The sequence below is a fragment of the Lutra lutra genome, chromosome 15 (assembly GCF_902655055.1).
Source record: "Lutra lutra chromosome 15, mLutLut1.2, whole genome shotgun sequence".
In the NCBI taxonomy this organism is placed as follows: Eukaryota; Metazoa; Chordata; class Mammalia; order Carnivora; family Mustelidae; genus Lutra; species Lutra lutra.
The window spans coordinates 34,625,757-34,697,845 of NC_062292.1; the positions used below are offsets into that span (position 1 = coordinate 34,625,757).

Sequence of the window (72,089 nt, forward strand, 5' to 3'; positions counted from 1 at the left end):
CAAGCATAAACTATTTAATGTCAGAGAAAATTCCATGGGTACTCTGAGGAAGTTGTTAGTACTTTCATTTCCAAAATAGAAAAGTGGCTTCAACAAGATGGAAATTCACATGAAGTGATAGACCTTATTAGGGATCAAAACAGGAACTCAGCCTGCTCTTTTCTGACCATGGGGGGCTCCCTTCTAGAATGGGATATACCAGAAGATTGACACAGAATATTCAAAGCAAACATTCAAAGGTAGGTGTGAGTTCTAGCTTTCTATCTTCCATGTAGCTGATTGGACCCTTGCCAGCCCTGAAAATGGACACCTTCTCACCAGCCTCATTTTCCTTCTTCCTGACAGCTGAGTTGCACCCTTATTTCACTAACCATGTGGAGAAACATTTCCTTTTCTTCTCTTCTCTTCTATCTCCTTGCATGGAAAACATATTTTCTCCTGGAGAGGAAAGATAGCTTTGTCACCATCTGGTCTGATTCCAGAGTCATCATATTGCAAGAATGAAAAGCTAAAACTCCCAAAGATTCTATTTGCTGTCCTGTGTGGCTCTTACCACTGCAGCCTCAGAGCTCTCAAGAGAGAAAATTCCCACTCAAGAAAGAATCTGGGCAGCCGGATGGGGCTTACCAACACAGAGAGCTTCTCTGTAGGGTCATAGCCACATGGATCCACCCCACGTTGTTTTTCACGAGCTGAGCCTCAGAGGCTGCTGGCCAGACAGATAGAGAAATAAGTTCACCATACTGCTCAGTTGCCAGTGGCAGAGCTAGAATTTCCCTCTCACGACCTAGAAAACTCCAAACCCTGGTCCCATCCGCCAAGCTGGCAGACGTGGTTCTCCCTGGTCCAAGCTGGGCTTCCATAATGGAGGCATTGCATCCACTCTCTTTTTTTGGTTCCCTTGAGCCAGGCATTGGCACAATGCAGGATTGCTAGCAAATGGGCATTTTTGTGCCATTTGTGAAAATTAACTCCCCTAATGAACTTACTCATACAATGGTGTGCGGGATGAAGACATTAGGATGATTACCTAGAAAATTACTACCTTGGTTTAGTCCCCTGTGCTTCCTTTTGCCTCTTACATGTGCCAAGAACAAAATTGCTCTGATGACATTGTCAGATCTCGGAGAGCAAGTAACTGATGAACAAAAGAACGGTGCCACACTTTGGCTCCTTTAACCCTAATTATAGCTCATGGATTCTGCTCAGCATGGGGTGGCCAAGAGATGATTTCCTCCATCCAGAGGGGAGCACTGGTGAGGATCAGAATTATTTCTTGGTGCATATTCAAGCACCTTCTCAAACAACAGGCTACACAGCAATTATGACTAAATGAGCTCTGCGTCAACTGGGACCACAAGGGGGGTCCTCTTGAGGGGGCCAGTAAGAGGCCTACATTTCAGAAACAAGAGGCTATAACATTTCATTTTGTTTACCCATTCTACAAATGCAGCTTTATTATTTTTTTATGAAGCTGCATATCTCCAGGTAGAGCCTCAGGATTATGAAATATTTCTAACCCTTGGAAACTTTACTTCCTCTCTTTGAAATTCCCTATATATAGGTGTTGGTCATTCTTAACAGGATCAAAGATTTCTGGAAAATTTCCATCTTTACCATAGTTTTTCCTTCAGTCTGCTATTTCATATGAGTGAATTGTATATATTGCATACATTGCAATGAAATGCATGCTTTCTCCAAATTTTGTTCTATGTTTTTTGCTAGGAGAGGCATGAAGAGGAGCTAAAAGGTATGTGGTGTGTCGTTCAGTGTTACTGGTGCTAACAGCATAGCTCCTACAAAAATTGGAGGTAAATTTGTATTCTGAGAGTTTAAAATAATGTTGTTTTTTTTTTAACTCTGCTACACATTAGATTCATCTTGTGAGGTTTTAAAAAATGCCAATGCCTGAGTTCCATCTCAGACTAGTTAAATTAATATCTCTGGGGGTTGAGGTAAAAATATCTCTTAAGTTCCCCAGATGATATAATGTCAGCCAGGGTTGACAGCCACCCATTCATTGCTTTCATACATATATACTCATCCCCTATTCTGTCCTACACCCTACTCTAGAGGATGGGGCTATAGCAGTGAACAAATCAAACCAAAATTCCTGCCTTCACAGAAATTCCATGTAAGTGGATTTTGACTGGATACAAACAAAATCAAATAATAACATTCATGGCATAGAAATTGGTGACAAGCGCTAAAGAGAAAAATGAAAGAAAGGAGATATCACTTATAAGAGGGGAGGTATTTCAATATTGCAGGGAATCCAAGCACACATCAGGAGAGTATGACATTGTGTAAACATCTGAAGGAGGTTGGGGAAAAGTGTCTGGGGGTAAAGGGGACAGCAAAGTCACTGGTCTTGAGGTGTGAGCATGCCCGTTCCAAGAAAAGCCCGGGGACTAAAGTAGAATGTGAATTAGCATTCTAAGCTAACAAAGTCCATGCTCAGGGTATAAGATGAATTATTTGTGAAAGTGAACCAAAAGACCGTGTAAATGTGTAACTAATAATTTTAAGAATACCCTTGCCCAAATCAATGTGATCTGGCAGGGATGTCATAATAGTATGGTAAACGGTAAATGGACAGACATAGTATGGTAAATGGACATAGTATATATAGTGTATATTCCATTTTAGCCTGTTTGGAGAAAGGCAGGAGTAGAAGATAGGTTCGTGTAGAGAACAAAATAAGGGGGGGTGAAGGAAGCAAAGGAGAAAACGGTGTTCTGTGCACTGGGGGGTGGGCATGGCCAGCGGGTCCTGAGAAATGGTGACAGGTATGTGGTTAAATTTGAATCACATAACCGACAGTCATCATGGTTAGTGCTCTTCAAGCTAACTTTGAAAAAATTTTGACTTCTGATATATCTAGCTCATAGGGAATGGCTGTATTGATCAGCCAGTGTGAACATCTAACCTACCCAAATATTACTTCCTGTGATAAATTAAGAAATTACGATTGGGATTAGATACCAGTCTAAGTGGACTTTGTATCAGTTAGTTCCCCTGAGTCAGATTAATCCAGCTTTAAAGACTCAGAGGATAAGGCCTATGGATTTGAGACAGTGAATCTTGGACAAGACAAATGCCCTTTGTTGGACCTCTCAAGGCTCTCTAGCTTGCTGACCTCTCTTGCTGCTGGCTTTGCATTGTCCTGTGGAATTCACCTTTTCTACCCAAAACTTCAACCCCTATTTTGCTGTTTGACTGTCACTTTTCTGTAGTACATATATTTCAGAATGATACCTAATATCTAATCTGTCTCTTACAGGTAGTATGAAAATCAGATGTGATAATATATATGAAAATAATTTTAAATCTTAAAATGGTACATAAAAGAAAACATTATTTTTATTAATAGTAATAGAATTAAATCTAGGTAAATGGGGAATCAGAAGCCTGTTAGAGCCACATTGTACTTTCTCTATGGGTAGATTGGATACAATGTCTCTTGTAGATAAATACATCTTTTAAATTTAATCTTTTTAGTTTATACATTCTATGTGTATAAATATATGCCAAAAAAATCTAGAAGGTTAATAAAAATACCAAAGTAAAAATACTGGCTGGATCTTGAATATAGAATTTTAATTATTCTTTTCTTTTTTCACATAAATCAATGTTATGATCTTATCCTATGTCAAAATATAGGTATTCATATTTGTATATTCTGAATATTTGGTAGCACATATTATGAAGATGAACAATGAAAGTTACTTTTAAAGGATCCTACTCCTACTGTTTTATGTAGCTACTAAATAAATGGAGTATTTGAGTTGACATGACTCTTAATGGGCTGGGTGTTTGCGGCCGTGAATCAGTTTTTGAATGTCAGTCAATAAAAGCAGTGTCCCAGAGCTCTCCACAGTCAGGTCCATGAGAGCTGCTTGCCTTCCAAACTGAGGAAAGCATGCAGCTTTTTCAGAAGCCACGTACAACCCCGGAGGTTTCAAAGAGATGTTCTGGGTATTTGGTATTCTTTTCTTTTACAAATATCAACAATTCTTCCAGAAAAAAGGAAAAGATTGAATTCAAGCAGAAATAGGCAAATATATCCTCAGAACATTAAATTAAGCAGGGAGATTTCTTAACTTAGGTTAAGGAATAACTGGCAGAAGAACTTGATTGGGAGAGAGAAAAGTAGTCACTTCTCTTCCAGGATCTTCTCTTGCTGGGCCATAGTCCAGCTGTGAGGACAGCCTGAGACAAGGAGAGAAGGAGAAGGGAATAGATTGAACCCTTCCTCTCTCTGGAAGATTAGCTTGCACATCAGTTAACAAAACCAGTAGGATTTAAATCCATAGAACTACAGACCTTAGGATATTTTTCCAGGGCTTAAGGTAGGGCTTTGTTTTCATCTCTTTGTTCTTTATTAGAAGTCAGGTGCTGAATAGACCTCTTCATTTCTTCTCAACCACATAATCAGCCATGTAATACTTGGACTTTTTCTCTGTTTCCCAGTGATATCAAGAAGCACAACACAGTCATCTTGGAGATGCCCAATGGGGAGTTTTTATCGAAATGGTCCTAAGACTTCCTGATCTGGGTCGGTTCTCACCTCCCAGAGACATGCTTTTCATGAATAAATTGCTGTATCTCATCAGCGGCATTTCATTCTCCTATCACGTATTTTACCCATTGGATCAGAAAGCGTAACCCATGAAATTGACCCTGCACATATTTTTGTTGGTCTTCTCCAAAGCTGGCATGAGATGTGTCAGGCTCTGGACTACTCCATATTCCTCCAGGCTGTCCACTCAATGCAAAAGGAAAAAAAAAAAGAGTAAGGATACAATTGGCATTTCTATAGCTTTCTCTTAGATCTTTCTTTAGCCAGAGATACATCCCAAGGCCAGAAGGAGTAGTGTGGAAACCCATTCTGACCTCGGTAAAGAGAGGGAGAAAAGAATTTGCCTGAAGGCTCAGACTGGGACCAGAATTAGGGTCTAGAACATATACAAACTCCCTGAGTCCCATTTCTTCTTCCAGTTTGAATGTCATACCCCAGTTCTTGGTTTTGTCTCTTAAATGCAAACACTAAGACTCACTGCATACTAACAAATCCCTAGGAAGACTTAGGTAGAAACTGCTTTTGCAAACCAGAGTAAGTCTGCCACAAGAGGAAAAGAGGGGTATGACACAGAACGAGGAGAAAGAAAGTCAAAACATGATTGTGGTCCTTGACCTTTTCCGTCATGTCTTCAGCCAGCTTTTCCTGAGTTATGCCCCTTGCACAGTATGCTCAGTCACTATGCAATGACGGTGAGTTGCAAGTGGAGATGTGTCCTTCATTAGCTTTCTCCCTCTCTCTTCTCATTTTTCTGCCTGGTGAAAAAAATAAATAAACAACTCCCTTGTTCAAGTCCTTTTCCTGCTAGTGGTTGTTTCAGCTGAAGAGGATATAATAAAAAGAAATGAAAGAAAACCCTTCAGGAGTAACCCATATTCTTGATTTTGGGCACTCTTAGAGCAGGCTAAAGAACCCAGAGGGATCAGAGTGTTGACAGATGTCTGCAATGGGGTGTAAGGATTGGTTCGCGGAGGCTGGGTGGTTGGGAAAATGATGTTGGACTCAAGACTTTTGTTTATGTTCTTTTAAACAGCAGCCCAGCAGAGTCACATCACATTTGACATGAATAGAGGGGCACACTGTCTTGAGAAGTGGAGCAGGTTGATGCTAAAACATGATCTTGACATTGAAGAATTGGCTTTTTGGGACTAGGATTTCCCCCATGACTTTGATGAGATTTACAGGAGTGAGCCACAGCCTTCTCTGATCTTAACGCAACTTGGGTTGCAGAGCAATTGGGGAGGGCCTCTGGAGAAAGGTCAGACTGCCAGTCAAACAAGCTATGGGTTTGGATTACCGCACCAATCACAGATGCCAGTTTCATGGACCCAGGTGAAATACTGTGTTTTGTTGTGTTTTGTTTTTTCAGCCCCAATAAGGGGTGATTTGTGTCTTTTACCTCCTGGGTGGATTTATGGAAGACAATTTTGAACACGACATGCATTTAGGACACTTTCATTGCTTCTACATGTTGCTCCTGGCTGAAATGTCCCTTTGCCCACATCTATTAAACAAACTACTCCCCAAACATCCTCTGTTGTGCCTTCCTTGGCTCTCCCAGGCTGACTGCCTTCCTCCCTCCACAGAGGTCTGCCCCTCCAAGGCTAAGTGGACTGTGAGCTGCTTCAGAGATGTTGGTTAGGGTTCTTAAGTGCACAGGCCAAACCCAGTCCCTTGTTCATTAGCTCTCAAGGAAATTGACTGTATCTTTATTCCTTTCGGGACGGTTTTCATGTTGCCATCTGGTCAGGTGATCCTGCTGAGAAGATTTCACATAAAGTCCATTCTGTCTTGGCTCTTAGGCCACAACTGGGAAGTTCTTTCCCTCATGGAAGTTCAAGTTTAGAATTTTAATCTTGTATTTTAACCTTCAAATACTACTTGGAGGGAGGATAATTTCAAGTCATTCATTAAAAAAAATACATGGGGCTGAGCTACATGAGCTCTCATTGGCCTCCTAAAACTCAATCTTGTGCTCAGCACACACATGGAAACTGGTGTTAGTAAGATGATACTGGAGTGGTAGCTCGAGGTCCAAGTTCTTTGGCCCAGCTCTACCGCTGACTATCCAAGTTGTTTAGATAATGGCTCCATTTTGGGGACTCAGGTTCGTCATCTATACACAAGAGGGTCAGGATCCATGATGTCCAGGTACAACTTCCAGCCCCAACAACAGTCTTAAAATGTTCGGAGTCCCCATGTCCATAAAACACCAAAGCTGACAATCCAATTAATGGCTGTTTTCCTAATGTTAGTTTAGCAGATGGGTTCCCCACTCCCACCCCTGTTGTTTAGAAATTTTTCATCATTAAAATAATTGATTGGGATGTTGTGTTTATTCCTTTGACCTCTCCACCTTCCACTGCTTTAATGAAACTCTGCACTGCTATTTGGTGACTAGGCTTCTGGGGTGTTCTCTTATGTGCCATTACAATATAGAGGTGGAGGGGAAAGGACACTGAATAGAAATCAGACATTCTGGGGTCTTGCCCCACTCTGCCACTAACTAGATCTCTGGCCTTGGGCTTTTCATGTCCCCTTCTGGGGTCTTCATTTCCTCACCTGTTAATTGGGGAGGTGTGAACCAGATGATCATTTTGGTTCTTCAACTCTTGCATTCTGTGAATTCTAAGCACTGACACCTCCCTAGAGATTGAAGGCTGAAAAGAAACCATGTCACACTACTCTAAATGCCAAACACTTAATTATGGAATTCCAGCAATCAGCTCCCTTTCCTGCTCCCTACTCCACGTCTGCCTGCATTTAATGGCATTTTTAGAATCTTCCGTTTAGAACTACATGTCAGTCCCAGACTAATTGGCATCTTTCCATCAATGTCAAAGGGAGTTAAGGGATTGTTACTTAGAATTCTCCTAATTCCCCTGTGAGGTGGGAGTGGGCTGTGCCCTCCACTTCCCACGCTCCTCTAGTGGCCTCTAATGTGCTGACCATATTCCCCTTGGTTTGTCTCTTCAAGATGTGTGCTCATTTGAGAAATCCCACCAAACAGAAGAGTTGTCCATATCATTCAATATGCATGGAATTTACTGGACCACTTTGTAACCATATGCTTACAAAGATTGAAGTTCAAGGAGGAAAATAAGAAGATGCTCTTTCCTGTTGATTCCAGTATCAGGCAGGGTTTAAGAACATGGACTCTGTAGGACACTTGCCTTGGTTTGAGTCTTTATTTTCCACTGAATCAGCCATGTGGAAGAAGGAAATTTACTTTCTGTATCTCTGTTTTCTTATCTGTAAAATGGGACTAGTGAACAAAAGTAACGGTTTGACAATGAAATAATGTCTCATAATTAATGTAGTGCTTAACATAGGATAGCTTTTTTAAAAAAGATCTTATATATTTGAGAAAAAGAGAGTGTATAAGTGTGGGGCGGGGGCAGATGGGCAGGGAGAGGGGTGCAGAAGGACAAGCAGGGAGTCAGATGAAGCCAGCTCCATCCTAGGACGTGGAGATCATGACCTAAACCAAAGGCAGATGCTTAACCAATTGAGCCACCCAGACACCCCAGGATAGCTTTCAATATTAAAATCATGATGTTTTAACATTATTTTTGGCTAATCAAAAATTGGTGAAGCCAGTTCACTTTCAGTAGTTTAGCAGCAACTTGCTTCTGCCCATCCCCCTGAGTCCTCATGTGCCAGGGCATCTTTGGTGTGACTCCTAGGAGATCTCACTGTTCCCTGATGATTATCTAGCAAAGTGCTTTTCCATTCGGGGAACACTTCTCCCGACACCCCTCCTCCCAAACCCGGGGATCCTCTAACTCCTGGCCTGAGCAACTGTGCAGCTCACAGGGAGCCTTTGTAAGAGAGAAGACACTTAAAAGCAGAAGGCATTTTAATCATTACTTCTGGTGTGCATTCTGTAAGCATGAAGTTCACAATGCACGCACATTGAGAGCATCTTATTCTGCTTAAAGAAGAGGGGGGAAATGCCTCCCATTTATAGAACTCGCTGAATAGAGGTCCAGTTTCTGTTAGTCTTTCAGTAACTAATTCCATTTTCTTTTCTCCCTATTCCCCCTCCTTTAATACCAACAGCTGGGACCGTGCACTGTGCTGCAAAAGGAATTAAGACTTTCTCATGGATGTGGGAGGAAGTAGAAGCAATTCATTTAATGTGTTTTATTGATTTTACAGCACATTTACTCCATGGGTTCAAAATACCACGTGTCTGTTCTCTTGAAGTCAAGTCCAAATCACTTATGGCATCTTTATGGAAGTTCAAAATTAAATGGAAATATGACTATGAAGCCATCAGCTAAAAAGCATTGGCTCCTCGTGGGGAATTTTGCTTTTTTTTTCTGTCTCTCATTTGTATCATCTTTCATAACAGTGTCCTTGAGGAAGTCTCTAGGCCTTCTCTACAGCAATCTGAAGGACAGCTTTGGTAAGAGGCAGTAAAAATATCCAAGCCATAGAGCTAAATTGAATGAGATACCTGATTTGGAACATGCATCATCATAAGTAAGCAAGCAATCATTTATAAGACCAAACTAAATCAGATATAAGAATTCTCCATATTTGTAAAAATCAGAATATGTGTTTAACAACAGTCAAGTTATGTGAATGCTATCTAGTTCCCATTAATGGAAACAGGATGAGTGTGGTTGTGGTAACTTCTGTGAAAACCAGACTAAACCATTCTGATGGTTATCTATGAATGACAAGTTAAGTCAGGCATCTAGAGAAGAATGCCAAGTATAATGATCAGGAGCCAAGGCAGTATGACACTATGATGTCAGAAATCAGGAGTATGAGAAATAGTGTGGAAGGGTTTCAGGACAAGGTGGGAACATGGCCTAACATCATGCATGGCGATAGGGTGACAAAGGTCTACTTTCAAATAATCCACTTATGTGTCCTGGGAGCATACCTGGCATGGACTCTACTTTCTCTTATTCCAGGCAAGCATTCTCATGTGTGTATTAATAGTGACGACAGGTACTTTTAAGAACTAGTTTGTCATGGGTCAGTAATATGTGGGAAGCAACTAGAGCAAAGGGGGAAGGGACAGAAAAAGGAGGTCTTGGGATTCTAACCCTTAGAAGCCAATTCTCTCTTTTCACGTGCTTCCAACTCTTTGCTGAAAGCCCAGCAGTGGCACCCATGCTGCTAAGGAATTAAGACTTCCTCGTAGAAGGAAGAAAACCCAAAGCAATTCATTTAGTGCATTTTATCGACTCAACAGCTCATATACCTCCTGGGTTCAAGATAGCCCATGTCCACTCACCTGACAGCAAATTCAAATCATTGCTGGCATGTTTGTGGTATCATTCTCATCCATAGCAGAGAGTTAAGGAAAGGTTGGGGGAGATTTTTTGTGTGTGTGTCTAAGGGAGAGGAAGAGAGAGAGAAAGAAGGGGGGAATCTAGGAGAAAAATACTTAAGAACTTAAAGGAATTAATATTTAAAGGCAATGGCAAGATTTGGAGGACAGATGGCCAAAGGAATGCAGCCTTTAGGGAAGAGGTTCTGGACACTTAAGGGTCTAGAATAAGGAAGAAAAATCCTTTGGAAGATTCTGGATGTCTGGTTGCCTGGTATGAAAGATGCAGCCCGTGAACCATCTAATTTTCCAAAAACAAGAACAAAAACAAGAGTGAGGAAGTCTCTAAGAAAAGAGGGTGGCTGACTCACGGTGGCGAACAATGCTAAGAAGAGAAAATGGACTTTACAAGCTGAAGGGCATCCAGGCTGGGAAGAAACTAAACATTTTACTGCTTAACTTAGCATAGCCTGGGCTCCAAACTCTTAAAATCACAGAGTAGAAACTACTTTTACTACAGAGGAAGGAATGGAAGGGTGATTTTGCAGATTATCCCCTTCAGCAGGGCTGGGGGCGGGGGGTGGACACAGAAGCAGGTTAAAAGAAGAGGAGATGAGCTCCTTCGGGTGTTGGCAGATTTAGTGTGCAGGGAAGGCAAGGGTTATCTTGTTCAAGGGAGTCCCTGCACTTGGGAACCTCAGTCCTTCTCAATGGCAAAAGTTGGTTCCTCTGCCCAGTGCGGAGAGCTTCATTTTACAGTCTCCATACTCAGCTGTCGGTAATTTACAGGGGCAATGACTTGGATCCTGCCTGCCCAGAAGTCTCTGGGTAACTTAAACCAATTACAATTCTTCACTCCTGTTATAGATTTAAAAATGTATCTGGGATAATGTCAAACAGCATCGAGAAAAGACTTTGGGCCTCAAATAAAGCAGCAGTGACCTCCTTACCCTCAATTTTCCCTGGATGTCAGGACACCCCTCCACAGGGTGAAGGAGTATATAAATTTAATCTGGTTGTTCATACTAGGGTGAATGGAAGGACCAATCAGTTGTCACTCTGGGCAGTGACAAGCTCACAGCCTGTCAGTAATGGGCAATGAAGCACAAGTTGCCATTAGATACATCCCTGTCACCTGAGGAAGAAGAAAATGGACAAAGGAATCCCCTCAGGAATGCCTTTGTTAGGATGGTTTCACAGATTTTGAGAGGAACTGAGCTCCCTAAATAGAGAAAGAGACTCCCTCCTGACCCAGTCAATGCATTTCTATTTACCCAATTTTTAGGCGGGGTTAGAAACCATTTAGCAGCCACGATTTCCCCCCCTTCACCTCCTGTAACACATGATTTGTATGCCTATTGACCACTGTTGTATAGAATTCTCTAACTATCCGATTTTATTGGAAAGATATTCTATAGATATTGCTTCCATTACTTAGGCATGCTTTTATATCATACTGAATGCACACTTTTCAGCCAATTCAGCTAAACTGGATCAGGTAGGAAGAGAACATCATTTCCTCCCACCACCACCACCCAGTTCTAGCTTCCCAGGGAACAGAAAGCAAATGCAAGGAATATTTAATTTCTCTTAAACTTGATACCTGATTTCTTCCAGATCTTTTCGTGGCTCAGTTGAATTGTCTGAGTATATGAGTGTATGAGTGTGTGTGTGTGTGTGTGTGTTGCCCACATAAACCTAAACATTCTACTTGGTATTGGCCAATTTCTAGATAAAGCAATGTGCTTCTTCTCTTCGTAGCACCTCCTCCCTTTGATTTCTTAAAAAAGAATTATGGTACCTTTTGCCACACATCCAGTCTCCGTTAAAAGATAGAGCAAATAATGACTTAGGGCAAGTGAGCTAAACTGTCTCATTATCATCATAATCACCTGTCTGGGCTTATCATCACCCCTTTCTGCCTGAAAGCATTCCCACCAATGCTTTCTCAGTCTCAACTCAGGAAGTCTCAACTCACTGGACCACCTCCTCCAAGGAGGGATGCGGAAGTATGAAGAGGTGGAGACTGAATGCGGGGACTGATGCTCGAAATTTCCTTCCCCACAAGAATCCGGTGGACCTGAGAACCTTGAAGGCTGTGTGGGAGGGAAGGGGTGGCAGAAAGCAGAGGCTCATAAGCCCTGAAGAAAAACACAGAACGGGGGAGTACATCCAGAGCTCATCTTTATATTCCTTTTCCATTTTGTTCGGCATTAATCCGCAGCGTACCACGTGATCAAGTTGGCGAGCCTGGAATAGGTGTCCCATATCCTCCTCCAGGCACATCCTACCCACGTCAAAGCCCATCAGAGATCCACTGCGTTGTTTAAATAACTAACCCAACTTCAAGAAGGTGCTTGTTGTGGCTCTGGTTGTTCCAAATACACAGACACATAAGGCAGTATCCTGACCACTTGCACCTCAGTGTAGAATAGAAACATGAAATGTGTGGGCTTTGGGGCCAAATTCTTTGACTCTGACTTCGAAGATATATAGTCAAGTTGCTTCAGATCTGTGAGCCTTCTTGCTTCTGGAAGCCAGCCTCTCTTAAAGAGGAGATCATAAACCTTGTAAATGTAACGAAGATGATACAGACTTCTCCTACATCTTATTAGGCACATATTAGCTGCTTACTAAATACTAATTTAAATTTTGAGTGCAATTTAAAAATCAGTAAGATACAGGAGAACCTGAGTTTCAGCTGAGCTACCAAGTAGCTGAAAATCCTTGGTTAAATCATTTAACCTTAGGGATTTTTTTTTTATATGTAAAAAGAAAAATTGGAAAATTTCAAAAATGCTTCCTACACCATTTAACATGTGATGCTTCTCTAGATTCCAAACTTTGTGAAATGTTACATTACTCTTTTATAACAAATTCCATATTCATAATTCACTAAGATATCCTTGGCTGTATATATATGTATGTATGTGTATATACACACACACACACACATATTTACACACATATTCATACAGTCTCTTATATATATATATACACACGCATATATAATATATATGCTATCAATAACACATATATCTATTTTCAGTCATTTTCTGTATGAATTGAAACTTTACAAGATATTTTAGTAATTTAAAGGCACAAAATGTCTTAGAGTAAGGAAGGCATTGGACTTATCTAATACAGAATTTCCCAAGCTTATTTTAATCCCTTCCTTTTTTATATAATGCCAGTTAACATCTTAGTTTTCCTGAGTATATTCAACCCAAAGACCTTTGCTATTCTGTATTTTTAAATCTTAGTTTTGAATGGTCACAAATAATCTCCAAGTTGCATTTCATATAGCAATTTTTAATTTTGCTCAACCACCAATGCATATCACGCTCCAGACTAGCAAGCAGGATGGAGTCTCTACAGCTAATGATCAGGCCCAGCTGACTCTCCTGCCCTCACCCAGATATGATGTCCTCCATTCACTGTCACTACCAACTCCCAATATTGGTATATTTGCAGATTGTGGATTCCCAGTGGTCTCCTATAATCCTAAGAACATCAGAAGATAAATATTTCTGCTTTTGGATGCAGGCTCCTATTTTAGGCCACTGGTACCGGTAACTAAAGATGGATCGCTGTTCTTTTCCTCAAGGCGTTGGTACCACATTAAGAGAAATGTGGCGGATAATCAACAGGATCTTTCAATCTCATTGGTAAGATTCCAACTTTCGTGAAATGTGAGCCATATACCAGTGAAATTTGTAGTGGTTTAAAAAAATTCTGACATTTGTTCAGCAAAGCCCAATAGTTTTCCTTTTAGAAATGACCTAACCACAGGAAGCTATGTCTCCATATTCCTTATGCCAAAACTCATCCTAGCACCTCCTTTCATGGAAGCTTCTTGGCAGTGAAATGGAACTGTTTCTCTGGGGCTTCTAATCTAAGGCCTAAATTCTGAAGACGAGAAAAAGACATTTTTGGGAAGCAGAGTCTGATTCAGAGACTGGAGTGAGACCATCAGTTCACATCTCCAACTGATACCTTCTCAACTATTCCCTGTTCCTTGTCTTGATATATTGGACCCTGGGGATGGCTCCTCTTGATGATTATGGAGATTCACGCAAAGAAGAAACCATTTCCCTCTTCAAAGGAGTGATATAGGCCTAGTTGGAGGCAAAGAGTGTTTATTGGCCTCCACTATTCAGTGACTAATGAAATTAATTTTTTAAGAAGAGTTACAAGCGAAATACTGCAGTCACTCCACAGACACCTGGCTCACTGGGGTATTAAATGAGCCAGACTTAGGTCTATGGAATTTCCCCAAGAGATTGTTCTTGGAGAAGCCAGAGTAGATGATGCAAAGATTGAGCACTTCTCAGCAGAAACACTGTAATAGCATGTCTTGGGTTGTTTTATTGTCTTTGTGTTACAGCCAGAAACATGAGGCCAGCAGTCCACAACAAACTCTCTTATTTTCAAAACAGTAAATGATAATTCTTGAACCCAAAGGCCATGCGAAATTAAGATCAGAATTCATTGCAAGTCAATTATTGATCTTTAAATGCAGAAAGTCATGGCCATCGGGGTTCTATAAGTCTTGCAAACCGTTCTCCAGCCCTTGCAGCTTCTTTGGTTACCAGAAAAATGACAGAAGGTTGACTAATATTGACTTCAGTTTGCAGAGATTGTTTCATCCATCATACCGGTGATATGGGTTTCTCTTTATAATATTATTGATGATCAGTTGGGGGTACTGTTTATGATGGATGAAGCCAAAAAGGGCTAGCCGAAAATTCTGTGAGCACAGGTAACACAGAAATGAAAAGTTAGGTGGATGGAAGAGTTCCCAAGTCATTAAATTCCCTGCAGTTATGTAGGATGAATAAGCCTAGAGATCTAAAGTACCGCATGATGATGATAGGTAGTGAAACAGTACTGGACATTTGCTAAGAGTAGATTTTAGGTGCTCATATCACACATACAGGAAGATACTATGTAAGGAGAAGACATATTAATTGACTTGATTACAATAATGTGCACTGTAAGTTTACACAACTTTTATTTAAAACTAAACAAATAAAACAAAAGCAAAATAAAATCTGATTTTGAACTTTTTGGATGAAAATAGAATTAAGCTAGAACTCATCAGAGCTGGTCACAGATAAGGCTGCTTTTTTGATCATGTTTTTTTCTTAGTAGCAATGAGATCACAGATGACAAAAATAACAACATAAGGGAAATCTGAAAAAGAAGATTCAGAGCCAGGCTATTTGACTCTAAGGCAAATTATTGAATAAAGTGTTCAATGAAGTATTCATGAAGGTATTCAATGAAGAAGAATTTGTTCTTGTTTAATACAACTATCCTTGTTTACAGTTCCTTCAGCACAAATTACGTGAAATGTGTTTTATACCTCTTTGGGTGCAGAACTTTATTTTAGGAAGAGAGAGAATCCAAACTATAAAAAAAAAAAAGCAGAGCTATTGATTGAGAGCCTCTGTGTTTCTTTCTCTCAACATCTATTCATTCAATAGCTATTTATTGAGAATCTATTATGTGCTAGGTTCTCTTTCTGTCTGAATATGCAGCAGTTAATAACAACAACAAAGGACAAGATTAATTTTTTTAAAAATATAGAAAGAGCTACATTACAGCAAAAGAAAGCCAAAAATGAGAAAACCAGTAAAAACATCAGGCAAGGTCCTTTAAGGGCAGTTTTAAGTTCTATGAAACAATAGTTCATAGAAAATTATGATGAGGGGTGCCTGGGTGGCTCATCGGTTTAAAGCCTCTGCCTTTGGCTTGGGACATGATCCCAGGGTCCTGGGATTGAGCCCCACATCAGGCTTGCTGCTCGGCAGGGAGCCTGCTTCCTCCTCTCTCTCTGCCTGCCTCTCTGCCTACTTGTGATCTCTGTCAAATAAATAAATAAAATCTTTAAACTGTCCTGCATAACATATTCAAACATATATCTGTTGCTACTTTAAAAAGAGTGAGAGAGAAAAAATCCTTTCTTTTTCTATGTGGATTTGACATCATGCTGTCCAGTAAACTTCAAGATTTTATTGAGGCTACTGCCCAATTTTGAGAAGTCCAAAGATCTGAGCTTGTCTCATAATTCTACTACTCCCCCCCCAATTCTACTACTTTTAAAAGTGTTACCTTATATAAGTCATTTAATCCTTTCAAGTATGATTATGCCAGTCAATTTTTCGAAGAATATAAACTGTGTAACTTATATAATTATTGATTTGAGGATTGAATGAAATAATGTATGTCAAATACTCAGCCCAATGATGGGCATTTTGTATATGTTCTACAAATGATAGCTTAAAAAGTATTGTTCATAGGGCATATGCTGAGGTACAATATTAGGAATGGCTTGAAGTTCTGTGTTCACAAATTTAGCTTGGAGATTGACATAAGATAGGGGCTAAGTGTCGTAGATTTTGAGAAATTCACTATTTTTAGACCATTGTTTTCTTGAACAAGGAGATGGGACGTAGGTTATCTTCTCCCTAAATTACCCTCACACTTAACTTATACATCTAAAGCTTGGTGATTCTCCCTGAGCATCCCTTGCTCTTTTCAGGGGTCATTTCAAAATGTTTTGGCTTCTAGGAATCTCCTACTTTCCATACCTAACTACTTTCCATCTGTTGTAGGCTGCAGCTCGAAAGGAATTAAATATTGTTGGAGGAAATCAGATTGTAGAAGCTTGTTACGTGATCTTTAAGTCAGTCCTCTGAAGGTAGCCCAACTCTCTTCCGTAAAGTATAGTACATAGTCTTGTTGACACTTTTCTGTGTAGTTTTTGTTATACTCATGTTTACAGCTGTATTCTGGCTGATTCTGGTTGTTAGAAGGCTGACCATTGGGCTAATAGGACATTTTTATACTTCATGAATAAGCTTTGATTATGAAACAGTTGACATGGTAAATAAAACTAGTTAAGCACAGTACTGGGGACTGTCATACCATCCTGTCTATTGCCCATAGTGGTGTATTCAGTTGATTTCCAGAGCCCCTGGAAGAGAAATTCTGAGCATTAGTGTAAGCCAGAATTTCCTGAACCATGGCTCGAACCCATGTGTTGAACTACCCTTGTTTCTGACCCCATGCACATGTCACTATGAGCTGACACCACACCAGAGAAACACATATCCTGACACAGTGTAGTCTGGCCCCCCTTTTCACACCTCTTTTAGCACATGCTGCAGGGACCTATTAATAGCTTGTATCACAAAAATCCCCAGGGCTGTGTTCAAGTTTAGAGTCTTCAGAAGAAACAAGATGAAAAATATTTATAGGGGTTGCTGAGCAGCCCTTGTGCATTCACAATGGCCTGGAGGTTGGTGAGTTAAGAGACAAATGGATACATGGGGGAGGTCTTTTGGGAGCTGTGGCACCAGAGTTAGCTTTCCAACCAAAATGGGAGACAAGATTTTCTTTGACCGCTTCCATTTTTCACTTAGTTTCTCTTCTACTCATTCCATTGTCCCTGGCAAACACACTACTCCCCAAGGTTCTCACTCTGGCACTTTCCCTAGGACTCTGTCCTTGGTTAGTACTTCAGGAACGGGGCCACATGATATTACTAAGAACCCCTAAAGGTCGGATGCCTCCTGATGGCAGTGCCATTTTTATAGGTGAAAAGTTTTCAATATTTATTTATATATTTTAAAGATTTTATTTATTCATTTGAGATAGAGAATGAGAGAGAGCAGGAGCAGCAGAGGGAGGGGGAGGAGCAGGCTCCCCATTGAGCAAAGAGTCTGATGCAGGACTTGATCCCAGGACCCTGAGATCATGACCTGAGCCAAAGGCAGACCCTTAACCGACTGAGCCACCCAGGCACCCTGAGATTTCAGTATTTAAAGGAATGACTTTAATGTTAGTTTTGTGGCTAGAGTCCATACAGAAGACCCCATCTCATCCCACCACAAATAATTACCTGCTTGCTTACTCCCAGAGCCAAGCACTGCCTGTTGTATCCTGCTGGGTGAATAATGGAGTTGATTCTCTAACCTTTAACAACAACCAGACTAAGGTGAATTATAGTTTGGGGCAAAGGTAGCAGGAGAGGGAGGTGGGCATTTGGATTTAATTGGAGTTGAGGCCACCAGCCTCGTAGATAAATGTCTTCTATGCAGAATGTATTCAATAATTATAGCCACCATTCACACACACACACACAAAGTGCACCTGAGTTCAAGAAGGGGAGTGCGAGGATTATTTTTCAACCCAGTTGGTCTGAATCCTCTCTCCACACTTCTTGGCTTCTGCAAGCAGATGCTGAACATGCTTTGAGCAAAGGGCTAGGGGTTTCCTGGCAAGCACTCCAGAAGCATCTACAAACCACAATCATTGAAGACGTTTCCCAGAAGGCTTTAGGAGTACAAATCTCTTTAATTAAAATGGGAAAAGCCATAGTGAGGGAGGTGAGAGGGGGTTGGCTGAGCAGGGAGGGAGGAGGGGAATGAAGGGAAGAAAGGGAAAGAGAAAAAGTAATAAATATTTTACAAGTGTTTTCAAACACTAGCCGTCTAACACCCAGTGGAAAATACCACTTGATGGATTATATTTTGGGTTGGAAAGTGAGGCTAATTCAATGTAATGAGAGGTGAATGGGACTTCAGGCCCTTATCCAACCACAAGAGACCCCTTACAAAAGAGTCTGCTCTTTCAGTCATTAATTTTTTATGAAGTTTAATAGGCCTGAGCCTAGAGACCTTCTGTGGTGTTGATTAGCTTCATATTTCTCTCATTAATGTACAATCTGATTAGCTCTTATAAAAAGCATTTCATCTTGGGCCCCAGCATGGCAACCACATTGTTCTGATATTAGGAATTGCAAGTTTGATTCACCCGAGGAAAGAAACATCCGTAGGGACAAAGGCCCTGGCCTCTTGCTGTCACAGAATGAGAATACTGGGGAGACCAGCTGTCTCTCACATTTTGCTGGCTGCAATAAGGAGCCCTCAACATTTGGACTGGGATAATTTTACTGAAGGCCAGCAGAGCTGGTGCACTGCAAAGAGAGCAGAATTAAAAGACTAGGCAATGGCCAGGGTACCAGTCAGAGTCTCATCAGAAAAGCAGAAGTGCTGAGTGGTACAGAAAAAGGGGGCTCTTGTAGGGATGAGGTTTTTTGTGATCATGGGAGCTGGCAGAGTGATCCCCTTCCCTGGGTCTGCTCTTGGGCCTGAAGTTGCTGTCGATCAGCTAGACTAGGAGTCAGAATGGAAAGTTGGATGTGGACAACAAGGATACACTGGACAAGGACAACCTGGAATCCCTCTCTGTTTCTTGCTACCTCCAGCCTTGAAGTCACAGCTGACCAAGAGAAGAAGCCTGTGCCTTTCACCACAGAGATGACCACACACGTGGCTCAAGACTTGAAGAAATGGAAAAAGGGGAATCTGGGTGCTTCTGGAGAAGCTGCAGGTGTAGGAGCTGCCTGACCTCAGGAAGGTGAGCCAACTGGTCAGGGACAACATGTGAGATCTGCCTCAGAGTCTAATGTCTGGCATTGACCTTCAGAGAGTAAAAGCGATTACTCCTCCATTTCCATCTAAATCTCATGATTCTCTAGGACTAACACTAAACAGCAACCCTATGGGGAAGGGAATTCTGGGCAATGCTGTTCCAGTGTAGCTAACATGTCACAGTACAAAGTGTCCACAGGCAGTCCCAAAGATTGCACATTAAATAGAATGACTTCATAGCCGGGGGGAGCTCTAACATGCAAGCGGAGGACAGATGAGAGGTGGTGTGCAATGAAGACTCCATCTGTGGGAAACATGGAGAGAACTTAGGCTGAAAGAATTTTGTTTTCAGTAAGGGTGATAAGGGCCCCATGACCATCCATCTATTGGGATGTTTATGGAGGCTTCTTCATGTAAGCATAACCAATTAATAACTCCATTTCCAGTCTCTCTCCATTCTCTGGAGAAGCAGAAGGTGGGTACTGAAAATCCCAGGCTTTTAATCATGGCACGGTCTCTCTGGTAACCAGCCCCCAATCCAGAAGCCATCCAGGGGTCTGGCCATATTTGCCTCATTAGAACAAAGGTGCTCCTAGTGCTCTTATCATTAGGAATTTACAGGGACTTGTGGAGCCCTGTCCTGGGAAATCAGGGGCAGATATATATCAATTTATTTATTTGTTATCTCACAGACTGATAAAGCCATAAAGAAACATAAAAATGTGATCACTACAAAAATCAAGATGATGGGTATTGGATTAGGACTAAAATAAGGTTGTGACATGTGGAAAATCTTCTGGGGGGCTGGCAAAATTCTATTTCTTGCTGTGTGTTGTGGTTAAAAGTCTGTTCACCTTAGAACAACTCATTAAGCCACACATTTGTCTTTGTGGAGTTTCTTTACCCATCTTTTATTTTATAATAAAGGTTTCCTGGGGGCACCTGGGTGATGCAGTCGGTTAAGAGGCTGGCTCTTGGTTTTGGCTCAGATCATGGTCTTGGGGTCCTAGGATCCAGCCCCAGGTCAATCCCAGTGTTCAGCAGGGGCTGAGTCTGCTTGAGGCTCTCTCTCCCTCTCCCCTCCCCGTGGGCTCTCTTTCTCCCTTGAATACATAAATAAATCTTAAAAAAAAATGGTTTCTGTTCTTTCTATCTTTAATTCCACAAGGCCCATTCTCCACTGCATCAGCTCTAGCCTATACCACGTTTTGACCCCAGAACTGCTCTCATCATGTACCCATTGCCTGCAGCTGCTAAACTCCTGGCAGAGTCTCAGGCCTTATCTTACCTGCCCAGCTTTCATGACTGGGCTATTATAACTCTCCACTTCCTGCATTTCTTTATTTTATTTTATTATTTTTTTGTTATTAACATATAACATATTATTTGTTCAGGAATACAGGTTTGTGAATCATCAGTCTTACACAATTCACAGCACTCACCATAGCACATACCCTCCCCAATGTCCATCCTTCAACCACTCTACACCACTTCAGCAAACCTCAGTTCTTTTCCTGAAATTAAGAGTCTCTTATGGTTTATCTCCCTCTCTGGTTTCATCTTGTTTCAATTTTTCCTCTCTTGCCCTATGATCCTCTGCCTTGGTTCTCAAAGTCCTCGTATCAGAGAGATCATATGATAATTGTCTTTCTCTGATTGACTTATTTCACTTAGCATAATACTGTCTGGTCCCATCCACATGGTTGTAAATGGCAAGATTTCATTTTTGATGGCTGTATAATATTCCATTGCATATATATACCACGTCTTTTTTATCCATTCATCCATTGAGAGACATCTAGGCTTTTTCCATATTTTGGCTATTGTGGTCATTGCTGCCTTGAACATGCACATTCCCTTTCAGATCACTACATTTATATCTTTGGAGTAAATACCCAGTAGTGCAATTGCTGAGTTATAGACACTTCTTACATTTCTTAGTTTCCTTTCCTGAGTTCTTTTCTCTTCCGCTACCTCCTAAAGTTGCAATGCCCAAAGCCTCAATCTTTGGGCTCTTCTTTTCTCTATGGACCCTCCCTTCCTTTGTTGATGTCATCCAGTGTGTGGCTTTAAATAACATTGACACATGGACAGTTCCCAAGCCAAACTTCTGATCTACCCGTCAAATCAGTTCTACCCAGGGCTTTTCTTGCCTCAGTTAATGACCTCTCCAGACTTCATGTGGCTCAAGAGAAAACTTAGATTTATCATTGGTTACTCTCTTTCTTTCTTTCTTTCTTTCTTTCTTTCTTTCTTTCTTTCTTTCTCTTTCTTTCTTTGTTGTTGTTGTTTTTAAAGAAAAGGGGAAAGGGAGAGAGAGAGAATCTTTTCTTTCAAAGATTTATTTATTTATTTGAGAGAGACCATGAGCAGGGGGAGGGACAGAGGGAGACAATCAGACTCCCTACTGAGTGCAGAGCCTGAGGTGGGGCTAGACATGGGGCTTGACCTCAGAACCTGAAATCATGACCTGAGCCAAAATCAGGAGTCAGACTCTTAACCGACTGAGTCACCCAGGTGCCCCTCTTATTCTTCATTCAACCTGTAAGCACATCTTGCTGACACCATCTTCAGAAAGTATTCAAGATCCAACTATTTCTCCCCTCTGCTATACTGACACCAGATTCAAACCAGAGTCATACCTCACCCACCATACTACATACACCTTCTCAGTCATCTCCTTTCTCTTCTTATTACCTCTCTCTGTCCCCCATGCAGGAGAGCCAGAGTATATCTTCAACAGGGAAAACTGGTGCATTTTACCCCTGTGCTAAAAACTTATCAATGTCTTCTCATTTTGCTCAGAGTAAAAGCTGAAGATCTTACAATGGTTTAAAGGGACTTACTTACATGGTCTGACTCCCCTAGTTACCTCTTGAGTTTGTGTCTTACTACAATTCTTCCCCCACCTTATTCTTTTCTTTTTTAAGTATTTATTTATTTATTGGAGATTGAGAGAGAGAGAGAGAGAGAGAGAGAGCAGGCAAGCAGGGTGAGGGCCAAAGGCAGAGGGAGAGAGACAAAGAATCCCCAAGCCAACTACTCCCTACTGAGCATCCAGCCTAACACAGGGCTCAATCCCGCGACACGGAGATCATGACCTGAGCCCAAACCAAGAGCAGCCACTAGCCAACTGAGCCACGCAGGTGCTGCCCACTCCCCTTCTCCCTCATCTTTGACTGTATAAGTCTATTTGCCAATTCTTAAATAGGCCAGACACACTTGTACCTCAGGAGTTTTGCTCTTGGTTGTTGCCTCTGCCAGAAATATCCTCCAGATATCCATGTGGTCCATGTCCTCACATTAATTCAAGCTTTGACCAAATGTCATTATGTCAGTGTCAGTGAAGCCATATATATATATATATATATATACATATATATATATATATATGTATATATATATATATAAAATATTTAATATGTATTTAATTCATTATGTTTAATGTTTGATATCTGTCTCACCACAATGAAAAACGAGTTCCGCAAAGGTAGAAACTGTTGTCTGTTTTGTTCGCTGATATATCAGCAGGATGTTGTTCACCTCCTGATACATAATCAGAATTCAAATTTCTATTATGAATGAGAATTCATAACAAATACATATCTGTTAATGAATGACTGTAAGAAAGCATACTATTCCCCTCAAATTTCATCGTCTTCTTCCCCTTTGACTAAAAACTTTCTTGAACAGGAAAAAAATACACTTCATCTCAGATTTCCAAAAACTGAAGAAAAAAAAGATTTTGGTCACTTATAGAGATTTTTCCACTAAGGAATGTTTTGGGTTCTCTAATGATCTGGTTTATGACCTCCCAGCTCACTCTTTTTGCAAGGCAAGCACACATTTAATGAGTGTGGTACCCATGTGCATTACATGAAATGTTTCTAAGAAATATAAATTGGATATTATGGCTGGATGTAGAGTTTTCTTTCAAGAAGTCATACTCTCACACAATTAATAAGCAATATTGCTAGGTAACTTTCATTGCTAGTTATCTTTATTGTTCTATGACTTGATTTCCAACTTGAACATAAACTACATCTATTTCAGTGTATTTCTTGACATCCTTTTACCAAGCTCATGGTAGTTTTTGTACCTAATGGACTCTAAATCAATACACAAATATATTCATTGCTGACAAAAATGCTGAAGTCTGTGTGAGGATAGGACAGATGAAATCACGGGTCCAATAAATGAAAGGCGCACATACAAGGAAGTGAATAGGAAATGGACTCCCTGATTTTTTAAACGAATTAATTAATTAACATGAGAGAGAGCACACACACATGTGTAAGTTGGGGAAGAGGGAGAGACATGAGCTGACTCCCACTGAGCACAGAGCCTGATGCGGGGCTCAAACCCAGAACTCTGGAATCATAATCTGAGCTGAAGGCAAGATGCTTAACCAACTGAGCCACCCAGGTGCCCCTACACTGTCTGGGTTTGCGGCAACCACTCAATCCAGCAACAACCCTGCCTCCTTTTCACATCCTCCAAGGATATTTCTTCTATTCCTTGTTCATGTCCAGGTTGAATCTTTAACCTGTCTTCCTTGTTGTTTTCAGCTCAGGTGGAGTAATTTTAACAAAAAGACCACCAGTGCCCTACCCATCCCTGACCCCATAGTGATTCAAGACCCTATCTATCACTCATGGTGAATGAGGGAGGCTGAGAACCTGACAATGGGGAGTTGGGATGTCAGCACACTTTGGGATTTAATTTTAATTTCAAGTGTAAGGATATTTTTTTCTCTGTTACTTTGTGAAATCATACACTTAATAGGCTGAGAAAATTGGGGAAATGACAGTCCTTTCCAAATTTTTGAAGCAAAAACTCTCATATTCGATGCTTAGAGGAGAGGACAACAAAGTTTTCCTGCTCATTTTTCACCCTTTAGCGTTAAGGAAAAGAAGGGGCTGAGGTTCTGAATTAGGCTCCTGATGCATGGCTCTTTAATCTATTCCTGATGCTGCATTTACTTTGCTCTGTCTGGAAAGGATGCGGAATTTGCCATAATGAATGACCCAAGCAATTTCAGCTAATGGCCAGAATTGAAACCTTTGATAATCCCAGGTGAATAATGTTGTCTCAACAGACTGAAGGAGTCTTTTACCTGTCTGACACAATGATAGATGTAATTAGTTAACAGGGATAGTCAGAGGTTTTAGTGCAGACATTAGCAGAGATTGCTCAGGTCATTCTTAATTATGCAAATTCTCAGTCTTCTTCAGACAGAATACAAAAAAAAAAAAGTAAACACAGCTGGATGTAAAGATTTCAGGGAAACCAGGAAGCTAGGAAACATCAGAGGAGAGATTATGCATCCCTCAGGCTAGGAAGGAAAAGAAATACCCACCAAGCCTCTACTGTGGGCCACCCCCACTTTTAGCCAAGCCCAGACAGCTGGGATGCCTGCGAGGAATGCTTGTTCTAAGACAGATGTCACCTTGAGCAGACACGGCTGGAGAGAGGACTATGGCAAGGGTTTTAAGCCCTTTCTAAATAGCGGGCTTGCTCTCTGGGGAGAACAGACAAGTTAAGTGACTTCCGGCATTCAGAACCAGGAGCCCGAGAAACGATGAGTTGGGTTCTAAAAGGTGGAATTGGAAAAGGAAGAGGAGGGATAGAGAGAGCACGAGGGTTTTCTCCCAGGCCTAAATTTGCACCCATCTTTGAATCAGCTGTCCTTTGCCCTTCCCTGACATTCCTACTTGAGACCCGACATGCCTCCACTCTGCCTCCCAGCCAACAGGCACAGCCAGTGTCAGATCTGAGAGAAGGTGCGTAATTCAACCTGGCATCAAAAACAAAAGACTCTTTGCATCAGACATGTTTATTTTTCTTGTAAGGCTTTGACACGTCAATGGTTGTCACCCGTGGTTGACTGAGATCTTGGCATGAAATCAATTTGATGTCCAACGTCAAGCAGCCTTCTTTAATGTCTCTGGATAAGGCACGAGGGCCTTCGCATCCTTGAAGAGAGGCAAATGAATGACCTGGGGTCAATCACTGAGGTTTGACAAGGATCCAGCTGGTTCCCAAAAGCAGTCAAGAGAAGTGAGCTTTGAGGCAGGGATTGCTGCTGGTTGGTTTGCAAAAGCTTCAGAAGACACCCTGGGAATCGCCATATCTCTTCTCTCTCTGCCTGGCACAGGAGGGTAGCAAGTTTTAGGGCAGGATTTCGCAGCCTCTCTACCATGTTTTTGTTTTGTTTAATTGTTTTCTTCTACAGCTCGGAGGAGGCAAATCAGTGAAATATTTTACAATTTAAGGAATTCACCACCAAGAATATATATGGCACAAAAATATAAATAAATAAATGCAATTAAAAGGCAGAGATGAAAAAAATACAAATACAAATAAAAAAGTCAGCAATGTTTGTATGATAAGTCACTAGGTGCAGTAGGAATGTAGGAGACTGCAAAGAGCATTCAAATTAAAGTCCTACTTCCCTGGATTTAAATCCTGTCTCTACCCGCTTTGCGAAGGAGTCACTTCAATCCCCTGAGACTAGGCTTTCTCCTCTGTAGAATGGAGATTATAGTGCCTATTTGAAGATTAAATGAATTAGAGTTTAGTACACATAAATCTTAAGCCATAATTTTTATGGGGAGAAAAATTTTTGAAGCTACATCAGAGAAAAGACAAATCTTTCATATTCCTTAATGGTTCTTTAAGAGATAGAAAACAGTGTTAAATATATTTTATATGGAAATCAGTGCACCAATGATTATATTCCTATGTGTCAAGATCAATTCCACTATTCTGTTAAGTCTTAAATAGAGACTAGTTTAATTAAGAGTTTGTCTACATGATTAACAAAATAGAAATCATCCAAGAAAGGGGCACAGTGTAGAAGGGTCACCCCATTTGCGAGAGCATCGACTTCCCAAATAGACACCTTTATGGAAAAATTATCCAAATTGGACGCCAGGGATTTACTAACAAACCCTCATCTAGTATGTACTCTATGTTAGGCATCTGCTCCCAGTGCTTTACAGATAACAAGTCATTGACTCATCGTCACAAGCCTAAATTGTAGGTAGGTGTAATTGTTAATTCCATTTTGCAGATGAGACAATTGAGGAGCTAACAGGGTCACCAAATTGAAAAGATCACACCACAAGTAAGTGGCAGAGCCAGGTTCCATGGTTCCATATGCAGGGAGTCTGGCTCCAGAGCCCCTAATTTTAATCAGTGGCTGTGCTATTCCCTTCACATTGGCACTCCTCTGTAGTATAGGATTTGCTTCTTAGCCTACCAAAGTGTCAATGTGCTATGTTCCTATGATTTCTTTTCTTTGTATATGTGAGGCACATAAGTTAATGTGTTATATTATAAGTCTAATTCACTAGGGCCATATAAAAGCTTTATTTCTATTTTTATCATGTACATAGTAGGGGTCATGAATTACCTATAAGAAATGTCAAAAGTAGGAAGATATTAGTTTCTATCACCAAGAGAAATCATGAGATAAAAACATGATATACATTAGTTGTCAGTGATATTGTAATGTAAGTATAACTTTAAAATCACAATCTTTTTAGTCATCTATTTATTCAGAATTAAAGGGATTTTATAAGGTAAGATTCTAGATTATATTCTCTCTCTTTAACATCCATCCCAAGGATTCTCCCATTAGGTTTAGGTCACTCCAGTAACTGCTAGTTTGCTGGACATGCCAGCCCATTGTTGATCCCAAGGTGGCTCATGCATGCCATTTTTTAGATTTTAATAAACACTTTTTTGAGATATGATTTACATATTCTTTAGAAGTATATAATTCAGTGGGTTGTAGTTTATTTATTTACCTAACCATGTGGACTATCTAATTTCAGGACATTTTCATTCCTCCAAAAGAAACCCATTAGCTGTATCTTCCCATCCTTCACCCTTCTTCTACACTGACTAATCTGCTTTCTGTCTCTCCAGATTTGCCTATTCTGGACATTTCATTTAAGTGGAATCATATTAAGTGGAATCATGGCCTTTTGTGACTGACTTCTTCCACTTAGCATCACGTTTTTAAGGTCCTTCCATGTTTTGGCAGGTGTCATTACTTCATTTTTTTTTCAAGGTTGAGTAATATTCCGTGGTATGGGAATACCACACTGCCTTTAGACAACCATCACTGATGGGCATTTGGAAAGGACTGGTGTTAATTCTTTAAACATTTGGTAGAATTTACCTATGAAGCCATGTTCACGCATTCTGTAGACCACTGATGGTTGGTGAGTGGGTCTGTAACATCTGTCATCACCTAGGATATTGTTAGGGATACAAATTCTTCACCATCAATCCCCCCACACCAGATCTGTTGAATGAGAATCTCAGGGAGTAGGTCAGGCTATGTTTTAACATCTCTACAAGTGTTTATCATGCGTACTAAAGTCTGAAAAGCACTATTTTAGACAACTTTGAATATTCTATCTATCAAACTCAAGAAGTTTTGGTAGCTTCTCCCTTCTTGATCCTTTTAGGTCAAGTCTCTTTTTCATATGTTCAGCTTTCTAGTGCTTGAAAACAACTATACTAATACACCTGGACACTGTCCTCTCGATCAACATCATCCATTTCTTTGGAAAAAGCATAGGGAGAGGTTGTATGCTATAGAACCGTGCGGGAATCTTTGTCTCTATTATTCGATGATGCACCTCAAACTCCTAGAATATTCCTTGGCACATAGTATGTGCTCGATAAATATTTATTTGAATGCGAGAACAAATATCATTGGCAAATTAGATTATTATGATTTGCTGTATTAGTTAACACTTCTGGTCGAAAATAGCAGATGCCCATTAAATGAGCTAAAACAAAAACATGATATTTATCATATGGATACACATGTATCTAATGGAACCAAGGGATTTTATTCAGAGAATGAAGTACTGAGTATAAATGGCCAAGGGTTTTCTCTCTGTCTCTCATTTCTTACTTTTTCCTGCATTTGTGAGTCTTTCTTCTCTCTGGTTCCCACAGAACTACCAGTTTACACATGTTCAGAGCATAAAATCTCCTCAATAATACCAAGAGTGGCCAATATTATGACTCATTATTGAAGAGTTAACTCAGACTAATTAGACTAACCTGGTCTCAGTTCTGAATTCCCAAAGGAATTTAGTATGTGCCTCTAGATCACTACCCTCCCCCCAAATCATTGTATTTAGTGAAGGGTTTGGGGTCTCAATGTTTGAATGTGGCTGCCCCACCCATTGAAACGGTGTGAATAGGGATTGCGGCTTTGAATTAGAAGGTGTTGAATAAAAAAGAAGGAGGCATTGAACAGACAATATGATAGATGTCTCATATCTTTGTCCATTGGTCGATAACTTGATTAATCTAACATTTCTGAGAAACCTCTTGTGTTCAGTGGTCTGTGCTATATGTTTCAGGAAATATCATTTAACCTTTGCTCTAAGGAGAGACAGAATTTAGATAAAAGGTCAAGACCTGAGCACAAGAAACCTTAATCTACAATCCAAGTAGTACATGTTACGTGTCACTAAGTGGAATGAACAATCAGTGTTACATGACCTGTATCATCAACACTAAAAGCAATAGCCACAAAGCGTTCATTCTTACATCCTCCTAAGGATGTCACGGGTAAAGACCTCATTTGCTCTATCATAACATGATCATTCCCTTTAGTAGAAACCTTGGCACACCTTTTATTTGAGTCTTTGTATCAGGAACCCTTATGCAGTTTCTAGGGGATGAACATTTGCTTTTATGAAAATTGTGATTCTTAATTCAGTTGAACAACCAAGTTTTTAAAACGCCTTTGGTAACTCTGCAGGACCTCCTGGTTTCTAGTATACAAACTAATTCTATTCCTGATTTGATTTTATTTTCCTATGCAGGTTTGTTACTTTACTGAAATTCCACACATACTTGAATTTTCAAACTGTACTACAGGTGTATATTTTTCCATATATTATATGATGTATTTCCATAAGTTTCCTTAAGTCCTTTCCTTAAAACAAGATGTATTCGACCAGAAAAAAAATCTAAACTCCCTTAAACAGTCCTTAGAGGGAGAATTGACTGTAGGAATTCACAGCCAGAGGAAGCCTTATAACCATATTTTGCCTTGGTTCCCTCTGGATTTTTATCATCTGTATTTGGGCAATGTGGAGAAGGACAAATTAGTTGGGGTTAAGTTACTAGGAAACTCTTAATATAATTCCATTTTTTCCCCCCAACTTAAACATCCCTTACGGTATTCACTGTAAATGCTATTTAATAATCTGGTTAGTTACCCAAATATCTAAGTTTTTTTTTTTAAGATTTTATTTATTTGGGACAGAAAGAAAGAGAGCTCGCATAAACAGTGGGGGGAGAGGGCAGAGGGAGAAGCAGACTCCCCTCAGAACAGGGAGCCAGATGCAGGGTTCAGTCCTAGGACCCTGAGATCATGACCTGAGCTGAAGACAGAAGCTTGACCGACTGAGCCACCCAGGTGCCCCCCAAATATCTAAGTTCTTCTGGTGGCCTAGACATGACAGTAGTTTTTTAGGACAACCATTCAGCAAAAATGTTTAAAGATTCACTAGGAAATAGAATTTGAAAACTGTGAGGAATTCTTTTTTGTTTTGGCTTTTTCTAGAGAGTTCATTCAGGTTTTCAGAGCATCGGTGTCTGGTTAGCTCAGTTGAATTAAAGCATGGAGCCAATGACACCAAGGTCATGGACTTAATCCTCTACTGGACTCCTTAACTTCCTTTCTGTGCCTTGTCTGGAGACTATGTTCCTAGACCCTGCCTCAAACACAGGGCCCATGCAGTCTATGGGAACCCTTGGGGGTAATTCTGCAGGGGTGAGGACTTCATAGCATCTCTGTGCCAAAGTCCTCCAAAAGGACCCCTTTCAAGAGCACAAAATACTGAAGTTATCATTTGTTTACCTTCTATGGGCCGGTTAATTTCTCTCTCTCTCTCTCTCTCCCAGACTGTCTCTCTCTCTGTCTATCCCATTCCACTGTAGAGGAATAACTCAAAGCACAGACTGTCTTTGTGATGGGTCAGTTAAACCACTTGCCTTCTTTGCATTCAGACAGGACAGTGCCTTCATTGAAGTGAGATACCCAGAATGTGGCTGGTTCTTTAGCTGGATACATGTACTCTGGGATCATCAATCAATTCTCATTTGATTCCGCAAAGCCCCTTTACTGAAAAACATCCAGGCCTCTCCAACCAATATGACTCATGGGATACTTGTGATTAATACCAATCAGGTTAATGGCTTAGCTATGGTTAATGGTGCCGGCTCTGTAGCTGCAACAACGAGAATTAATAACAAATCCCACACTCGTTTTTGCAAATCAGTGGAAAGATGCTAAGGGCTTGACAAGCTCTAATCTTTATGATTTAATGGAATCGTGTTAGAGCACAGAGACTGTGGAGATCGGGAAACTGCAAAAAATTCTCTGTCACATCCCTGGCTTTAAAGATCTGAGCTCTTTCTAATACTCTGTCAACAGCTCACTGTCACTGGGGCTTTGCAGGACAGGACAGCCCTGGTGACAAACCATCTAGAAAACAACATACAAGAGCAAGGGGTTCATTAGTGCAGATAACACACATGAGGCTTAATCTCTACAGAGGGGGACAAAAAAAATGTAACAGACATCTTATCATAATGAGTTGGAAAGTATGTCTTAAAGGCACAAGGGATGATTCATTTTGTCTCTGCTGGTGACCTTTAGCGATTCAATGTCACAGACAAGGAGTTGAAATATTCAGCTATGGCCAGTCCCTGGGATCAGGCACTGGGACTTTCTGTAGCCAAATGCCAATGTATCAAACCACCAAATGTCAAGCTTTAGCACAGGTTGAAGTGGGCTTCCAGAATCCCTGAACTGCTCAGCATTAGGGCTAGTCATTTGCTGCAGGGAAGGTTAAGATTGGGGTGATAGGACTTGAGGGAGATGGAGGAAGTCCTTAGGTGGGTAAGGAGCCAATTCTATGCAAGAGTGTGGCATATGGGGTGGGGACATTAGCATGGTCTGAGAAGTCGGGGAGGGAAGCAATGAAACAAGGCTTTATTTTAGCTGCTGCCACAACAGACGTGGGCGAAACCTGATGTCCAGATGCATGGGTAACACTGTGGCCTTGGTTTGGAGAAAAATCCCAGCTCTCGGCTGGCAGGACATCAAAACCAAAGCCTAAACCAAACCAAAACAAACGAACAAAAAAAACAAAGCTCAGTCTACCAGGCGAGAAGATTAACAAGAACTGAGGGGGATGTGTGATGGTTGGCTGAACAGTTTGGGATTCTTAAAGTAAACGAGAGTCTGGAATTTGTGCAGAAGAAGTCAATGTGGCTGGAGTTGGGGGAACCCCAGCATTGAGGGCTGTTTCCAAGGAGATACCAAATACCCTGGATGTAGGATCCAGGGAATAAGACTCGTTGTAGACCTGACCTGGGGATGGGGAAGAGGTTCTCAAAGTCTCTGCCTTACTTAACTGTAGATGGTAGGAATCCGCGAGGACAGAAACCAAGGGGGGAGATCTGGACACAGAACTGAAGAAGGCACCACTGGGTGGCATTTACAAAAGCCACCTTGCGTGTGCTCTGTGGTTTCTTTGCCTCCATGGAGATGTCTGGTCCTGTAATGTAGAGAACAACCTTATTGTAGTAGGTACCACCCGATAATCAGCAACACTGCAAGCAGGAAGTATGTACTCGATCCTTTCTCTTGGTTGTCTTCACAATCTTACTTTAATTCTGAACTCTTTTTTTCTTGGGCTCTGGAAATGTTAGGCTCAGAGATAAATGGCCGTTGATGGGCCTTGGAGACCATAAAAAAAAGGGAGAGAGATTTTGAAGAATTGGCTCTGTACTGAGAATCCTCTCACAAAGGAGGCAGATGGTGATGGATCAGCAGCTGGTTTATGGATTGTTTTTCCCACTGCTTCAGCAGGACTTTTCCCTCAGCCTACTTCTCCAGTGACAACAGGCGGACACCCTCTAGGAGGACATCCTTAACCCTGAGGTGGCTACAGCGTGTCTGAAGGAAACCTAGCCCGCGTCCTTGAGTGGGGCTTCCATATGGAGGTCTGTGGGGCGCATTCTCCATTTGGCTGGCTTTGGAAACAATCCAATACGTCCCCACACTTCCCCTACCTTCCACACTCCGGTTAGGTGAGGGCAAGAGCTTCTGGGCCTCGGCTAGCACCAGGAGCCAGAGCCCGTGAATTAAAACCATCTTCTATTAACCTCTCCCAGCCCTCAGGAACCCACATCTCTAGTAACCACAGATTCCTGTTCACGTAACAAGGATAGATTATTGATACAGCAGCTGCCAGCTTCATTCAGCTATTTACGTTTAAATTAATGTAAATAACACGAAATTAGGCAGTGTTCTCCTACACCAGCCACCCCTCAAATGCTCCAGAGCCCCAGGGGCAGGGAGCTGCCATCTTGGACAGAAGCAGAAGAGCGCCGTTCCCTTACATGGCACGCACTACTGGACAGAGAGGGATGAGACCGAGTGCCCTCCGTCTTTGCATCTAGCACCTAGTGGCAGTTTGGTGGCTGCCTAGGGACATGCTTGATCAACTGCAACAGATACGGAGCTCAGTTTTTTTCTGTCTGCCTCTCTCACCCCCTTAGGTTCTTTGTGATTAGGCTTCCTTCCCAGCTTCTCTTTGCTTCGAAGTCCTTCCAGACACACTCAAAGTAGGCCTGTTTGTGCATTCTCTCTCCCATCCTCCCTCACTCTGTCTCTATCTTTCAAGGCTTGTTGGGCCTGGGGCACAGTGTCTTTGTACTGAGTCTGAGCTCTCAGACAGCATTAGGTCCTGTGATTTCTGCCCTGTGTTCAGTGAGAACAAAATCAAAGGGGCTGAGGTAATGGGATAACTGGGGAGCACTGGCTTTGGGTGTCTGTCCTGTCATCCAGAGGGGAAAGGGAAGGAAATAGGAAGACACAGGATAACTGTGCCAACGGGTCCCCTCCACCAACAAACATAGGAGAGAGGGGCGAAAGAAGCCCACATTCATTAAACCCCTCACAGTGATCTAAGTATCTCACAGCAAACCCAGGAGGGAGGTTTTATTTTCCACACGTAGAGAAAATTTTAGAGAAATTTAGGTTTCAGAAAGGTTAAATGATTTGTTCGAGGCCTCACAGCTCGTAGAAAGCAGAGCTGATATCTTTTTTTTATTATTAATTATTTTTATTAACATATAATGTATTATTTGCCCCAGGGGTACAGGTCTGTGAATCATCAGGCTTACACATTTCACAGCACTCACCACAGCACATACCCTCCCCACAGAGCTGATATACTGAATTCTTTTCAAGCCCATCAGCTCTTTCTATTACTTGGAAACATCGAGGCGTTGGTGGGGGGTGGGTGTGTGGAGATTTAGGCTGCATGTACAGCGAATGGTCCTTGACCAGGACCCATCTTCAATCTAGCAGTCTGTAACTGTGCCATGGGAGGAAGAAGCTGGGTGCTGGCACAGGCTGGTGGGGACTTTGCAGGCCTAGGCTCTGTTAGCCCAGGCAATGCTCTGGCAGGAAAAACAGAGAGGAGATGATCCTTTACCTGTTGTGTAATACAGTTTTTGCTTTTGTAAAAGGCTTGTGGTATGACTTTGCTGTCATACCACATAGCTATGCTTCGGGCTAATGCAGGACTAGGTGCTAGGTGGCCACCTGGTACAGAATTCATTCTCACATTGGATCCTACATTCTTTCTTTTTGGTTCTTCTGTACGTTAGGACATGGACATGGATGGTGCCATGCCAAGTTCTTCGATGGAATTAATTTTCTGAGTTTCTGGTGGTGGGATTTCTCCACAGTGTGAAAATCAAGATTTCCTCCTATCACAGATATTTCTGGTCTCATATTTGTAAGTGGTTTAGTAATTTTAAAAATTTTTCACATGCATTTCATATGATTCTCACTAATATCCTGTGAGTTATAATAATCATTCTTTGCCCAGCTGGCCAAAACAAGGTACAGTGTAGCTAAGGGAATAATGCAAAAATCATGAAGTAAATAAGCTCAGGCTTCTGATTTCTGAAGCTTTGTCATTTTTGCCCACGAACAATAGAAAATTAAAAAAATAAATAAATAAAAACAAAAACTCAAAATCCAGACACTTCTCTGTCTGTCACCATCATCCTGTTTCTTTCCTGCATCTTGTTCTTGGCTGGGAAATCTCTAGCTTCCAAGTTGTGGAAGTTATTGAGCAAAGACCGAAGGACTTGGGGTAATAAACTTACTTCAGAGTCACCAATGTCAAGAAATCCAGAAGGTCTAGAACATGGAAGCCAGTCTCCTGCCTGCAGGCAGAAAGGGTCTGGAAGCAGTCCTTCACTAACCAGTTAGATAACCAAAACAATCAATCAACTCACTAATTCATCTATGAGAGGCAAACTAGTGGCCTGATTCCCTGTCTCATCCTCACCACACCCACCAAATTTGAAGGTCATTGTTGTACCAGGTTTAAATTCCTCAGATTAAGAAAATTAATTATTAAGATTAAAGGTGCAACATTGTCTGGTAAGTCATTAAAACAACAAACAAACAAACAAACAAAAATCCCCCAAAGTTTTACAAGCAACTGTCTAGTAAAAGCCAAGTTCTCTTCCACAGCTGGGTAAGCTAAGGCCCATTTGGGGTATGGAATTTTGACTTCCTATCTCTGTTCATTAACTCACCAAGCCAAGAGATGAAAATTAGGTACAAACCAGAATTATTAAAAACTATTAATATTAATTGATATTTTAAGGAGTCAATTATCCAGCAAATATTTAATGGATTCCTGTTATGTGCCTTATACCCTCTGGATGGTTACGTTACAGACCAATTCACAAAAATAAAGCCATGCAGCATAATCTAAGCCAAGCAATAAAGATTTTCTTCTTCCTTGGACTGTCCAGGTAATTGCTTCAATACTCCACTCCATGGCACCTTGCTGCTAAAGTTTTAATTGTCTTCCAAGACCACAGGCAAAAGGAAATGCAAACCAAAGCTATACTCTCCCTAGATGTCCCCCCAGAGGGAAACCCCTACAAACTGGAAAGGAATGAAGAATCATCTCACATCAAGAAATTTGCCTTCAGAGGAGTAGGGCTGGTGAGAAGTCTTTTACAACATTTTCCAGGACAGCATTAGATCCATTAATTACCTAATTCTCTGTGCCTTATTAGCTCCCTTAGAACCCTTTAGATGCCTCTAATTCCCTTATCCTAAAGGCTTCAGAATTGGGGCTACTAGTCCTTTGGTCCCAATTAGGTCCACATGTGGCATATTGTGCTGCAAATCTCTGCAGCGTATTTACACTAATTATGAACATTAATTATAGGGGAGCCCTGGGAGCTTAATGCCCATTCCAAAGTCATGCATGGAGCTAAGCAGAGTTTACAATCTTGGAAGCACAGCAAAAGCAAGCCCAGAATATATAGAGTCAAGGAGGAGAAAGAGAAACAGACATGAAAACAGTCAGAGAGGCAAGAATTTCTAAGAAAGAGGGTGTCCTGAACACAAGAAAAATGGGCAGATGCCCCCTTAGTTTGAGTAAATGGGGCACAGGGTCAGAACTAAACATCCAGCCCAAACCTCTTGAAATCCTTCTTCCTAAAGGTTCGAATTGATCTCAGGAGACCAGCAGGAGCTGAGTCTACAGGTAGGGGTTAACGAACCATAGTTGCAGGGAGAACAGAGTTCAAAGCTGACACCGAGAGAGCTGTACTAGGAAATAATTAAACTATAAAGATGTTTTAAAGTAACATTTATTTGTTCAATCATTCCTTCACTCACAGAACCCATACAGTGTGCTAAGTTCTATATACTAGGTAACAGTAGCTATCATTTACCGCAAACTTGTCACATGTCAGATACTATTCTAAGCACCTTATAGGCATTTATACTTTTTTTTTTAAGATTTTACTTATTTATTTGACAGAGAGAGATCACAAGTAGGCAGAAAGGCAGGCAGAGATAGAGAGAGAAGAGGAAGCAGGCTCCTTGCTCCTGACCTGAGCCAAAGGCAGAGGCTTTAACCCACCGAGCCACCCAGGCTCCCCAAGGCATTCATACTCTGTCACAACAGTTAAGTAAGACTAGTATGCCCATTTTATGTATGAGGAAACTGAGCCATAGAAAATTTCAGATTCAATTTCTCAAAAACACAGCTGGAAAGTGTCTGATTCAGGGTCCAAATCTAGTCGGCCTCCCAAGCACACACTAACGAACACTGAATGAACACTGCTCTTCTGCCTGAACTGGGTATGAAAAAGTAAATGGAGCACGAGTCCAGCCATAAAGGAATTCCGAGCCTAGGAGATTTAGACATATAAATACTTACACAAGGTGGGCATTCTCCAGAGGCTTAAATGATACCGGATCCTAGTCCTTCTTGTCTGAACAAGGGCATCCCTCCTTCTTTCCTCTACATGTCTGAGAAAGGGCGTCGCTCCTTCTTTTCCTCTGCAAGTTTTCTTTCTCCACTATTATTGTTATTAGCATATAAATATACTATTAAATCTCTCAGTAGAAAAAACCTCTTTTAATCTCCTGTTGCCTTCTAACTACTCCTATTGTTTTCCCTGCTTCTTTTTATTAAGACAAAACAAAATCAAACAAACAAGTAAAAACCGACACACACCAGCCTTGGAGGAGGTGTCTTTTACTGTCTTACTTCCCCTTCTCTTAATCCCCTTTCACTCAGGTGATTCTTCCCACCTGCCTAAGAAATGGTCCTTGTTAAAGTCACCTAAGATTCCTGCATTTCCAATGCCAGTGGTCAAGCCTCAGTCCTCATCTGTATTTTCCTCTCTTCCTTGCCTTGTCAGAAACCACACCGCTTGTTTTCCTCCTATATCACTGGCTGCTCCATTCCAGTCTTCTCCTGGGTTATCCCAGGACTCTGACCTCAGACCTCACCTCTACTGACATTTTTACTGTGTGACCTCAATTTTCCCCAGGGTGGAAATACTTGCCACGTTTCCTCAAATCTAAGTATGAATGGTTTCACCTTTTACATCTCTGGAACGGGATGCCTCCTCAAATAGTTGTCATCATCCAGACAGAGGTCCGGATTTAGTCCTTCACTGTCTGCACCGTGAGAACTTGGTCATTGTTCTTAATATTAACTCCGTTCAGTAGAAACATATGGATCAATGGCACTACACGTGTTGGGTTTAATGCTATTTGAAATGAATCTGAAAATTAATACTGTGATTTGTCATTGAAAGAAAACTATTATTATATATACAGAAAAGCATGGAAATAGAGGAATGTGAAAGAATACAAAATTCTTTCTTCAAAACAACCACCAACCACTTTATGAATCTTTAGATTCATGAAGAATCTCCATAAAGAATTCATAAAGAAGCTCCTCCTTCAAGAGGAAGTCTTTTATATTTTGTTCCTGAGATATCTATCACATTTATTTATTTATTTATTTATTTGAGAGAGAGAGAGAGAGAGAGAGGGGAGGAAGGGAGACAGAGTCTCAAGCAGACTCCACACTCAGCACAGAGCCTGTTGATCTCAGTTTCAGGACCCTGAGATCATGACCTGAGCCAAAACCAAGAGACGCCTAACTGGGTGTGTCACCCGGGTGCCCCTATCACATTTTTATTAATGCAAGTGGCAACAGCAGAAGTCACCAAATGCTTTGAAAAAAAATCCAAGCAACTTAGAGGTGTGACCAATTCATGCATCAGAGAGGACTATTACTAAGTTACGATATCATAGCTAAATTGGTAGGGCTTTATTTTTTAAAGGTAACTAGTTTTTTAAAAAATTCCAGTTGTAGGGTATTTTGTTTATTTTGTTTTGTTTTGCTTAAGGGTACATCTTATAATCAATAGTGCCTTCGATTTGATGAAATACAGAGCACACTGATGATTCCTATATTTAAAATTTCCAAAATCAGCCTTCTTCTTTGCTTCAGATATATACATAGCTACCTCCTCAATATATGCACTTGGATGTCTAGGAAACGCTTTAAAGTCAAGACGTCCATTGAATATTGTTTGCTCCCTATTCTCATTCCCAACTCACTTCCTCCCAGTATTAAAAAAAAAAAAAAAAAATCATCACCACGCCTCAGTTACTCAGGCCAAATCCCTGAGAGTTATCCCTGATTTCTCCCTTATTCTTATACTACATATCTAATCCATCTGAAAATTTTATCAGATGTCCTTTACAATATATCTCAAACCCTATCACTTTATGCCATCTCCACTGCTATCTGAATGGTCTAAATCATCATCATTTCTTCCTTCTACTTCTGGCTTCTCATACTGTAGCAGCCAGAGTGGTCTTAAAATGTAATTAAAATCATCATACTCCCTTGTTCAGCCCTCCAAAATCATCATCATGATCATCATCAACATCATCATCATCTCAGTGCATAAGCTCAACAGCAGAATGGAAGAAGATAAGGAAAAGAATAAGCGAACTTGAAGATTGAATAAAAACCATCTAATCTGGGGCACCTGAGTGGCTCAGTGGGTTAAAGCTTCTGAGCCTTCAGCTCAGGTCATGATCCCAGAGTCCTGGGATCGAGCCCCACATCAGGGTCTCTGCTCAGCGGGGAGCCTGCTTCCCCCTTTCTCTGTCTCTGCCTGCCTCTCTGCCTGTCAAATAAATAAATAAAATTAAAAAGAAAGAAAGAAAGAAAGAAAGAAAGAAAGAAAGAAAGAAACCATCTAATCTGAACCACAGAGAAAAAACTGACTGAAAAAAGTAATGAACAGGACCTTGGTGACATGTGGAACTATAACAAAAGCTCCAACAGGGCAGAGAAGAGAAACAGAGTGTCGTGAAGGAGTCATGGAAGAAATAATGGATGAATACTTTCCAGATTTGGCAGGAAACATAAAACAGAATCAAGAAGCTGAATGAATCCCAAACTGGATAAACTGGAAAGAAATCTGAACCCAGACACATCATGGTCAAACTTCAAAAACCAAAGACAAAGGAAAAATATACTGACAGCAGCAAGAGAGAAGCAACATCTCACCTATGAGGGAAAAGCAATTTCAGTGACAGTGGCGTTCCCATTAGAAGGCATGGAGGTCAGATGAATTGGCATAGCATTTTTCTCTTTTTTTTAAAGGATTTAATTAATTAATTAATTAATTAAGAGAGCAAAGGTGAGGGGGCAGAGGGAGAGGGAGAGAAAGAATCTCAAACAGATTCCATGCTGAGTGCGGACCCCAACACAGGACTAGATCCCACAACCCCAAGATCATGAGCCGAAATCAAGAGTCAGACACTTAATCCACTTAGTCATCCAGGCGCCCTTCAGCTTGACATTTTTTAAGTGCTCAAAGAGAATAGCTGTCAGCCCAGAATTCCATACCCAGTAAAAATGCCTTTCTGGAAGGAAGAGAGAATCAAAGACACTCTCAGATAAAGGAAAACTAAGAGAATTTTTCACAAGAAGGCCTCCCTTAAGACAATGAATAAAAAAACTTTCCTGTCAGGAAACATTAAAAAAAGGAATCTTAAAATATCAAAAAGAAAGAAATAATAGCAGAAAGAGTAAAACATGGGTAAATACAATACATGCTCCTTCCTTTGAGTTTTCTAAAGAGTATTTAACAGCTCAAGCAGAAGTTTAACAGCCTGAGTTGGTTCTAAATATATGTAGAGGAAATGATTAAGACATTTATAATTGGGGAATTTAAAGAGACATGAAAAGAAATAAGACTTCTGTATTTTACTCCAACTGGTAAAATGTCAGCACCAGAGAACTTCGATGCTATTTATATATAATGCAATACTTGGAACAATCACACACACACACAAACTATACAAAGAGATAAGCCGCCCCCATATTGTAGATAAATCAAGATACAATTCTAAAGAAAGTGTTCAATTAACACACCAAAAAAACAGGAAAAAGATAAGACCTACATATTAGAAAGGAGGAAATAAAACTTTCTTTATTTGTATATTTGCAGATAGTGTGCTCATATACCTAGAGATTTCCAAAGAAACTAAAAAAAAAAAAAAAAAAAAAAAAAACCTCACAAGTGTTGATATAAGAAAATATGTCTAGGACTGGTATGCTGAAAAACTATAAAATGCTGATGAAAGAAATCAAAGATCCAAAAAGTGGAGAAATATACTTTATTGATGGTTTAGAAGATTCAGTATAATAAAGATGTCAGTTCTCCCCAAACGACATACAGGTTTAACACAATTGCTATCAAAGTTCCAGCAGACTGTTTTGTAGATATAGAAAAAATATTTTAAAATTTATATGGAAAATAAAGTAAAATAAAAGTTATATGGAAAGTAAAGCAAAAACAAAATAAAACCAAAAACTGAAACAAACAAAAAATTAGGCTAGCTAAAACAATTTTGAGAATAGAGAAGTAAGTGGAAGGAATCACTCTTCCTGATTTCAAGTTAAAGTGTTCAGGAGAGTTTGGGTGAAGGAAAGACATGTGGCTCAATGACAAAGAATAGAAAATCGCTCTTTTAACAAATAGTCCTAGGGAAATTGGACATATGTGAAACAAAACAAAAAACAAGAACTTTTGCTCCGTAGAAGACCTTGTTAAGAAGATAAAAAGACAAGGGATGCCTGGGTGGCTCAATTGGTTAAGCTGCTGCCTTTGGCTCAGGTCTCTGATCCCATAGTCCTGGGATGGCGTCTCGTATCAGGCTCCTTGCTCTGCAGAGAGTTTGCTTCTCTCTCTGCCTCTGCCTGCCACTCTGCCTGCGTGTGTGCTCAATCTCTCTCTCTCGGACAAATAAATAAATAAGTAAAATCTTTAAAAAAAAAAAGATGAAAAGACAAACTATATACTGAGAAAAAATATCAGATCATCTATCGGTCAAAGGACTAGTATCTATAATATAGAAAGAACTCTCAAGACTAAAATGAATAAATAAATAAATTAACTAATTAACTTTTTAAAAAACCAGCCAATCCAATTAGAAAATGGGCAACATATCTGAAAAAGAATTTTTCACTAAAAAAAGTATGTGGATGACAAATAAACACTTAAAAATGTTGGGTATCATTAGACATTAGGGAAATGCAAATTAGAACTACAGTGAGATAGCAAAACCTACCTATCAAAACGGCAAAGCTGAAAAATAGTGATAACACTAAATGTTGGAGAGGATGCAGAGAAATTGGATCACTTTTCTATTTGCTGGTGGGAATAAAATGATACCCAGCAACTCTGGAAAACAATGTGGCAGTTTCTTTAAAAACTAAACATGTAACTTCCCTATGTCCAGCACTTGCACACCTGGGCATTTATTCCAGAGAAATGAAAATTTATATTCCTATACAAACTAGCTTTATTCATAAATGTTGACTAGACTAGAAACGACCCAGATGTCCTGAGCAGGTGAAATGATAAAACAAGCTGGCTCCTCCATCTAGACCATAGAATACTATGCAGCAAAACAAAGGAAAAAATGATTGTTACATGGAACAATTGGGATTAATTTCCAGAGAGTTATACTTCATGAAAAAAGCCAGTCCCAAAAGATTACCTCCTGTATGCTTTCATTTATATGATAATCTTGAAATAACTAATTATAGAAATGGAGAACCCATTAGTGGTTGCTGGAAGTGAAGGACCAGAGAAGGAAAGATCGGGGAGGTGAGGGAGAAGGGACATGGGTAAAAAAGGGCACCATGAGGATACCTGTGATAATGGAAACATTCTGTTTCCTGACTGTTTCCGTCTCAGTATCCCGGTTGTGATATTGCTATGTCTGTGGGTGGGAAAACTCTTGTAAAGATAAAAATTCTTTCTAAATGAAAATAAAATCTCCGGATAACTCTTATCAAGTACACCAGAGGTTTCCATGAAAAAGTTGATAAACTAATGCTAAAATCGGTAAAGAGCAAAAATCGGTATGAGCAAAAGCCAAGAATATCTAAGAAGATTAAGATATGTGCATATTGAGGAGGAGGAGTCAAGATGGCGGAGAAGGAGCAGGCTGAGACTACTTCAGGTAGCGGGAGATCAGCTAGATAGCTTATCTAAAGATTACAAACACCTATAAATCCAATGGGAGATCGAAGAGAAGAAGAACAGCAACTCTAGAAACAGAAAATCAACCACTTTCTGAAAGGTAAGACTGGCGGAGAAGTGAATCCAAAGCGACGGGAAGATAGACCGAGGGGGGAGGGGCTGGCTCCCGGCAAGCGGCGGAGCAACGGAGCACAAAATCGGGACTTTTAAAAGTCTGTTCCACTGAGGGACATCGCTCCAGAGGCTTAACCAGGGTGAAGCCCATGCAGGGTCAGCGTGGCCTCAGGTCCCGCAGGGTCACAGAAGGATTGGGGTGTCTGAGTGTTGCAGAGCTCACAGGTATTAGAACGGGGAAGCCGGCTACAGAGACAGAGCCAAGGAGTGACTCTCAGCTCGGGGTTACCTTGAACCGGTCGCAGGATCGGTCAGCTCCGAGCCTGGCCGGAGGCCAGGGTGGCGGGAGTCATTGGGCGCTGTTCTCCGGGGGCGCACTGAGGAGTGGGGCCCCGGTCTCTCAGCTCCTCCGGGCCAGAGACTGGGAGGCCGCCATCTTCATTCCCATCCTCGGGAACTCTACGGAAAGCGCTCAGGGAACAAAAGCTCCCGAAAGCAAACCCGAGCGGATTACTCAGCCCGGCCCCGGGTAAGGGCGGTGCAACTCCGCCTGGGGCAAAGACGCTTGAGAATCACGACAACAGGCCCCTCCCCCAGAAGATCAGCAAGAAACCCAGCCAGGACCAAGTTCACCTACCAAGGAGTGTAGTTTCAAAACCAAGGAGAGCAGCAGAATTCCAGAGGAGGAGAAAGCAAAGCACAGAACTCATGGCTTTCTCCCCATGATTCTTTAGCCTTGCAGTTAATTTTTTTTTCTTTTTCAATTTTTTTCTTCTTCTGCTAAATTTTTTTAACTTTTGCCCTTTTCTTTTTTAACATTTTTTAACTAGTTTATCTAATATATATATATATTTTTTTTCCTTTTTATACTTTTTCTTTATTGGTTTTCTTTTTTTAATTTTTTTTTTCTTTCTTTCTGAACCACTTTTTATCCCCTTTCTCCCCCCTCACGATTTGGGATCTCTTCTGCTTTGGCTAAAGCATATTTTCCTGGGGTTGTTGCCACCCTTTTAGTATTTTACTTGCTCCTTCATATACTCCTATCTGGACAAAATGACAAGGTGGAAAAATTCACCACAAAAAAAAGAACAAGAGGCAGTACCAAAGGCTAGGGACCTAATCAATACAGACATTGGTAATATGTCAGATCCAGAGTTCAGAATGACGATTCTCAAGGTTCTAGCCGGGCTCGAAAAAGGCATGGAAGATATTAGAGAAACCCTCTCCGGAGATATAAAAGCCCTTTCTGGAGAAATAAAAGAACTAAAATCTAACCAAGTTGAAATAAAAATAGCTATTAATGAGGTGCAAACAAAAATGGAGGCTCTGACTGCTAGGATAAATGAGGCAGAAGAAAGAATTAGCAATATAGAAGACCAAATGACAGAGAATAAAGAAGCTGAGCAAAAGAGGGAAAAACAGCTACTGGATCACGAGGGGAGAATTCGAGAGATAAGTGACACCATAAGACGAAACAACATTAGAATAATTGGGATTCCAGAAGAAGAGGAAACAGAGAGGGGAGCAGAAGGTATGTTGGAGAGAATTATTGGAGAGAATTTCCCCAATATGGCAAAGGGAACAAGCATGAAAATCCAGGAGGTTCAGAGAACCCCCCTCAAGATCAATAAGAATAGGTCCACACCCCGTCACCTAATAGTAAAATTGACAAGTCTTAGTGACAAAAAGAAGATCCTGAAAGCAGCCCGGGAAAAGAAGTCTGTAACGTACAATGGTAAAAATATTAGATTGGCAGCAGACTTATCCACAGAGACCTGGCAGGCCAGAAAGAGCTGGCATGATATATTCAGAGTACTAAACGAGAAAAACATGCAGCCAAGAATACTATATCCAGCTAGGCTATCATTGAAAATAGAAGGAGAGATTAAAAGCTTCCAGGACAAACAAAAACTGAAAGAATTTGCAAATACCAAACCAGCTCTACAGGAAATATTGAAAGGGGTTCTCTAAGCAAAGAGAGACCCTAAAAGAAGTAGATCAGAAAGAAACAGAGACAATATACAATAACAGTCATCTTACAGGCAATACAATGGCACTAAATTCATATCTCTCAATACTTACCCTGAATGTTAATGGGCTAAATGCCCCAATCAAAAGACACAGGGTATCAGAATGGATAAAAAAACAAAACCCATCTATATGTTGCCTACAAGAAACTCTTCTTAAACATGAAGACACCTCCAGATTTAGAGTGAGGGGGTGGAAAAGAATTTACCACGCTAATGGACATCAGAAGAAAGCAGGAGTGGCAATCCTTATATCAGATCAATTAGATTTTAAGCCAAAGACTATAATAAGAGATGAGGAAGGACACTATATCATACTCAAAGGGTCTGTCCAACAAGAAGATCTAACAATTTTAAATATCTATGCCCCTAACGTGGGAGCAGCCAACTATATAAACCAATTAATAACAAAATCAAAGAAACACATCAACAATAATACAATAATAGTAGGGGACTTTAACACTCCCCTCACTGAAATGAATGGATCATCCAAGCAAAAGATCAACAAGGAAATCAAGGCCTTAAATGACACACTGGACCAGATGGACATCACAGATATATTCAAAACTTTTCATCCAAAAGCAACAGAATACACATTCTTCTCTAGTGCACATGGAACATTCTCCAGAATAGATCACATCCTCGGTCCTAAATCAGGTCTCAACTGGTATCAAAAGATTGGGATCATTCCCTGCATATTTTCAGACCACAATGCTCTGAAGCTAGAACTCAATCACAAGAGGAAATTTGGAAAGAACCCAAATACATGGAGACTAAACAGCATCCTTCTAAAGAATGAATGCGTCAACCAGGAAATTAAAGAAGAATTGAAAAAATTCATGGAAACAAATGATAATGAAAACACAACGGTTCAAAATCTGTGGGACACAACAAAGGCAGTCCTGAGAGGAAAATATATAGTGGTACAAGCCTTTCTCAAGAAACAAGAAAGGTCTCAGGTACACAACCTAACCCTACACCTAAAGGAGCTGGAGAAAGAACAAGAAAGAAACCCTAAACCCAGCAGGAGAAGAGAAATCATAAAGATCAGAGCAGAAATCAATGATATAAAAACCAAAAAAACAATAGAACAAATCAATGAAACTAGGAGCTGGTTCTTTGAAAGAATTAATAAGATTGATAAACCCCTGGCCAGACTTATCAAAAAGAAAAGAGAGAGGACCCAAATCAATAAAATCATGAATGAAAGAGGAGAGATCACAACGAACACCAAAGAAATACAGACAATTATAAGAACATACTATGAGCAACTCTATGCCAACAAATTTGACAATCTGGAAGAAATGGATGCATTCCTAGAGACATATAAACTACCACAACTGAACCAGGAAGAAATAGAAAGCCTCAACAGACCCATAACCAGTAAGGAGATTGAAACAGTCATCAAAAATCTCCAAACAAACAAAAGCCCATGGCCAGATGGCTTCCCGGGGGAATTCTACCAAACATTTAAAGAAGAACTAATTCCTATTCTCCTGAAACTGTTCCAAAAAATAGAAATGGAAGGAAAACTTCCAAACTCATTTTATGAGGCCAGCATCACCTTGATCCCAAAACCAGACAAGGATCCCATCAAAAAAGAGAACTACAGACCAATATCCTTGATGAACACAGATGCGAAAATTCTCGCCAAAATACTAGCCAATAGGATTCAACAGTACATTAAAAGGATTATTCACCACGACCAAGTGGGATTTATTCCAGGGTGCAAGGGTGGTTCAACATCCGCAATCAATCAATATGATACAACACATTAATAAAAGAAAGAACAAGAACCATATGATACTCTCATAAATGCTGAAAAAGCATTTGACAAAGTACAGCATCCCTTCCTGATCAAAACTCTTCAAAGTGTAGGGATAAAGGGCACATACCTCAATATTATCAAAGCCATCTATGAAAAACCCACCGCAAATATCATTCTCAATGGAGAAAAACTGAAAGCTTTTCTGCTAAGGTCAAGAACACGGCAGGGATGTCCGTTATCACCACTGCTATTCAACATAGTACTAGAAGTCCTAGCTTCAGCAATCAGACAACAAAAGGAAATTAAAGGCATCCAAATCGGCAAAGAAGAAGTCAAACTATCACTCTTTGCAGATGATATGATACTCTATGTGGAAAACCCAAAAGACTCCACTCCAAAACTGCTAGAACTTGTACAGGAATTCAGTAAAGTGTCAGGATATAAAATCAATGCACAGAAATCAGTTGCATTTCTCTACACCAACAACAAGACAGAAGAAAGAGAAATTAAGGAGTCCATCCCATTTACAATTGCACCCAAAACTATAAGATACCTAGGAATAAACCTAACCAAAGAGACTAAGAATCTATACACAGAAAACTATAAAGTACTCATGAAAGAAATTGAGCAAGACACAAAGAAATGGAAAAATGTTCCATGCTCCTGGATTGGAAGAATAAATATTGTGAAAATGTCTATGCTACCTAAAGCAATCTACACGTTTAATGCAATTCCTATCAAAGTACCATCCATTTTTTTCAAAGAAATGGAACAAATAATACTAAAATTTATATGGAACCAGAAAAGACCTCGAATAGCCAAAGCAATATTGAAAAAGAAAGCCAAAGTTGGTGGCAGCACAATTCCTGACTTCAAGCTCTATTACAAAGCTGTCATCATCAAGACAGCATGGTACTGGCACAAAAACAGACACATAGATCAATGGAACAGAATAGAGAGCCCAGAAATAGACCCTCAACTCTATGGACAACTCATCTTCGACAAAGCAGGAAAGAATGTCCAATGGAAAAAAGACAGCCTCTTCAATAAATGGTGTTGGGAAAATTGGACAGCCACATGCAGAAAAATGAAATTGGGTCATTTCCTTACACCACACACGAAAATAGACTCAAAATGGATGAAGGATCTCAATGTGAGAAAGGAATCCATCAAAATCCTTGAGGAGAACACAGGCAGCAACCTCTTCGACCTCAGCCGCAGCAACATCTTCCTAGGAACATCACCAAAAGCAAGGGAAGCAAGGGCAAAAATGAACTATTGGGATTTTATCAAGATCAAAAGCTTTTGCACAGCAAAGGAAACAGTGAACAAAACCAAAAGACAACTGACAGAATGGGAGAAGATATTTGCAAATGACATATCAGATAAAGGGCTAGTGTCCAAAAACTATAAAGAACTTAGCAAACTCAACACCCAAAGAACAAATAATCCAATCAAGAAATGGGCAGAGGACATGAACAGACATTTCTGCAAAGAAGACATCCAGATGGCCAACAGACACATGAAAAAGTGCTCCATATCACTCGGCATCAGGGAAATACAAATCAAAACCACCATGAGATATCACCTCACACCAGTCAGAATGGCTAAAATTAACAAGTCAGGAAATGACAGATGCTGGCGAGGATGCGGAGAAAGGGGAACCCTCCTACAATGTTGGTGGGAATGCAAGCTGGTGCAACCACTCTGCAAAACAGCATGGAGGTTCCTCAAAATGTTGAAAATAGAACTATCCTATGACCTAGCAATTGCACTGCTGGGTATTTACCCTAAAGATACAAACGTAGTGATCCGAAGGGGCACGTGCACTCGAATGTTTATAGCAGCAATGTCTACAATAGCCAAACTATGGAAAGAACCTAGATGTCCTTCAACAGACGAATGGATAAAGAAGATGTGGTATATATACACAATGGAATACTATGCATCCATCAAAAGAAATGAAATCTTGCCATTTGCGACGACGTGGATGGAACTAGAGGGTATCATGCTTAGCGAAATAAGTCAATCGGAGAAAGACAACTATCATATGATCTCCCTGATGTGAGGGAGAGGAGATGCAACATGTGGGGTTAAGGGGGTAGGAGAAAAGTAAATGAAACAAGATGAATTGGGAGGGAGACAAACCATAAGTGACTCTTAATCTCACAAAACAAACTGAGGGTTGATGGGGGGAGGGGGGTGGGGAGGGGGGTGGGATTATGGACACTGGGGAGGGTATGTGCTATGGTGAGTGCTGTGAAGTGTGTAAACCAGGTGATTCACAGACCTGTACCCCTGGGCATAAAAATATATTATATGTTTATAAAAAGTAAAATAAAAAAAAAAAGCTATGTGCATATTTATCAGTGCCTACTGAAAAGTATATTAATTGAGGCAGGGAGGTACTGGCATAGGGTTAGCCAAAAAACACCCATGCAACAGTTAGAAATGAATTCCTGCCTGTATGGGCCAACCATATTACAGGGCAGTATTATTTTTTTTCAGAGTGATATTTAAATCAGTGGAGCAAGTGTACTGTAATTAGCAGATAATGTTATGATCATGTAATACATTATATATATCCCATCCCATTCACACAAAAATCAGTTTCAGCTATATCTAAAACCTTATGTGAAAAGCAGAATTGACTTTCAGAGGAGACCACAGAAAAACACCTTTATGAACCTGCAGTGTAAAAGAGACTTTCCTAAACAAGCCACATACACAGACACACGCACTCAACGGTAAAGGAAAAGATTGACAACTTTGACCACATTAAAATTAAAATCTTCTGCACAACTAAAAATGTCATGAAAGAAATGAAAAGATATGTATTTGTAACACATATAAAAATCAGTGACCAGAATAATAACCACTCTTCTAAAGAGTAAGATCAAAATCATCCAAGAAAAAAATGGACGAAAAATATTTGAACAGAAAGTTCATAAATGCGGAAACATGAGTGGTCAGTAAACATATAAAAAGAAGTTCAATCTCATTTGTAGTAAAAGAAATATAAATTAGAACCAGAAGGTGTAAATTAAAACCACAGTGTGCAGAAATGTGAACCATCATTCAGTGCTAGTCAGTATAAAAATTGGCACCTTGGAAGGCAATTTGGCAGAAGCTAATGTAATCAGGGATAGGAATGCTTTCTAAGTCAGTGATTCTCCTCCTAGAGAATTTCTTGCATTATGTGCTCATGTAGATATATATATATATATATATATATATATATATATATATATATATATATATGAATGCTTTTTGCAGCATTACTGTTGGTTTCTTTTCCCTCCTGCTGCCTGCCCTGTGCATGAGGGGCTGCCCTGAAGCATTGTCTTTAACAGAGAACAATTAAAAACAACTTAAATATCATCAACAAAGGAGGGATAAACTGTAGTACAGGCATACTGTGGAATGACATTCAGATAATAAAATAAACTCAATGTATCTATAATGATATGAATTAACTTAAAAATATGTTAATTAAGAAAAGCAAGTTGCTTACAAATACTTAACAGTTCACATACAAACAGTACATACAAATAAAATTTACCTGCAATTTAAAATACACAAAGCAATAATAGATATGATTACAGATATATCAGTATGTAGTAAAAGCATTAAAAGCTTGCTAATGATACCCCACCAACTCTGGCTTCTGGATTGCTCAGGGTGAGAGGGAGGGTGAATGAGTGTCATGGAGGTGGGGCTTCAGTTACATTATAACTTTAATTTCTTTGAAAATAAAAATATACATATATATGCATATATGGAGCTAATACATTAATGCATTAATATCATTTGATAAATTTAGATGTTGGTTTTATGGGGTTTCTTATGTTATATTCAGTATTCTTTGTTTATTCTAATTTTTTCTTAATTCAAATATGAAGGAAGTTTCCAAAATGAAGTAAGCATTGTTAAGGGAGTCATTCAAAATAACATGGAAAGATAAAAAGGAGAAAAGGGGCCCAGGTGAGTCTCCTGTTTCAATTCTCAGAAACTATGAACTTTGGATTTTTGTCAATTACACCTTGTCAAATACAGCTGGATCACTTTCTGGAACACATTCTTTTACTTTGGACCAAAATAGAGATAATGTAACATGTGTTAGCTAAATAGCCAAAGGTGTATTAGATAGTTTAACTCTGCGGGCGCCAAGCATAATTCTTTCAAAACAAGTTAGGTAAACTTGGTGGGTTTTGCCTTTATAAGCCTGCTTTCCCCAAGGGCAATTCTGAGCACACTTTTGATTTGGGGGGGCAGGGGGGCACTATGTTTCCTGTATTGCAATCCCTAAGACCCCAAATACATGCTTTTGGTTACTGTACAGTCTCTGCGTCTCCTTGGTGGACAAAAATAACAAACTCCAAACAAAATGCCAGAAGAGGTTCTTCAGATCCCCACACAGCCTGCTTTGGGAGGAATTCTACCTCGAGATGAAGGAAGCATTGTATGGTTTTCAGTGAGGTGAGCATTGCATTTTTGCCCTAGAATTAGGTGCTAGTGGTCAGGGCGGCTGTCGCTTGTCTCTGGGTTCCTTAAATCTGCCCTTGCCACACACTGGCATACAGTCTCTACATTAAATTCTCCTTGGATGACCCATCTGAGTGGGATATTGTTTCCCTGCTCTGACCTTACTTGCTTTCTCTGGGAACCTGTTGGACAATGAAGCCCTGATACTCTCAATTCTGTTATAGAACACAGGGCAGAATAACGGGAAATTCCTCCTTACAAAGGCCAGTTGCCTTCTCCTACCATGCTTAAGGGACTGGGCAGAGTCCTTCTCTCCGCTGGGTGCGAAAGAGTAACAAAGTAGCAGAAAAGAGTAGCAAATCAGGGTTGACTTTCCAGCCAGCCTCCCTGCTGCATGGGGGTTGTGGGATCACCCGGAATTGCTAAACCACACCTTCCTCAGTTTCTTCATCTAGAAAGTGGGCTTATTAACACTCACCCCACAGGGTTATTGTGAGGATCAGGTGAAACGATGCAATATACAAATGGCTCTGAATGGCCTAGTGTGAAGCTTCAAACACTCTCAAATCTGACTTGCAACCAGTTGCTCACCCCAGATAAGTCCAGTGCCTGGACATCTCTTCTCCCCTTCTTTCTCGGGCATACTTAGTCTCTGATCCATTTTGATTGTCTGCTTCTTTTATACAGAGCCTCCTAAAGGAGCGGGTGGAGTAATAATAACAACAAACAAGTTAGGAAGAATTAGCCTCCCATCTCTCTTGTAAATGTCGACAGGTCCCATCCTCATATTACAATCCCAATTAAAGGGAAATTCCCCACCAAGCCATAAACCTAAAATGAAAAAAACCCTATAGGGATGAATAAGGCTCTTCCGTGAACAAACCTGCTATTTATCCTTTTTTTGTCACCGCTTATGTGTGCTCAAATCCCTGCTGAACCAATCCTGTAAGCTGATGAAGAAGTAAAGCTACAGGCATCCATCGATGGGTCTGTCAAGATGTTACTTGTAACGAGTCTCCCATGGATTTGATTATTATTGGGTATTAATTATTAATGGCATTTCCTGCAGGAGGCCAGAGTGGGCTTCTCCCCCCCCCCAACCTCTATTTTGAACTAGAATTAAAAAATAACCAAAAATTTCCCCCAGAGGAGCAGGAGGGGAAAAAAGGCAGGAATTAAGGGTATCCCTCTGTAAGATTTTACTACTGGCACTACTTGATATTCTGGGGCTGTGCTCATAATTAAATGTGGGCGAAGCAGACCTGTGCAGAGCCTCCTGGGTGCCTCCAGCTGCAGCCCCTCGCTCAGAATCACAAAGAAGGAACAAAGCGCCCCTCAGCTGTGCCCCTCTCCCCACCCCACCCCCCATCCTCACCATCCTGCTCTAACCTTGTCTTCTTTGGCAATTAATTTCCTCTGATGGTTATGTTAATTTTTATGGCTTCCTAATGATCAGAAATATTTGGCAGATTAACATCATTTAACTTTCCTTTCCCTGGGGGGTAAGACACAGAGAGGGGGCTAAATGGTGAGAAACAGCTGGAAAAGGCAAGAGGGAAAATTCAGGATTCCGTGCCAAGCATGTCAGTGGGACAGTGAGAGATGGACACCCAGGAAAGCCTGGAGAAACTTCAGCCAAATTAAAAAATCCCAGTAAGGCTGGAGGATCAGAACCGGAGCCCCTCCCCCACCCTGCGTAGTTTTATCCTTCAGTCACTGCTGACAATCCATATGTTGCTTCCTAGCAATGGTTTAAAGATGGTTACACCTATCAGGGTGTCTGGGAGGCAAAGACAGAGCAGATGTTGAGATTTATGCCATGGAAGGGGCAAATTCATCTTGTCTAGCAGAAAATGGCATGTTCACAAGAGTCCTGAAGGGGTCCCTCCTCCATTGCTCTGCTCCCCTTTTCCAGAAGGTGGTGGTCCCTGCGTGGTGCCACAGATGGAAAGATGGAATTTAATTTTACTGGCGTTCAGTCAAAACAGAATAATGTGTTTAATATCCCTGCAGTGTAAGTGAAAGGGAGAGATTCATGAACTCGTGGGAGGCGAGGGATTCCAGGCAGTGCTTTGATATCCCCTAGTATATATAAACAGAGAAATCACAGTGGAAAATACAGATAAATCCAGGTTAAGATCGCCACCTGCCCCCCAGGTTCCTACTTTAAGTTCAAGCCTTTCTGACAAAGGTATGGCCCTCTCCAGGACAACAATTGCATTAACCCCAAGGTAGTCAGGAGCCCTGAGCTTAATCCGGGGGTGGGTGGGGGGAATGACTTGGCCGCAGAGTCCAGGAAGGGGATAAACCTTCCTAATTGGCAGCTGTAGTAAATACGGAAGGACCTCCCAAAGAAAGCCACGAGAATCTCCACTTAGAAGTTTCATTCAAAATCCTGTAGAGCATAATCTCATGGCTATAAAATTTTGCTTATAAAATAGCAACACTCTTGTACACGGGAGGAAAAATCTGGAAGTAAATATATTCCTAAATGCTATAGATAGTTGAATTTGGAAGGTAGAATTATGAATAATCATTGTCTTTTATAATTATTTTCTAAATTTTTTCCAATGCAGTTGTATCGTTCTTTAATAAAATGTATGTGCGTGTGTGTATACATATATATGTGATTCCCTACTTCGGTTGTACATCAGAATTGCCTAGGGAGCTTGTGAAAGATGTGAATGCCTGGGTCCACTTTAGACCTCCTGAAATCAGTAAAAAAAATAAATAAAAATAAAGGTATAATTAAAAAATGGAAAAGTGCAGTCCTCTTCTAACCTAAACTGAGTTTTCTCAGATCTGTTTACATGATGGGGAGCTGTCCAGCAAGCTTTCCCATGTGGTTTTCATTATATTCCTGTCTGCTTCCCCAAGCTTTTCCCCAAGAAAACACTGCTTTCTATATAATTTTCGCAGGAAATATTTACAACCATGCATATTTCTGATTTTTTTTCCCATAAAAAGTCTTTAAGCTCTGTACTTTAGATGTGATTTTCTTTCTTTCTTTCCTTTAATTTATTTGTTTTACCAAGAGACAAAGTGTGATCTGGGAGAGGGGCTATCAGAGAGGGAGAAAGAAAGACTCTCCCGCAGACTCCCTGCTGAGCACTGAGCCCATCACAGGGCTCCTTCCTAGGACCCTGAGATCATGACTTGAGCAGAAACCAAGAGTCAGATGCTTAACCAACTGAGTCACCCTGGTGCCCACCTCGATGTGATTTTCAATGTCAACATAACAAAGCCCAATGTCTTCAGAATCTCACCTTGTTCCTGTCCTTTGTTTATACATATACACACGTCTACACTCACAACCTCAAAGACTGGTCTACCCATACATGGTTGTTCCCTGTTATGTAAATTCAGTTAATTTAGTGAAAAACAAAGTCCAAAGTTAATCAAATCTGTGGTTGATTGAATGAACCATTTGGGAGGATTTAAAACAAACAAACAAACAAACAAAAACAACCCTTTATATGGTATGTATCACTATTAGTCCGGAGAGTGGAATCAATTAATACTGAAGATGTTAGCATCTAGCTGCTAAGAGACATCTTTTTTTTTTTCTTAAAGATTTTATTTATTTATTTGACAGACAGAGATCACAAGCAGGCAGAGACGCAGGCAGAGAGAGAGGGGGAAGCAGGCTCCCCGCCGAGCAGAGAGCCCAATGTGGGACTCGATCCCAGGACCCCGAGATCATGACCTGAGCCTAAGGCAGAGGCTTAACCCACTGACCCACCCTGGCGCCCCCCCCCCCCACCTTTTTTTTGTCTCTGGTGACAGAGCACAGTCATGTAATATAGTTTTATTATTTTAATTTCTATGAGTCCAGTTAATAATAGTAATTGTATCAAATGAAAATTATAATAATAAAAAAAAAATCTCTTGGTTACCTTGCTACCTTAGGCACAGTTGATGGGATCTACACACACACATGCAGACACACATCAATTAGAGCCCCGAGATTGCCACCACATTTGCATAAGGATGTGGTGATCCATGGTAGTGGGTTTTTTAAAGACATCCTCAATGGAACTGAATGCGCTCCTCCCCCAGCCAATTGCACAGTGCTGCAAGAAAAATGCCAAGGCACTTCATTTTGTTTTTGTTTAAGCAGGAGCTATTGATGCAAAGGAAACCTCTCATTTCTCCTGCCTGCTGTCTGTACCATTAAGTGACTGATGTTACATTGAATCAGTGGGCTCTCCTGGTAGGTCCTACAACAAATCAGATGTCAGCTTCTTCAAGGAGGGACAACCCCCTCCTCCTCATTTGTTTGGCTCTGGGTGAAACAAGCTCTTTGAATTTCCATGTTGCCCATTTCAGCAGCCCTTGTCTTTCTAGATAGATAACACTTTTTTTTTTTTTTTAAAGATTTTATTTATTTATTTGTCAGAGAGAGAGAGAGGGGAGAGAGAGCGAGCACAGGCAGACAGAATGGCAGGCAGAGGCAGAGGGAGAAGCAGGTTCCCTGAGGAGCAAGGAGCCCGATGTGGGACTCGATCCCAGGACGCTGGGATCATGACCTGAGCCGAAGGCAGCTGCTTAACCAACTGAGCCATCCAGGCGTCCCTAGATAGATAACACTTAATGATACTAGTAACACCTTCCATTGACTGGTACCTTCCGCCCTCCAGAGCTCTTGCATGTCCCTCCCTTGTTTCCTCTGGTTTGCAAGGCATACCGGTTTTACAACTCACTTGTAATTCTCTGACATACTAGTGACCTGGGATACTCCCAACTTCTCATAGATACCAACTCAAGACCCTTAGTGACTGAAAATGGTACCTTTTATTTATTTATTTATTTTTAAAAGATTATTTATTTATTTATTTGACAGACAGAGATCACAAGTAGGCAGAGAGGCAGGCAGAGAGAGGCGGGGGGACCCTGGGATCATGACCCGAGCCGAAGGAAGAGGCTTTAACCCACTGAGCCACCCAGGTGCCTCTCTGCAAGTAGGCAGAGAGGCAGGCAGGGGAGGGGGAAGCAGGCTCCCTGCTGAACAGAGAGCCCGATGTGGGGCTCCATCCCAGGACCCTGAGATCGTGACCTGAGCTGAAGGCAGAGGCTTAACCCACTGAGCCACCCAGGCACCCCAGAATGTTACATTTATCTACCTGATACTCAGCCGAGATATGTATCTGTTCAGTCTAGCCTGAAAGCAGTGTAGCCCACTGTTTCTTCAGTGGTTTGTCTGACACCCTGATCCTGTGATTCTCCAGACTTCAGAGCAGGGGCCACATGACCCTGATGCAGTGTCAGCCTGACTAAGAAGAGTCTCGTCTTGCGTGAAGTTGAACGTAAAGCATGCTCAGTCACCACTACTGAGCTCTCATCGTATGCCTGGTGCTTAACTTTTCTATCTCACTTAATATGTGCAACAGCTCTTCAGTGCGGAAGATCTAGCTGCATTTTAGAGGGATGGGAACTGAGGACCTAGAACATATGCCTATAAACAGGGAGATCAGGATTCAAACCTGGTACGATCTGAATCTGGAACCACTGATCTTTTTCTCAAATTCCTTGCTGCCTCTTTTCACTAGGAGCTTTCTATAAGGGTAGCATGACCCATCCCAAGACCCAAAAAGACCAAGTGGAGTCCTTTAGCTCACGACAGTCATACCCCACTTGTTCTCCCAGGCCCAAACATCGTGTCCTGTCATGCAAGGTGTATGTTTCTGTACCCCCTACTCTGTGTCATCCCCTGAACAGCTGCAATTTCTTACTCTCGTCATTCCAGGATCTAGCAAAGTTCCTGGAACATAGTAACTACTCAATAAATGTTTATTGAATAAATAAGCCAATGAGTATGTATATCCACACGAGGCCTGTGAAGGATGAAGTTCTGCCTTGGAAAGAAGCTGTGCACTTCTATAGGGCCATCTGGATCCTATATTCTCACTACCTGTGCCTTCGTGGTCTCCCCAATCCTGCAATACTTCCCAGAAGCAGCCGTTGCTGAGAATGATGGAGGCTGTTCGCTATTTTCTTCTTTATGTGGCCTCTGTAGCCTGCTTCTTCCCCTGGAGCACACTTAGCACACCTCTGGCAATTGCCTCCTAAATCCCTGGGTTTCTAAACCTCATGATACACTCCTCTGACCCACTAAAGTTCCATCTTGCGATAAATCCTCAATGCTCCGCCTACTACTTAAGGTGAAAGAAACCAATTTTTCTCCCAATTTGTCACAGGCTGATGCATATGGAAAATAAAACATCACACACTTCGATGTCACGGCAATGTTAAATTTATGTAAAAGTTCCTAGATCCTTTCTCTCGGGTTCTGCACTTATCGTCACACCGACTAGTAATGATGATGTGTGGATGGATGCCAGTCCACGGACAGCCCTTGGAGAAGCACCAGCATAGATTACCAAATTCTGCTTTTCCCTAGAGAGCAGCAGACATAGAATGTAAGCCGCATAAGGGATGTTAATTTTTTTTTAGCGGCTGTATTAATCAAAGTAGAAAAGAAAGCAGGTGAGTTTAATTTTAATACTCTATTCTATCGAACCCAACATATTCAAAATACTAGCTTTCCAATATGCAATCAAAATAAACATAATTCATAAGATTTTATATGTGTGTGTGTGTGTGTGTGCACACGTGCACACGTGAACATGTGAATGCATGCGCTAAGCCTTTGAAATCTGATGTGGATTGTATATCTCCAGCATGTCTCCATTTGCACTAGCCTCATGGCACGGGCTCAATAACCACACGTAGCTTGTGCCTGCTGGATTGGAGACAGCAGCCCTAGAACCCACACTGCTATCACACATCCTGTCTCCCCAGGCCCAAGAACCCATCTGGGATTTCACGGTTGCTCTATAGAACATCCCTCAGTGTCTCTAAGCTTCAGCAATTCTCCCACTGATCATGACTTCTGCATTCAGTTTTAAGCAGTCTTCTGGAACTAAACATCTTGGTCTAGTTGAAGAAGGGACAGAAAAGAGAACAGCAAGAACTGATAATAAGAAAGATATTCTCAAACACAGGAGACTTGGGTTGCCATTAAGAAAACCTTCCAGAGGTGGTAGGCATGGGTGGTAGGCATGGGTGCTATGTAGGTGAGCAGATGGAATCTATACACTCTGTCTCTATTTTTAACGTTGACATAAGCCCGTTCTTAGATTCTAAAGACCCTAGAACTCCTAGCACAGGAAGAGAGAAGTCCCTAGATCTGTAGGCTGTCTTCAGTTCAAGTCAGTATTGCTCTGGTCTTACTTTGAACTCCCTGGTCTGCATTGCTTAGATTCCATCCTCCTCCCATAGTGATATAATGTCTGCCTACAGACAGAGAATGGAGAATGGACTGCTGCTATTCAGGCTGTCTTCTTTAGTTAGTTCCTACCAAACCATCTAGATGTTGATCTAGTGTCTCTGTGGGACCTCTATCTTTCACTGCTCTCGTTCATCCTTCAGAACCATCCTGAGTCATCGTGGACTTTGGCCGAGGACATTTGTGACCCATTTGTCCTCTGCCCTGCAGAATAGTAGGCAGAAACTTCCTGCCAAGTTTTATTTCTACTGTTGTATTCAGCTTTTGGAATCCATTCCTTAGTCCAGTCATCATTTGACCTGGTGGCTTTGTCCTAGAGGTGCTATATATACAGAAGTTGACCCACATTTCCATTGCTTTAATCTCCCTTTGGGCCAGTTATTATCATTAAGAACCATCTCAAGTCCCCCAAAGCTAACATGGGTAGAATGACTTATGTTTCAGCGACTGGTATTTAGACTCAAAGACTACGTTATTAAAAAAAAAATCAATTAGCTATAGAAAGATACCTTTGTTCCAAGTTCCTTTCCAATTTGCAGCATGGAAGCAGTGGCTGGTTAGCATCTGGGTGTCCTCGAGACATACTGAGCATTTCATTCATCATACATGACATTTGCATATTGCAAATATCATACTTTATGCACATGCCTTCCAGGCTGGTATAGAGACTATGATTGCTGCCTAATCCTCACATAAATCAATGCACCAGGGAATGCCACTTCTAAACATGGGAAAAGACAAGGGTTGCTCTGCTTTTAGACTTTTCCTAGAACCTTCTCATTCTTTCCACATCCCAAGTAGATTCAGTGTTTTCATTTTCTCTTCTTTCCTGTAGCTATTAAAATTCTATTAGCCATTTGTGAATATTATTTTATACCATCTGCATTTTCTCTAAATTGTGACAGTGACCGCTGAAATCATTTGTGTGCATTTTCTGCACAGGAATTTTTTTGGGGAAGAACAAAACCTTTCCTTTGTGAGACCATGTATCCAAATAGAAAGATGCTTGTTTATGAATCTATTTCACACCGAAACATTATTTTATTTGCTTAGGAGACAGAAAAAGAAGATGTTGAAAGACAGAAGGCAAAAACATTTAATCTCAAATGACAAAGAGTAGGTTTGCTTTTTCTGTGTTCTTGGTTTGTTGCCTCTTAATCAAAGTCAACATGGTAACTACCATTTCATTCTGTTTTCTGTTTTGGAACTGATGGCCTTCAGGGTATTTTCCCCCATATCATTACTACCATTTGAAAGTCCTTCTCCCTTCCATGTCTTAGTTAGCAGAATAATGCATGTAGCCAGGCTTCTCCATTGTAAACAAGAATGACTTTTGTTCTTCTTTGGGGGAGGTATAAAACTGGGTGGGAGTCCAGGGAAACCAGACCACAGTCTATCACACTGTGGAGTTATCTGCCTGCCATTGCTCCAGAAGGGGGGCGGTGATGACCAGGAAGCAGAACTTGCCCTTCCTGAGTATCACCTGACATATTATCCAAAAATTAAATACATGCTGGACTCCAGTTATGGTTTAAACTGACCTATGCATGGAAGGTTTAAGTAAGTCTTCCAGGAAGTTGCATCAGGGGATTGTCATTTGCATCGTGATTCAGCTAACCAATCCTTTCCCACCACACTGCGAGGTGATGGCGGTCTCATAGTCCAGGTACCTGGGAGCTGTCCTCCCTGGTGAGTAAGGCTTTCTTCTCTAGCTGCTGACCTCATCCATCATACTCACCTTTTTCTGACAGACCCTTTTGGAAGGCTTTAATAATATTCAATGGCTTCAGGCTTCCTCTGGACACTAATGGTGGGAGCTGGGCTAGTTTCCCTCCAGGGCTCTTCTGGGTTTTAAAACAAAGGAAATGAGTGAGCTTTGTTCCGATGGAATACGTGAGGAAGATGGTGCTTCTTTCATGTACATTTTGGTCTTCTTCCAGAAATGGCTCTGGCTCGATGTTTCCAGAAAAAGGCAGATACTCTTAGCACCATGATGTAAAGTTTTTTTCTAGAATTTCTTCTAAGTCTAATCTCATGTGAGATGCACACATTCCTTCTGTTGAAATGGTTTTACTCTCTGTAAAATTGTAAACCCCATCTGTATTTTCTTAAAGTAGCATACTTCCTCTTTTTTAGACTTACTTGCCAGTTCATATTGTCTCTATATTAGCGAAGAAGGCTTCTGTCTGAACCACTTATGATGGATGGTGCTGTCTCAAATAGTTGACCTTTGACCTCCAAATTTCTCCCCAGATTCAGGGTGAGAGTGGCGATAAGCTGTCAGTCTATCCTGTCATTATCTCGTTGGTAATGATTGTCAAAGGGAGAAGTAGAGATTGAAAAGATAAAAAGGAGATACAGTGGAGAGATTTTAAAAAGTAATAATTTTACAGTGTTTTATGGCACATAAAAAAAAGACAGAAAAATGATATCTGAACCCTTGGGGCTGTGGTCTTGTCTGGTGGAAAACAGGAGGCTGTCTGTAATTGAAGACATGTTGCAAATAGGTGATAGTGTTTTGGTGGGTCCTAATATACTCTGACAAAGAGTTATCTCCTAAGGAGTAAAAACCATATGTATTCCTGTGCACTGGGAAGAATATCCCTGGTGTGTACGGAAAACCTAGTGTCACTAATTTAAATTAGGTAACATAAGTCACCCAAAGCTTTCCCTCCAGAAATAATCAACGTAGTTGTAGTTGATGAGTTGAGGACTTCTAATCTGTAACTCAATGGCTCATTCTTGGGCTTAAGTAAAAGAGACACAGCTCTGTTTCTCACAGGCAAGGCACTAGGGAGGAGAAGGAGAAGTGCATTGGGCGCATAATTTAAGGAGATTGCACGCAGTGAGAGCGGGCGCCTCCTTAAATTTTGCTCCCTAGATGCCTCACTTTACCTTCTTCCTGATCCTGCTTTCAAACGTGGGGGAAAAACTTCCCAATGGGGCAGGGAGGCCTGTTAGCACAGATATCACTGAATGACCATGGCGAAAAACCAGCCTACATCTGTTCTATGTAGTTAACAACTGTGTGTGCCAATTGAAGCTTCTGATCTCTTTTTAAAAATGTGAAAAATTTGGGGCGCCTGGGTGGCTCAGTGGGTTAAGCCGCTGCCTTCGGCTCAGGTCATGATCCCAGGTCCTGGGTTCGAGCCCCGCATCGGGCTCTCTGCTCAGCGGGGAGCCTGCTTCCTCCTCTCTCTCTGCCTGCCTCTCTGCTTACTTATGATTTCTCTCTGTCAAATAAATAAATAAAATCTTTTAAAAAAAATGTGAAAATTGCTGATTTCATCTGTTGATATTAATTATATAATACTTAGGGTGGTAAGGTTGATGTTGTTCTCTCTTCTGTGTCCAGGGACAATCAAGTCTTTGAGGAGGGGGTCAGAAGAGGAAATGCACATTGACTGAAAACCTACTAAAGGGCAATGTTAGCTGACCAACCTACTTCTATCCCCCACTCCCTAGAAAGGATGAAAGAACCAAATACTCCCCCCCGCCACCCCTCCCACCACTTCCTTTGTGGATAAGGGCTACAGGATGATAGAGTCAGCCAATCAGTTTGCACCAAATGGTTCACGAGGTGTTCCTGGCACAGGGCTACCAGATTTACCCGATAAAACATGGGATGCCGAGGTAAATTTGAATTTCAGGTAAACCACAAATATTTCATATGCCTCAAATATTGTGTAGGAAATACTTATCTTAAAAATGTATTCATTTATTCCTCTGAAATCCAAATTTAACTGAGCTTCCTGGATTTTATCTGGCAACCTTACCCGTGCATATATTTTTGCTTTGTATGTAGTTCACAGTGTCCCCTCCTCTTTCTTCCTGTCTGAAATGAGGACTATGACAGTCATAGTCATCACAGAGATGCTGTTCAGGAAGTCTCTGACGAAATGTGAAGAACATCCAAACCCTGGACTACTTTCTTTGGGACAAAAATTACTCTAATATGTTTAGGTCATGCTTAATAGGGTTTTCTGTTGCTAGGACACAAAAGCATTCTTAACTGACAACCCCATTCAGTGGCAAACATGATGTAGTTTCTCTATATCTCGTTTAAATCTTTATAATTCCTCTGTGAGACAGGTGTTATTCTGTCTATTTTCAGGTGAGAAAACAGAAATTAAAAGAGCCTGAGTACCCTGCTCCATGCCTTATAATAATAATGGTTAATGTTGGTTGTGTACTTGGTAGATTCAGACACAGGTCTGAGTATTTACATGTCCTCACTCATTTATTGTTCCAAGCAACTGTTGAGACTAGTACTGTAAATATTGTCCATTTTCAAGATGAAGAAACTGATACCAAGGGAGATAAAGTAATTTACCCGGGGCCACAGAACTGGCATTGAGTCCACGTAACAGGGTTCCAGATCTTGCACTTGTCACTAGCGTGCATAATGGCCAGCCTGCTCTAGGGCTGATGTCCACACTAAGCCCTCTGATGCTGAAACCAGTGCTCTTTCCACTCTGCCTGGCAAGCTAGGGAGTACAGTACTGGCCTGCTAGATTTCCAAAACCTTCTTTCTCTAACTCTACTAACTACACCTTACCTATCCTGCCCTGCAGTTTCAACCTTATACAGATAGGTTCAATCTAGCACAGATACTGATACTGGGCAAGTGTCACAAGGCAGCTTCCCTCAGTTCATCATGGAGTTGGTCTCAGTGATTTCTGGTGCTCTAAAAACTCAGTCATTGGGTCTGCCTTGTTCCCAAGATAGTGGGCTCATGTTCTATACCACTAAATTGCATAGTGGGTCTTGTGCCCCAGAGACAGGGTCTTTCCTTCCCTACATCCCTTCACTCCACCCCAGTGCAGGTTTTCAGCCTGCATGGAGCTTTCTGGTGTGCTTCCCCCATCTTTACTGAGAGGAATACCCTGGTGTTTCCTCCTCCACTTACTTTCCCCTTCTGTGCCTCAAATTAATCACCTCATTGGGAAATCTACTTTCTAGATTCCCATCTCTGTCTGACTAGCCAAAGAAAACAGATGCTTCACCACACTCCCATAGTAGCCTCTGGCCTCCCCTGACCTTCTGGTCTACTTGGACTCCTGGCATCAGATAACTTCTCTCAGCCTATCCTGCCTGTACTCAAATTCCTCTCATGATAGGGGATACACACTTTCCAATTTTGCCTGGAGCTTGTCCTCATCTTGAAGAGACGGCAGGGTTTGCCTTAATGCCCTCTGACAGCCCAAGGATAAGCACAGTTTATTTTAGGGCTGTATAGATGGGTGCTTTTTTTCTAAAACAATCCCCAAAGGCAAAAAGGTGTGGTTGGGCATTCCACATACTAAATGAGAGACTTGTTTACTCAACCTTGTTTCTATGGTCACTGATCATTGAAACAACAGTGATCTCACAGCCTTGAACCAGAAAGAACCCTGTTTCCTTACAGAAACAATGATACTTAATTTGCCATTTCTAAGAGGAAAGGAATGCTCAGACTGACAGGAATTAAAGTTCAGATTTTAAAATCATATCCAACTACTTACGTCTTCGGGCTCTGTTCAGTTTCCATCCGAGCTCATGTCCCCTCACCATTTTCTACCCCTTCTGTCCATTCAAGTTTATGGTCTTTCTTTTCATAATCAGGTGTGTGGTGCTCAGGTAGGGACAGAGGAGCCGGGTGGTAGGAAACCATTATCTCCTTTGTTCTTGAACTGCTCTCTGTGTGCCCCTGTTTGTAAATACAGAGAACCAAGCAAGGAACAAGTTAAATTGAAACCTTGGCCTTTAGAAAATGCTTTTTTGATTTGATCTCATTTCCCAGCAAAGAAATTGTTGGTACCATTTCAGAAGTAAATGAGGTTTGATTGCAGAGAGAGTTGTCTTTAGAACATCTCTACCTAGATACTATTTTTCCTTATCGGAATGCTGAAAGGTTGACTTCCCTGCTTGTCACAGAACCTCTTCATCTAAGCCTAAACTTTTCTCTTTCAATGTGCTATCCCAGTGGATTTAAGCCTAAGCCCAGGAAACATAAGATGGGGGGATACTTTCTGAAATGGCATTGTTTTCACAGGGAACTGCCATTCATCTTCCGGAAGAACCAGAGGTTTTAACTTTTCCCTTTCATTATAAATCCCCAAATAAGAATTTTATTCTAAAGAAAATCATTATACCTTTTATATTGTTACCAATAAAGAGGTAAAGCTTACTAATTTTTAATTTCCTTACCATTTTCTCTCTAAATGAGGAACAGATTGTGGAAGGAAAAATTTGATAATCATAGTTTGTTGCTAGCTGCTTTGTTAGCGTAATCTATTCCTAAGATTTTATGAGATCTGGCTTACAAAGCACTGGGTGATAAATGATTCAATATTTAACCATGATTTACCTGTACCATGTGGAAGAAAATTATGCTGATGGGGCTGAAATCACAGGAACAGAGATTTTTCTGTCCCGTAGAACATGTCAACGTAGTGTTAAGTGTGAATCACTCACTCGGGACATAAAGTGTTCTTGTTTTTAGGATCCAGGATTATACCTCAATATAAATGACTATGGAAGTAAACAAAATGAGCCCAGTGCACTGCCTGGTGACATTTGGTAATAAAGTACAGCGGAGAGGGATGGAAGGGCTCCCCAGCCATCTCTAGATGTCACAGAAGTGATTTTTAAACTCCATGGGTGGTAGGAACCTGGAAAACAGAGGGATATTAGACCATATGGAAATCGATACAGCTCCTTGCAAGGAAAGATGTGGAGCAGCTCTACCTCTTTAAGGGAATGACTCACGGAGGGACCATGATCCCTGGGTCTCTCCCCGAAGACTCACTACCTATACATTTAGATGAAAGTTGACTTCATCTGAATTAATGAGCTCCAGTCTGTCACAATCTAGTACATTTCAGTCAGAGACTACACCTGTGCAGACATCGCAATGGCGATACCAATGCAGAGTTGACTCAAATTAGAATACGCGTTCAACAGACTAATACAGTATTTACATTACTATATTCCGTATGCTAAAGAATGCACAGGAGCACACCTAAAAGTTGGGGAAAGCTTTATACTCAGGATGGGAAGGGCAGTAGATAGTCCATCTCCCCAGGGAAAAGTTGTGTTTTGCTAAACAATAAACTCCCTGTACAGAAGCACATGGTTTGGTCACTGGTGTATCCTTTATCCCTTCTGCCTGCCACTGCTGGCCCAAAGTCAATTTTAAATAATATTATTTTGGTCTGGCTTCTTGGAGAAGAGAACAGTTCAGACGCAGTGTACTTTCTGGAAGAGAGGTAACTTGAGGGGAAAATCATAAAACAGAAAGTGGTGCAGGTGAAATAGTATTGTGCTGTAGGAGAAGATGTGAGGCTGGGGAGGAGGTCCTGGGGTCCACTCTCCACTCTCATTATATTAATCTTCAAACCTTGGAAACTCCGACAGGGCTACTATTCCGACTTAAGGCCAGGCTACTATCCTGTGTCTTATTAACCTGATGCATCTGTGGCCAAAAGCAAAATCTGGCTTTGCTGTATCCCTTTTCTATAAATTCCCATCAAGTTAACCAGATTTGTAGTCACAGCCAATAAATATACCATACACTGGCCTTTCTCAAGGCCCAAGGCATTTTACTTGTGTCCAGGCCAAGAATTAAAATGAGATTTCAAGCCCCTTAAACTGATTCTGGGTCTTGCAGTTAGGCTGACAAATGACATTATTCTTGTAGAATCCAGCAAGTGCCAAAGTCTTTATCCTCAAAATCTGATGGCTTTGGATATAGATAAAGGACTGAGTTTTCTAAAGGTGATGAGACCAATAGCACCCAAAATGTTCCCTTGCCTTTGTCTTAGGCTTATTTGCATCAATGTTTCTTAAATTTTGTGAGGTGGCCGACAGCTTGAAAATCTTTGCATAACACTATGAAATATGGATGTATTTAATTCCAGCATTTGAACCAGGGACAATTTTACTGGCAGAAAATGACTATATTATAGGTATGCGACATAAAATGTCGATGCAAAAAAAGCAGGCTCTTGAGGGAGGCACGATCTGTTGTTTCTGAGTTTTGCCATTAATATTCATTTGCTGTTGTTCATATGTTTTGTTGTCTGCCTCACAGACAAGCAGTGGAAACCACCAAAGATTTAAGAAAAATTTATGGGAGGAAAATTTAAAATTGAAAACATTCTATCCATTAAGTTATTGTTCCTTCTAAATTGGCAAGACTGACATTATTCAATTTCAGCAGTGAAAAATCTTGGATCAGCATGGGGAACACTGATAATCTTTGAGAAAGTGTTTTGAAAATTACAGGTGGGAATTGGTACTGTACAAGTTAAACATTTGAAACTCAGGATCAGGCACACCCAGATTTGAGTCCTCAGTCACTTACTGTCTGTGTGACTGTGGGCATGTCAGTTAACCTTTCTTTGCTCTCCTTCTCTCCACAGTGCAGTGGTTATAATTGTTCACATCTGAGAATTGCGTAAGTGAGATAGTATATCATTAAGGATACTTTGATTATAAGCAAATGCATTTTGGGTAAATTCAGGAAGAGTAATTTATTGGAAGGATATTGGTGCTTTAGAATGTCCACAAGAGCCTGAATAATCAGGCATGGGAATGGGATTGAACCAAAGCATCTCTAAAGACTCAGAGACCGAAAATATAGCAATAATTTCATAATTTTCTTTTGTAACGATTCCAAGTGTAGGTCTTCAAATTAGTTCTATGATCACTGTTCCTCTAAATTGTTCATCCTTTGATAGATCTTTTCAGAATAAACATGGCCATAAAGACCTCTTTTTGTGGATCTTATTGCATGTTGACTACAAACTAAATCTACAAATATCCCAGAGAGTTTGGCAAATCTGAACCATCAGAATATGATAATTCCACTGTTTCTCCTGGAGTGACTGGGAAAATTCACTTTGTGGACATGATTGCTGGCTAGACTCTAAAATCGTCCTTTTATCCCTCTTTCATTTCTCGTGTAGCTTGGTTACTTTATTTGATAAGCCACAGTCCATTTATTCTTATGTATGTTTGTAACTTAAGGAGAGCTTTCTAACTTCGGTCTTTTGAAACTCCAAGAATTCACACTCTGATGTCAATGTTGTAAAACAGATAACCCCGCATTCCACCCCCAGTTATAATTCAGTAACGATGCAGGGGGACATTCTTTGTGTTCTGGACTATACTTCTTCCCCACTTCACCTTTGTGACCAGATTCACCACATCACCTCCGGAGTCCTTCATTAAATTATCAGGATGCTACTGCATTTAGGACTGATTTGATAGGGGACTTGGAGGCCATCAGTGCCACAGGGTCTGTATCACCAGCTTTCTTTTTCTTTGTTCCTTCTTAAGTCAAAAAATGACTTTGGTTTGTCACACCCTGACCCATCTATTCAGAAGTTTCTTCCATTAACTCTTTTAATAGTCCCTTCTCCAGGGCTCTGATGAGATTAAAGTTATTTTCCCCCTAGAGGCAGGAGAGCTCCTGCCTTTCACCATAATTCACTGGCTCAAGCTAATGGGCAGGGGAGGGAGGTGGGGGAGGTTATTGCTAGACTAGACCACACTTTGCAGTGACTGTGGGGTTATTGAAGAGGTGAAATAGTGGGCGTTCTTCTTTTCTTCTCAGGTCTTTGTTAGAATGCTTAATTTTGTCCCACCATTCACTCAAGTCTATATAAGGGGTGTGCTGGGAGACACCCAGTCCTTTCATATTTCTTTCTCATACTTCTGGCTGAGGCCTAAACTCCCACAATTAGTGATCATTCTTTCAATCTACAGTTTAAGATTTTCTAAAAATTTTTAGTAGAATAGTATATTGAGTTTTATGAGTCATTAGCATCTCATAAGAAATTTATTTCACACTTACTAGATAACAGAATTTGAGCCAGAAAGATGAAAAGAGTCAGGGCATACCAGGTACCTGGATTCGTGGGAAAAGATGTGTTAGGAAAGCCTAGAAGTTGACAGCATCACTAAGAAAGCTTTTGCCGAACTTTAGGATGTTTAACCCACAGCTGGCTGCTGTCTATCCCCCATACTCAAATATTGTCTGGATTCTCAAGAGACATGGATACCTATTTTCTATTTCTTAGAATTAAATATTTACCAATCACTCTCAGGAAAGCGTGTCTTATTCCTTTCAAAATATATATATATCTGGGGGCGCCTGGGTGGCTCAGCGGGTTAAAGCCTCTGCCTTCGGCTCCGGTCATGATCTCAGGGTCCTGGGATTGAGCCCCATGTTGGGCTCTCTGCTCAGCAGGGAGCCTACTTTCCCCTCTCTCTCTGCCTACCTCTCTGCCTACTTGTGATCTCTCTCTGTCAAATAAATAAATGAAGTCTTTAAAATATATATATATATTTTATATATATATATATATATATAATATATATATATATATATCTGTACACCCTTTCTAATCTTTTTCCCTGGCACAACTGGGGAGGAAATTATGAGGAATATTTCTAAAGGAGAAGTGATAGACACTACCAGACCACAGATAACATCAGAAGTCTGAAGGAATTAAAAACGAAGTGAAGTGAGTTATGTTTTCAGCTATGTTTTAATCCCTAGTCCTGGGCTTGCCCTCTTGACATAAAAAACTAATTTTTTTTAAAAAAGAGGGAACAATTGTTTTCAGACATTAGATAAAAAGCAGCACAAGACTATGATCCCCTAGGGGGGTGGGGAGAGGGGTGGTAAACAACCCAGGTAAATCCTACAATTGTCTGGGCTTTCTGCTTGAAGGCATTTTTTGGACCACAGTGTAGAGATGGGCATACAAGCAGAGAACAACCATATGGCTAAGATGAAGATACAGTAATCGGAATTGATGAGGATGAGGAGGATTAAATTTGTTGAACAGAGGGCCAGATTGGAGGCAACAACACAGAGAAAGAATCCTAGAAACCAGCATGGTAGTTCCTTTGAGCTGGTTGCTGAATTCTAAGTTATGCACTTGTTGGGTAAGACTGTAAGCCTGAGCAAAGAACAAATATGAAACAACAACAACAACTAATGGGTAGCTACAAGATGAATATTCTTAAAAAGAAAACTAGGATACTAGGGTATGTTCAAGTTCCAATCTGTCAGATTAGAAAGAACCCAGAGGATCATACTTTAATAGTAGAAATATAAACTAAAGTGAAAGCTACTCTACACACAACAAAATTTAAAATTCTTACTTTGAAAGGGTTAAGAGGACCTCATGTAATTTAACTGCCTGCACAAACAAAACTCAATACTCTTTAAAGGAAGGCAACAAAATCAGTATTCAAAAATACAACCTTTACAATGCCAAGCATCTGACAAAAAATAACCAGATATAGAAAAAATAAAGGCAGAAAAATGACCCATAATTAAGAGAAAAACCAATCAATAGAAAGAGATGCAGAAATGATAGAACAGATAACATCTATTCCAAACATATATTCAAGGATTTAAAGAATAATAAGAATATAGTAAGGAGAGAAATGAAAGACATAAGAATAATCAAATGGAATTTCTACAGTTCACTAATACAGTATCTAGAATTAAAAACTAACTGGATGGATAACAGATTATACATTGCAGGAGAAAATATCAGTGAACTTGGAAATACAACAATAGAAGATACCCAAAGAGATGTTGTGAGAAAATATCAAATGGTATAATGTAAGTAGTTGGAATCTTAGAAGGAGAAGAGAGTAGAGAAAATAAATGTATTTGAATAAGTTAAATTTTCCCCAAGTTTGACGAAAGCTATACAATTCTAGATATAAAAAGTCTAACAAAACTCAAGCATGATAAACAAAGAAACCATATCACAGGACATCATAATGAAATTACTGGAAACCAATGATAAAGAAAAATCTAAAAGCATCTAAGAGGAAAGAAAAGATACATTATATACAGGACAATAAAAAAAACAAAACCTACAGACTCCCCAACAAAAATAATTTCAGTAAAAAAATAACTTTACAGTTCTGAAAGAACAAAAACAAAAACAAAGACAAAAAGTCAAGTTCTCAGGGGTGCCTAGCTGGCTCAGTTGGTGGAGTATGTGACTCTTAATCTTGGGGCCATGAGTTCAAGCCCCACGTTGGGTGTATGGCTTACTTTAAAAAAAATCACAAAAAGTATTTAAAAAAAAGTCAACCTTTCAACCTAGAAATCTAAAATCAATGAATATACCCAGGGTAAAAGGAGAAGGATGGAGAAAATATAAAAGCAAACTAGAATCATAGGATATTGCAGTGGCTGTATGAATAAAAGACAAAGTAGATTTGAGGACAAGAAATATTTTTGTAGACAAAATAATATATTTTGCAATGATAAAAGGGTCAGTCGATCAAAGAGGAAAGTATACTAATCCTAAACGTGACTGGGAAACTTGACTTGACACTTACCCAACTATAATTGGAGGTTTCTATATACCCCACCTGCCAATTGATAACCCAAGTCAAAAGAAAATCGGGATAAGAAGAGTAGAGAAAATTTGAACATCATTATCTACTACTTTAATTTAATTGACACATATATACAAAATGAAAGCATATCTATCTTTAAAGGAGACATAAACAGTCACCAAAATAGACCATACTTAGGACAAAAGAAGTCATAATATATTTAACATATAATATATTATTATATATACAATATATTAGGTATATTATATATATTTAAATTGCTTGGAGTCACTTAGGGTATATTCTCTGACTATAATATAATTAAATTGGAAATAAATTTTAAAATATATTCTAGGAAATCTCTTAAAATTTGGGAAATTAACAAGTGACCTCTAAATACCTTAGGTGTCAAGGAAGAAATCACAGAGGCAATTAGGAAATATTTTGAACTTAATAAAGTCACAATATGTTACAATTTGTGGGAACACCTAAAACAGTGGTTAGAGGCAAAATGTAAAATGTTTGCTTTAGGAAAGGAGTCTCTAAAATCAATGATGTCCTATAAAAGCTTAAAAAAAGAACAAATTATCTCAAAGTCAGTAGAAAGAAAATAAAAATAATATTTAAAATAAATGAAGTAGAGAGCAAAAAATAGAAAACAATTAGTAACACCAAAAGTTGATTCTTTGAAAAGTTGAAATTATTAAATATTTTGCAAGAATGACTAGGAAAAGGATAATTACCAATACCAGAAATGTATGAGGATATATCACTACAGATTCTCCAAACATTAAAAAGATAATCACGTGTAACTTTTTTCACTTAATAAGTTTTTGAGCATTTCCCTGTGAGGAAAAAAAATAAAAAAATATTAGAGCAACTTTATGTCGATAAATTAAACAAGTTAGATGAAATGGAAAAATTGCTTTAAAGGATTATATTACTAAAAATGATACAAGAAGAAACAGGGTACCTGAAAAGCCCCTCATCTATCAAATATATTGAACTCATAATTTAAAACTTTTCTACAGGGAACACTCCAGGCCCAAATTATTGAATTATATCAAATATCTGAAGTAGAAATAATACCAATCCAACACAAATTAATTCAGAAAAGACTTTCAAACTGAAATATGAGGCCAATATTATTCCTATTTCAAAGCCAGACAAAGACATCACAAGAAAAAACTAAGACCCATATCCCTTCTAAACATAGATTTAAATATTCTTAACAAAATAGTAGCAAACTGAGTCCACAATATATAAAAAGGATCATAAAGTAAGAAATGTAATTTATGCCAGGAACACAAGGTTGGTTTAGCTGAGAAAACTTTAAAAGAACCTCATAGATGAAGAGACATACTATATTTATGGATTAGAAGACTCACTATTGTTCAGATGTCAATCTCCCCAAGTTGAAGTATAATTCATATAAATTTTATTCAACATTCCCACCAGGCTTTTTAAATAGCAGTTTATGAGCTGATTCTAATATTTATATGGATGTAAAAATTCTAGGGGGTTCAAACCATTTTTTTAAAAGAATAAAGTTTTAGGACTCAGAGTATATGATTTTAAGACTCACTGTAAAGCTGTAGGAATTGAGACAGAGTCATACTGATGTAAGTATAGACACATGGACCTGTAATATAGAATAGAGAATTTAGAAATAGATTTAAAAATAAAGGATCGATTTGGTTTTGACCAAGTTTCCAAGGCATAGCAATAGGAAAAGAGTGATGCTTC

At 40.3% G+C, this 72,089-nt stretch overlaps 1 long non-coding RNA gene across 1 annotated transcript; it reads right to left on the bottom strand.

Moving 5' to 3' along the window:
• Positions 1-7,754: 7,754 nt before the first annotated feature.
• On the bottom strand, positions 7,755-31,927 carry LOC125086302 (uncharacterized). The gene is made up of 2 exons (XR_007123146.1): positions 31,779-31,927; positions 7,755-7,847 (listed from the first exon to the last, which is right to left on the bottom strand). It is a non-coding gene; the product is annotated as an uncharacterized LOC125086302 (long non-coding RNA).
• Between the last annotated feature and the right edge of the window lie 40,162 nt (positions 31,928-72,089).